Source organism: Scleropages formosus, chromosome 2 (assembly GCF_900964775.1).
Source record: "Scleropages formosus chromosome 2, fSclFor1.1, whole genome shotgun sequence".
Taxonomy (NCBI): Eukaryota; Metazoa; Chordata; class Actinopteri; order Osteoglossiformes; family Osteoglossidae; genus Scleropages; species Scleropages formosus.
The window spans coordinates 4,082,616-4,154,704 of record NC_041807.1 but is presented as its reverse complement, the minus strand read 5'-3'; the positions used below and the strand labels follow the sequence as shown (position 1 = coordinate 4,154,704).

Genomic DNA, 72,089 nt, shown 5'->3' with positions numbered 1-72,089 from the left:
ATGTGTCCCTCCTCAAATCATGTGGAACATCCCTGTTCTAGACCCCTCAGGACGCCACACCGTCCTAGCCGGTGCAGGTGAATGGTGCCCCCGCATACACAGTATGGGTGCTTCTCAACTCCAGACAATGGCGAGGAGGCCTAAAGTACCTGGTAGACTGGGAGGACTATGGTTCGGAGGAGCAATGTTGGGTGCCTGCACAAGTTGTTCTAAACGCTGTTCTCATCTCCGATTTCCATAGGCACCACCCAGAAAGGCCGGCACCCAGACTCAGGGGGTGCCCACCCAGGGGCGGTAGGACAGAAGGTGTCACCCGTAGGGAGGGGGTACTGTAACGCCCACAACCTTGTGCCTGATGACTGCACCTGCTGTGAATCGATGAAGCAGGATATAAAGAGGCTGCCTCAGCGCACCTGGTCACGGAACCTTACTCCATGAAACTGTAGCTCCAGCTCCAGCACCAGCGATCCAGAACCTTTTCTCCTTGTTTTCCCCTGATCTTCCTCCATCCCTTCCTTGTACTCCTCCATCTGCTTACTGGCTTTTCGACCCTTGGCTCTGTTTAATTGACCACATTTCTTGTCTTGTCTTGTTCTCTGAACGAAGTTTGCCCATCAGCCAAACCTTGTCCCTGACTATGCCTTTTGCCTAATCCTTGTTGGATCGGAAAATAAAAGCACCTGAAAAAACTATGACACATTTTCTCTCCTTTTCTCAGCTACAGCAATAAGTCATACACATTGTGAGAGGTGCCCCTCCAGGAGTTTTCACCCTTACACCCTGTCTGAACCACACAAAGTTAGTATCAATACCTCTTTTTGGATTTTCCTCATCGGACTGTTGCACGTTTCATTAATATTGGTTGTGTGTTTGTGCAGTTTTTGGATTTATTTATTTATTTATTTATTGAATTCAATTTGCGGTTTGTAAGAGTGCATGCAAACCTAAAAAAACCGTGTCTTGTATTATAGACTGGGTGTCACTCAGTCAATTCGATTACATTTACATTTATTCGTTTAGCAGACGCTTTTGTCCAAAGCGACGTACAACTCAGCAAAAGTTCAATTTATGCATTACATTAAAGAGAAGATTAACCGTGCCTGTTTGTTTTGGTTATCATTGTCGTAGTAGTTTTGCTTTGGCCTCTCAGCTGACATGAGTTAGCCTGCTTCAAACAGCAGCAGGTGATCTGCAGCAGCAGCCTCAAGGTGCAATGACTTGAGGTGCAAAGACAAGGGAGTCTACTTATGGGAGTCCACCGAGGGAGGCTTCCATCACTATATGAGTTCTGCCATCAACATTGTGTTCCACGAAGAAATGTGTCAAACATGTCGAACATCAGAGCTCTCTACGGCATCTGAAATCACGCTCTCCAAATTGAAGCCCCTGTCACAAACTGAAATCTCTGACTTCCTGCAGTCACACAGAGCCACCACCTGCTTACTAGATTCAATCCCATCATCACTCCTACAGACCATTTCCCCGCAACTCTCCAACTTCATCTCCAAGATTATGAACTCCTCGCTCTCCGCTGGAAGCTTCTCCTCTGCCTTCAAAACTGCCCTCATTTCACCTCTGATAAAAAAACCCTCTCTGGAACCTGGCTAAGTCCAAAACTACAGGCCAGTCTCCCTCTTCCCTTTTTTGTCAAAAACTTTAGAACAAGCAGCCTGTGATCAACTGTCTGAACTCCTCACCTGGAACCATCTCCTCGATGGAGATCAGTCTGGATTCAAAGTTGGTTAGTCCATGGAGACAGCACTTCTGGCAGTGTCTGATGCTCTCCAGTCAGCTAGAGCGGCTCCCCTCTCCTTGGTCCTAAACTTCCTCGACCTGTCTGCATCATATGACACTGTCAACCACCAGATTCTACTGTCCTCTCTTGGTCATCTAGGCATCAAAGGAACAGCACTAACATGGTTTGAGTCCTACCTATCAGACAGATTCTATCAAGTGGTCCTCTGGCAGAAGTGGAGGTACAGGAATACTCATCTCTCCCTGGTTGGAATATTCTGTTCTCCCTCTCCACCTGCAAGTCCTGTCCTCTTTTGAATTGTGTGTTGTATCTATCGCTGCCCCAGTCACTCTTGTTGTGGTTGTTCTGTACCGCCCCCCTGGCCCTCCTGGCCACTTCCCAGATGACCTCGACATCTTGTTGAGGTCTCTCCCAGGAGACAACACTCTGTTGATTCTCCTAGGTGACTTGAACCTGCATGTCGAGGACATTCATGCAAGCGGCCTTTTACTGCTCCTGCAGTCCTTTGACCTCTCCCTGTCCCAGTTCCCTGCTACTCACAAAGCTGGCAATAGCCTTGACCTTGTCATCACCCGTAACTGTGGCTATCCTGTTCTATCTATTACTCTGTTGCATGTCTCCGATCATTTTTTTATCTCCTTCCAACCATGCCTCAGCACTAATCCCTCTCCTTCTTCTGCTACCATTATCAGCTTTTGCCTTAACTTAAAATCTCTTGCCTTCTTGCCTTGCCTCTGCCACACTGTCTGCTCTCCCATCTGCTGTACGATTATCAGATCTATCAACTGACAATTCTACTAACATTTTCCTCTTTGCCATATCTTCCTCTCTTGACTATCTGTGTCCACTATCTTCCAGACCAGCATGCCCCAGTGCCACCCCATGGCTGACTGATATAATACCTACTAACAGGACCAAACTTCGGGCTGCAGAGCAATGATGGTGAAAATCCATGGACCTGGATGTCTACAAACAACTCTTAGCTTCTTTTCATTCTGCTGTCTCCTCGGCTGAAACAACCTTATTCCTCAACAAAATACAGTCTGCAACTAAAAATAAACCACACAGACTCTTTGGCACCTTCTCATCCCTATTGTGTGCTCCGCTGCCCCCTCCTCCTTCTTCTCTCATTGCTGATGACTTTCCATTGTTTTTCGGAGACAAAGTCAATGCAATCTTAGACAAGTTCTCAGCATCACCCTTCCCGGTCCACACTGGACTTCCCTGCAAAGTCAATCTCAGAGTCTGAAATCTCCGACCTCCTGATTTCACATAGAGCCACCACCTGCTCACTACATCCCATCGTCACTCCTACGGACCATCTCCCCACAACTCTCCACCTTCATCTCTAAGATCATAAACTCCTCACTCTCCTCTGGCTGCTTCCCATCTGCCTTCAAAACTGCTCTCATTTCACCTCTGGTGAAGAAACCCTCTCTGGATCCTAACTCAGTCCAAAACTACAGACTAGTTTTCCTACCCTCCTTCCTGTCTAAAACTCTAGAGCAGGCAGCCTGTGATCAACTATCTGATTTCCTCACCCGGAACCATCTCCTTGATGGATATCAGTCTGGTTTGAAAGTTAATCACTCCACGGAGACAACGCTTCTGGCGGTGTCTGATGCTCTCCAGTCGGCTAGAGCCCCCTCCCTCTCCTCGGTCCTCATCCTCCTCGATCTGTTTTGCAGCATTCAACACTGTCAACCACCAGATTCCACTCTCCTCTCTTAGTCAGCTTGGGATCAAAGGAGCGGCACTAAGATCGTTTGAGTTCTACCTATCAGACAGATCCTATAAAGTGGTCTGGTGGAGCTCCTGTTCTTCTCTGCCTTTTTCAACAGGTGCCCGGCAGGGCTCGATACTAGATCCTCTTGTCTTGATCTACACCTCCTTCCTCGGCCCGGTCATAGCCTCCCATGGATTCAAATACCACTCCTATGCTGATGATACCCAGCTCTTCCTCTCCTTTCCACTGGGAGCATCAGATATTTCTGCACACATTGTTGCCTGCCTATCAGACATCTCTGCATGAATGTTTGATCACCACCTCCAGCTCAACCTCTTCAGAACAGAGATTCTTCACCTCCCAACTGGCCTGTCCTCCTGTCACGATCTATCGATCAAACTGGACAACTCACTCATTTTGCCTACCCCCTTGGCTAAGAGTCTGGGAGTGATGATTGACTCAACTCTATCTTTTTCTCAGCACATCAAAGCCACAACCCAGACCTGCAGATACATCCTGCTTAATATCTAGAGAATCTGTCCTTACCTCACAACTGACTCTGCCCAACTACTTGTCCAGGCCATGGTGACATCCCGTCTGGACTACTGCAACTCTCTCTTGTGTGGCCTTCCTGCTACTGCCATCAAACCTCTGCAGCTGATACAGGATGCTGCCGCACGAGTTGTGTTTGATCTTTGATAACACAGTACTGTCTTCAGAACACAATACAGTACTCAACCACGAACTACAAAACTGGTTTGCAGAAACCAAAGAAAAGAATTCACCTCTACAAAACTTTAAATGAATTTCAGCATACAAAAGAAATAAAAATGGAAAAGTTTTATCAGTCAGGGCCAAATATAACTCAGATTCAAAGGAAGCACTAGACCAGTACAAACATTTTACATCATTAAAATTTGTCATACACAGAGGGGGGGGGGGTCAGCGTGTCCAGCAATGAATCACCCTGTCCTCAAAAAACACAGTGTACCTCCCACAGAACAAAGACCACTGTACTTATTAACCACTTTGTAGACCACAAATTGGACAGCCTAAACATCACAGGTCTAGAAACTAACATCCACTGGTCCAGAGGGGACAGACGTAGAGCAAAACGAAAGTGGATTCGCACGTGCTGCACACAAACTCCCGAAGTGCTCAATGAAAGGTAAGGTGGACCAAGAAGACACACACATGCACACTCACACACAATGCATCACCAAACACAATTCTCCCAAACCCCTACAATCCTTAACTATATCCATCATCCTGACAGTAGCCCTCACCTTAACCATCACTTTCATGTTTTGCGGGTGTATTAATTACACTCGAACACAAATAAAGATAAGACATGATGGATTATGCTTTCTCTTTCTTTCTTTACTGAATCACATGCAAGAAACAACTCTTCTACACTTTTTGTACATATTACCTGGCCAACGGGGGATGCGGTGGCGCAGTGGGTTGGACCACAGTCCTGCTGTCCAGTGGGTCTGGGGTTCGAGTCCTGCTTGGGGTGCCTTGCGACGGACTGGCGTCCCGTCCTGGGTGTGTTCCCTCTCCCTCTGGCCTTACGCCCCTGTGTTCCCGGGTAGGCTCCGGTTCCCCGTGACCCCGTATGGGACAAGCGGTTCAGTCAGTGTGTGTGCGTGTGTGTGCCTGTGTGTTGAGGCTGTTATGGTGTAGCCAGAAGGGTGGAGTTACTGCTATAAAGCTTGTTTGGTCACTAGTATGATTGATGCAAACTTATGCAGACAGGCACTCACACAGCAAACAGGAGAGCTGTGTATTGCTGTTGGTGCAAGGGGTTAAGCCCATAGCTCATAGGCCTTATGTTGTTTTTTGTATTTGGCTAGGGTTAATGTGTTTTGAAGAACATCTATTTTAGTAAAGAAAAATAAACCTTTTTGGTTCAACTACTTCAGTTCTCCGCTGCTGCCTCCATCCATTGTCCATACCCTCACAATAATGTTTCTTCTCACAAGCTGAGATAAGTGTGTGTGGCACTTCCTGTGAAGATATTGCAGCATCTTGTGGTGTAGTTGTGTTGCTGCCATCGGAAGGGGCAACAGTAGATGTGAACGGCACATTTCCTGGAACACTTTCCAAAGCAATATTTGTTTTTATCAACTGATCAATATGCCATCTCCAGGTGGTGTCTGGTCCAATCTCTACTGTGGAAGAAAGTGGTCCTGTTCTTTCTTTTACCTTCGCAGGCATCCACTTGTGATCCCCACGGTAGTCCCTAGCGAGCACACTCTCACCAATTTCCAATTCTCGTACCGGTCCGTCTCTTTGAGATTGTCTTAATTGGTTGTCCTGCACAACCCTCTTCGCATTCGGTCACAACAGATCCAATCTTAAACGTAAAGGTCTTCCAAAGAACAACATAGCTGGTGTTCAATTCAAGGTAGCATGTGTCGCATTACGATACGCAAACAAAAACCTATGCAACTTATGGGTTAACGTGATCTTGTCACCCACCATGGCACGCAGCGCATTCTTCAAACTTTGTACAAATCTCTCCACTAATCATAGCGGGATGGTATGGGGAGAGGATCACATGTCTGATCCCATTGTTCTTTAGGAAGATCTGGAACTCCTCAGATACTAACTGGGGTCCATTGTCACTCACCAGTTGTTCTGGGACACCAATCCTCGCAAAAAGTTCTCTCAGCACTGTTATAGTTTGGGTAGCGGTTGTGGAAGACATGCTAAACACTTCTGGTCACTTTGAACATGTATTGACAACCATGAGAAATGTAGTGCCCATGAAAGGTCCTGCAAAGTCAACATGAATCCTTTGCCACGGCACAGCAGGTCATTCCCAAGGGTGCAACGGTACAAGTTTTAGCGTATTTTGAGCATGTTGGCATCCTGGGTAATGCATAGCAAGCTGCTCGACCTGCTGATCGATTCCTGGCCACCATACAAACTTCTAGCAAGTGATTTCATCTTCACCACTCCTAGGTGACCAGCATGAAGCTCTTCCAAGACTCAAGCTCGCAACTTCGGAGGTATAATGACCCTTAATCCCCACATGAGGCAACCTCCGTCTAGCATCAATTCATCTCAGCGCTGGTAGAACTGTGGGAACTGCATCTTCTGTTCTACATTCCAGTCAGTTTGAGTAGCTGTGTACACTCAGGACAACATTGGATCTCTCTTGGTTTCCCTCTGAATCATTTTAGCTGTCACAGGGGAACTCTCAAGCTGAGCAAGAGTAAAAACATCCAGGGGAGTGTTTCCTTCTGCAGGATTTGCATCATAGGATTTGCATCATCACCGTCTAATGGTAGATGTGATAGTCCATCAGCATTTGCATGACTGTGTGATCTTTTGAACTCGATCTCGTATCTATGTCCTACCAAAAACAACACCCACCGCTGCATTCGTGCTACTGCTGTCAGTGGAACGCCTTTCTGTGGATTAAAAATGGTTATCAATGGTTGGTGATCAGTAACCAAAGTAAATTCGTTTCTATGCAGATACTGATTGAATTGTTTCACAACCCACACTAGACTCAAAGCCCCTCTATCGATCTGTGCGTAATTTCTCTCTGCAGCATTGAGAGAGCATGATGCAAAAGCTATGGGGCCTTCAGTTCCATCACCCATGACATGCGGTAACACAGCTCCAATACCGTACGGCGAAGCATCACAGGCTAGCTTGATGGGTTTGCATGGATCAAAATGGGTCAATGCCGTCTCTGATACCACCAGTTTCTTTGCTTCCTGAAACGCTCATTCACACTGTTTTGTCCACATCCATTTCTGTCCTTCTCGCAACAACGCATTCAGGGAGTGGAGAATCGTGGCAAGGTTTACCAAACCAATTATAATAATTAACAAATCCAAGGAATGACCTCAGTTGTGATACATCTTTCAGTCGTGGGGCCTCTGCAACAGCCCTTACCTTCTCATGACACTTGTGCAAGCCGTTTGCATCAATTTCGTGTCCGCAATATGTAAGAGTACTTCTGAAAAACTCACATTTACCATGCCTTGCACGCAGTCCATAATCTCTTAGTCTCTTAGGACACGTGTCAAGCTCTCCAAATGACTGTCATCATCCTCTCCAGTGGCTATAATATCATCAAGGTAGCATTGGCTACCAGGACATCCTTGAAGTACCTGCTCCATCGCTCTTTGCCATAATGCTGGCGCTGAGGCAATGCTGAAAACTAGCATTGTTACAATACAATATACAATATTGTTTCGATACAAGCCTTTATGAGTGTTAATGGTCAGGAACACTTTTGAGTCCTCTTCTATTTCCATCTGCAAATATGCTTCTGCCAGATCTATTTTACTGAAAAACTGTCCTCCTGATAATGAAGGAAAGATATCTTCTATTCTCGGTAGTGGATATTGTTCTGCTTACAGTTCAGAGTTGATGGAGACTTTAAAAGCCCTGCACAGTCTTACAGTTCCGTCCTTCTTGGCATCAGGAACAACTGGCGTTGCCCAGCGGCTCCAGTCAACTTTGGACAGTATTCCTTCAGCTTCCAACCGATCCAGCTCCATTTCCACTTTCTGGCGAATAGTATAAGGAACTGGGCGTGCTTTGTGAAATTTGGGTATTGCACCCTCATTCAGGGTTATTTTCTCTTTAATATGCTCCAGCGTTCCTATTCCTGGTTGGAACACCACTGCAGCATCATCCAACACCTTTTTCAGTTTCTCTTGAGTGCCTGGCAAAACAGGAACTGAGACTTGTAGAGTTTTTATGGATTTCCAGTCCAGCTGTAACTTTCTTAACCAGTCACATCCCCAAAGTGCTGGTCCTGCCGTCGGAACTATGTACAGATCTAGTTCACGCCAGTGATTATTGTGCTTTACAGTCACTGGCATCACACCCAGAGGAACTATGGGCTCACCGATAAATGCTTTCAATTTAACAGGCGATGGCTTTAATTTTGATTTTCTGAAATGTCTTTCAAACTCAGTCTGTAACATCATAGATACAGCAGAGCCTGTGTCCAGCTCCATTCTGGCTGTCTTTCCATTCACTCGTGGTGTTAACCAAATTGCTTGCTTCAAGTCACTTTTCAGACTGTAAATTCCCAGAGTTGCCCACCCTGCGTCGCTTTCTTCATCTGATTTTTGAGCAACAGCACGCACATCTCTACTTTTCTTTCTCTGAGCCTTGTATTCACTGTCTTTCTCATGGTATGAAATATCAGAACGACATGCTCTTTATATGTATCCAACTTTGTTGCATTTTCTGCACGTTTCAGTTTTGAATCTGCACTGGTTTGCTTTGTGTCTGCCCTTGCCACAACGGTAGCACAATTCTGCATTTTGCACTGTCCTTTTTAGTTTACATACAGTGGTCACTTTGTTCACCAACATTTTCACTCCGGATTGCAACTCTACTGCGTCTCTGGAAGCTGTTTCCACGGCAACAGCAACTTCAACTGCACGTTTGAATGTGAGATCTGACTCCATAAGCAATCTTTTCTGGATACTCTCTTGTAAAATACCACAGACTAGACGGTCTCTTATCGCATCATTCAGTCCATCTCCAAACTGACAGTGTTCTGACAGCTTCTTCAGTTCAGCCACATAAGCTGCGATAGACTCTCCCTTGTTTTGGTTACGTTTATGAAACCTAAAACATTCCACTATAAGCAGCGGTTTTGGTGCTAAATGCTCCTGCAGTGTTTGGACAATATTATCAAAGCTGAGGTCTGCAGGCTTTGTGGGGGCAGTGAGAGTCCTCAGCAACGCAAACGCTTTTCCTCCCATCACATTTAACAGCACCCACACCTGCTTGTCGTCAGCAGTGCCGTTGACTTTGAAATACTGTTTGATTCGTTCACAGTACATCGTTCAATCATCCGTAACACTGTCAAATGCACCAATTTGTCTGATATAGCCAGCCATATTTCTTATATGTTATTTCACTTACTGGTCTGTATTGCGCTTCCCCCTCTGAGCGGATCCATCACATTTCTCCCAGGAAAGAAAACATCCATCCACAAAAAACTAAGAGAAACTTCTGTGCAATATCCTAAAAATCCTCATCACCAACTGTTGTGTTTTGCAGGTGTATTAATTACACTCAAACACAAATAAAGATAAGACATAATGGATTATGTTTTCTCTTTGTTTCTTTCTTTACTGAACCACGTGCAAGCAACAACTCTTCTACACTTTCTGTACATATTACCTGGCCAACCAAACTCTAACCCATGTTACTATTAAGAGTGGCCTATTACCACTTATCCCTGTGTTTTCACAACATTCAATACACAACAATCACCTTGACCCCATCCCTAACCTTTACCTTAACCATCCCCTTGACTCCAACCCTAACCCTAACTCTAACCCTCACCTTGACCCCAGCCCTCACCTTAACCATCACTTTGACCCCAGCCCTCACCTTAACTCTATCCCCAGACCACACACGATTCATACACTCTCAGCTTAAAAAATCTCCCATTCAAAGCTCACCCCTGCCCTACAACACAAATCTGCCTTTGATACATAAACCCCAACCACATCACAGCACACACACCACAGAAATTTTCACCCTGCCTGCACTTCCACTCTACACCTACAAGTGGAGACATAACCCAAAAATATAAACAAAAAATCCTCTCACAACACATGGGAATCTTGTCCGCCTCTCTACCACAACTGGACACCTTGTATGCAAATACAAACATACACAACGTTTTTACACACCTCCCAGCAACACTTCTTTTACCAACATCACTCCACCACACACAAAACACTGAAAACAAAAGGGACATGTTACAACCTGCAGGAGAACACAGTGTTGTCAGAGTAACGGAAACACAATTGTGTGTACAAAGCCCATAATTTTCCTCAGTATAACTCTATGTTTATCCTTATCCATATCCTAAACCCTAAACCTGTCCGTATCCATATTTTTATCTCTTTCCTTAACCCTATCTGTATCCCTTTTTCTATCCCTCACCCTATCACTGCCCTCAACCCTAACTCTAAACCAGACCTTAAGCCTAAACTTATCCCTTTCCTTAACTCTAACCCTAACTCTAACCTCATGTTCATCTATAACTGTAACCTTAATTTTACCCTAACCCTATTCTTAACCCTATTGTTATTATTATCCCTAATCCTATCCCTGTCATTATCCCTAACCCTTTCTCTAACCCTAACTTTGACTTTATCCATTTCTATATCCTTAACCCTAACTCTAAATTTCTCCCTAACCCTTTCTTTATCCCTAACCATAACCATATCCTCATCCCTATGCCTAACCCTGACTCTAACCTTATCCCTTTTCCTGTCCCTACCCCAGTCACTGTCCCAACTCTAACTCTAAACCAAATGTTAAACCTGTACTTACCGCTGTCCTTAACCCTAACTCTAACCCCATCCTTGTCCCTAATTCTAACCATAACCCTATTACTGTCCTCAACCTTAACTATAACCCTAACTCTAAGCCTAACTGTAACCCTAACTCTATTCTTAACCCTATCATTATCATTATCCTTAACCCTAGCCCTATCATTGTCACTAACCCTTTCTGTTACCATAACTTTGAATTTATCCTTATCTATATCCTTAACTATCACTAAGAGAACATATCCGGAGTGAGACGATCAGAGAGAAATCCGGCGTGAGGGACGTCATCAATGAGTATGAGAAGCAAAAGTTGAGATGGGCCGGACACGTTGCTCGGTTCACCGACAATCGGTGGACTCGCGCAATTGTCGAGTGGTATCCGTGTGAGCGGAAAAGGCCACGCGGAAGGCCTCCAAAACGATGGATTGACGACATAAGAAAAACGTTTGGAGCTACGTGGATGAGGAAGGCGCGATCCAGAGAGGAATGGAAAGCGTGCTGTGACCAGCGGAGTCGATTCGACACCCGATAGCCTGGTCGGTCAAGTGATCAAGTGATATCCTTAACACTAACCACAGCAATGTCCCTATCCCTAACCCTGACTCTAACCCCACCTGTTTTCCTGTCCCTGTTCCAATCACTGTCCCCAACCCTAACTACCAAACTCTAGTGTGTGAGTGACAGAGAGTGTGTTCCACTGATGTATAGATGAGTGACCTATTGTAAGTAGTCTATCTAGCAGTGTAAGTCACCTTGGTGAATAAGGTGTGTGGGCTGATAACACTACATAGAGTTCATTGAAAGTCTCTTTGGAGAAAAGCATCTGCTAAATAAATAAATGTAAATGTAAATGTAAACAAACCTTAAGCTTATACTTCTCTTTGTCCTTAACCCTATCCCTAACTCTAACCCCATCCTTATTCCTATCCCTAACTGTAACCTTATCCTAATCCCATCTTTTTCCCTAACCATAATGTTATCATTAATCCTAACCCTAACACTTTAAACAAATGAGAGATGTTACAACCTGAAGAAGAACACGGTGTTGCCAGAGCAACCCAAACACAGTTGTGTATACAAAGCCCATTATTTTCCTCAATCTAACCCTAACCCACTTTTAAGCCAGACACCCCAATGACAAGCTACAAACTGTTTGGCAGGGGGAGGAGCTCACACGCATCACTTTTCTGTGGGGTGGCAGTTTCCTCCACCAAGGAAGAGTGTTACATTATAAGTGTGAAGCACTTTGTGACCATCTCTATCCAGCAAATGCTGTGACGGAAGGGTTAAGCATTGCGACGATGCTACTTTCCGGTGAATAGAGGTGGGAATCAAAAGATGTGTAAAGGTAGAGGGAGGCGAGATGGATGTCACTGTTAGTTTTTCTTTGTGCTTTTCCTAATTTGCACACTTAATCTTGCTTACACTTCCACAGGAGCACAGACATTAGTAGCGGCTTGCCCAGCTAGCAGTCGGGAAAGCATGAGTCTCTTAGTCTCGGGTTTGAGTTCCATGGTGAGCAACTCTGTTTCATTTAAGGTGCAGCAGGAGGGCTCTTTTTGCTGTGTCAGTTCTGCAACCTGGCATGGGAAACATGGCTTTTGCTCATGAACAATCTGCACCTCACGAAGATTTTCAGGTCCGTTTGCACACCGATGAAAGCCATGGGAAACAGAAGTTGCCAACTCTGTGGGCCAGCCTGGGACCTAGCACTTTGCAGGATCACAAAAACTCCAGGTGTGAAGTTGACATGACTTGAACACATAGCCTTTCAGGGTAGAATCAGATGCATTACTATTGCAGTACAAGGTCACTACAGCTCTCACATCCCCCTCATGGGGAAATGAACCAGTGGGTGGACGATGTTGCTTTTTGGCATCTCTGCCCAGCAAATGGGCCAAGAAAAAGTTACATTTGGAAAATGCCAGGCTTTGAGAAAGTTACACATGGTGTTCCAATAAGTAAACTTGAGTGACATGCTAGGGGTGCTTGTTGGTCTAGGGGTATAGTTCTTGCTTAGGGCGCGAGAGATCCTGGCTTTGAATACCAAACAAGCCCCGCGATTCACCATCATTCTCCATTTGTGCACTGCAGAGACTTGCTAAGGTGCCAGAGAAGGCCATGTTGGCTTCTGGGTGCCAGAAGGTATGCAGCCTCCGAGATTGGCCCAGAGTAGGTGTTTCTCCAGTGAAGGCTCTTAATGTTGAGGGAGAATGAATGAAGAACCTGCACTGGCTGGAGTTTGAAATATTTCTGGGAAGAAGACATGACCTGTGATGCTGACTTGTCACAAGACCAGATTTTAGCTACTAGGCGTTTTCCTTCCAAAAGGAGAACCACTCTGAGGTTGAACTGCCTGTACTCAGATATTGGTATTTTGTTGGACAACCACTTTCACATGTTAACTCAAAGTATGACTATTATGACTATGAAGAAATAAACCAGCTGAGTTCAGCACTACTTAGAGTTCACTGCAAAGTGGCAAAGTGATCCATGCGGAAACACTTTCTGGTCTTTACAATGTTTATCTATATATTTTTCAGTTAAGTGATCCCACATTTGTGTGTTCCCTGTTTATGTTCAGTGTTTTCAGTTCCTGATTACAATAAACTGCAGAGAAAACAGAAATGAAATTCAATATATATATTAATTTTTGAATGACCCTGACCCCATCAAGAGCCCACCCTGCACTAGGCCAGGTTTAATTCCAAAGAGAAGGGTCACATAAGCCTCTTCATTAGAGTCCAGGCTGTAAGCAGGGCTACTGTACATGCAGACAGCCATCAATGACCACATCATTTCTTAGACAGGAAATAAGCGCCAGACTGATGCTTAAAAAGAGCAATCTTCATCTACACACTGTGCACAGTAAGTCACATGCAGCTAATAGAGTTATCATCAGACCAACACCTATACCAAGCTGTTTGAGTTGAACTAGCTCATTGGGAGTTCAGTTATTGGTTGTTTCTGGCCCTTTTCACTGAAATCAAAGTGTTGTATCAACACATGCTGGCAAACGGATAAAATTCAGAGTGAGGCCACCAAAAACTGTTGTTGACAGAAGATAGAAAAACTTTTTTTTTGTGGTCAGCTGGGGATGTGTCTTGTTAAATTGGCTGCTATGTTGCATGTGCGCAAGCTTGTGGGAAACATTTGCAAAATGGTGTGTTCGTGGGAAAGCCACATTTTACGGGGTTGTGGCTAAAGTCTCTGTGTAAAATTTTGACTTTCAACCATGGACAGCATTACAGAGGCAAGTAATAGGGATTGGCACCAAAGTGAAGCCTGAAAGAGGTGTTCTTGCACACTGCAACTGACTTGAATCTCAATGCTATCACATGTAAAAAAATGAAAAATAAAGTGGCTCCAGACAATACTGTCACAGTGAAGTCTGGAACTGAATAAATGTGAACAAGTGCTGAGTCTTTCTATTTGCTGACAGAGCCAGACACTAATGCAGACCCATAAGGTTAATACCTAAATTGTGTGTGTAACTACTCAGGCTGGCTATAGTTTGAAATTTGCCAGTAATTTTGCAAATTCCTTGAAAAGGTTCAGTTTCAGCTACACCCAAAAACAGAACAGTTCTTTTCTGGCACTGTCAGCATAACAAACATTCAAATCAACATCATTTATAATCTCTTTTGAACCGTGCCAAAATAAATATGACATTTAAAAAGCCTTCTTGAAAAGAATGAACTCTTACCAAGCCTAACCATGTTTTCAGCGACACCCACTGCTGATTAGGAGGAACCAGCATAAAAGGGGTGTCCCGAAAGCTTTTCACTGCGCTCCGATCCTGTTTAGTTCCTGGTCCCTCACTTCTTTGCTTCCCCTCGGTTTCAGATCTTTCCTTTGTCCGACCACAGCTCTTGGCTTCCCCTCGGACCTTATTTGCACATTGCCTGAACCTTTCCTGTCCTCTGACCACGTCTCCTATTTAACCCTTTGGCTTAATAAAAGACTTTGAGCAACGCACGCTCCATGTAGCCCCGCAGCATGACAGAAGGTTTCGCCTTATCTATGGACTCAGAGGAGCTCACCCAGCTGTGCAGCTACCTTGGGTCACAGAACGCCGTATTAGAGCTTCACTAAAGCACCCTAGAGTGGCTGGAGGAGAAACTCCAAGCACTGACCTCCACCCTCAGGACCCCCGGCCATCTCCATATATCGAGGGGAACAGAGGTAGCGTCATCCACCAAAACACTTCCCGTGACTGCAAACTCCCTCAGTTGGGACCTGAACTAGCCACTCCTGAAAGGTATGATGGGTTGCCAGAATAATGTTCAGGGTTCCTAATGCAGTGTGAATTGGTGTTCTCCTGCTTCCCACACCTGTACTCCACAGAGGAGTCCAAGATTGCTTACCTGGTGGTGCTGCTCACCAGTCTAGCAAATGAGCAGGCGATGGCAGGTTGAGGCAGGTGTCAGAAGACCACCTACCCAGACTTTCGTAAGAGGTCCGAGGCAGTATTTCTTTATCTGCACGCCTCTTGTATCACCAGTGATTGCCTCCTTCACCTATGACAAGGTAACCGCACCGTGGCTGAGTATGCCTTACAGTTCCGGATGCTTGCAGAACAAAGCGGGTGAAGTGACACCTCCCTCCTGGCCTGCTTCAGGAATGGGCTCCAACCCTGGCTTCAAAAGGAGCTTGTGTACAGGGGAAAGGAGTGGACACTGGACCGCTTTGTGGAAACAGCAGTTGCCATAGACAATCCCAGTCACGCACGAGCTCCAAAAGATGGAATGACTACTCCTGCTTCTATCCCCAGAGAGGAGGACCAGGAACCTTTGCGGCTGGGGCAGGAAGGGCTCGATCCAACGGAGAGCAGGCGACGCTTTCGGGATCGGTTATGCCTCTCCTGCGGAGCTCCTGGCCACTTCTGCACTGCCTGCCTGGTTCTACCTCTCCAAGGTGGGTTCCCTGTCTTCCCCCGGATAGCTCACTGTGCCCATCCACATCATCTGTGCAGGGGGTCACGTGCATACTCGCACATTGGTGGACTCGGGGGCTGCCGGTTGTTTAATGGACCTTGAGTAAGCACGGCTGCTTGGTCTCCCGAGACAACGCTGTGATGTCATGTTGTGGGTGAATACTCTGGATTGGGAGCCCTTGGGCTCGGGGGTTGTGGACTCTTGTACCTCAGTTCTCCGAGTCCACGTCAGGGCCTGTCACCAGGAGGACCTGGCTTTTTTTCTTATTCAGGCACTGACTCCCTGGTTATCATGGGTTTCCCCTGGCTGGTTCTCCATGACCCCGTGTTCAGATGAAACACAGGGGAGCTGGTGTCTTGAGGTGACCGGTTTGTGAGTTCATGCTTACAGCTCCCTTGCAGGGCCACTTCGGTGGAAGTGGTCGCAGGGGTCCCTCGGTCGAAATCCCCACGGAATATGAAGACCTCTGGGAGGTCTTCAGTAAGGCTAAGGCCGCTGAACTCCCTGCTCATTAGCCGTGGGATTGTGCGATTGACCCAGGGACTAGATGCTCCAGAGCTAGGGTGTACCCCCTGTCCTTGCCAGAACAGAAAGCAATACAGGACTACATCAGTGAGGCTCTGGTTGCTGGGATCATCTGGCCCTCCACTTCACCCATATCAGCTGGTTTCTTCTTTATCGGTAAGACGGATGGGGGCTTATGGTCCTGCATCAATTACCGGGGGCTCAATGCCATTATGGTCAGATATCCTCATCCCTTGCCACTGATCACAGCCGCCCTTGAGAGAATACACAGTGCAATCTGGTTCACCAAGCTAGACCTATGCAGTGTGTACAACCTCATTCGGGTCCGAGCAGGAGATGAATGGAAGACGGTGTTTAGCATCACCATGGGGCGTTACAAATACCGAGTGATACCGTTTGGTCTGTCCAACGCTCCTTCGGTGTTTCAGGCTTTTGTGAACCATGTCCTCGGGGACCTCATTGACCAGTGTGTTCTAGTATACCTGGATGACATCCTGGTCTACTCCAAGACCCGAGAAGAACATGTCAGCCATGTCTGGGCAGTTCTGAGACGACTTCTCCAGAATCTCCTGTACATGAAGGGGGAGAAATGCCTATCCTTCCTGGGGTACATTCTCAGCCAATAGGGGGTTGAAATTGACCCCCAGAAGGTAAGGGCAGTGACCAAATGGCCCAGACCCACCACAGTGAAGGCGCTCTAATGGTTTCTGGGGTTTGCAAACTTTTATCACTGGTTCATGCGTGGTTTTAGTTCTCTCGCAGCCCCTCTCATGATGCTCACAGCCACCAAGGGCCCGCGATTGCCATGGACAGACTCAGCCCAGAGAGCATTCTAGGACCTGAAGGCACAATTCACGTCCTCCCGGTTCTCCGGGACCCCGACCACTCCCTGCCATTCGTGGTTGAAGCGGATGCCTCGCTGGTTGGAGTGGGTGCCGTCCTGTCACAGCACCAAGGGGACCTGCCAAAGTTGTACCCCTGCACCTATTTCTCACAGAAACTGACCCCTGCCGAATGCAACTACGACAACGGAAACCTCGCACTTCCAGCCATCAAATTAGCACTTGAAGAATGGAGGCCACCTTGTTACAATGGGCACATGACGCTACATCCTTAGTGGCCGTCCATGCCTCTCGATGTACGAGAGTATGTGGAGGCCTGGACCATGTGTGCCCAGGCCCGGAACCCCAGTCTGAAACCCGCAGGCCTTCTGGAACCCCTGCCAATCCCCTCTCAGCCGTGGTCACATGTGGCCATAGACTTCCCGGCGGACCTCCCTGTTTTGGACGGTAAGACCACAATCCTTACTTTGATTCAAGTTGTTTTTTTTGTCATTCCTCTATACAGCTTGTGTACAGTAAACAAATACACAGAACAGAACGTGGACGTGGGTATGGCTGTGAGCTGTAGGCAGTTGTGGTGTAGTGCTAGGTTAGCTGTTTGACTGTGCCAGGTAAGTGTTGGGAGGCAGTAGGTTGTTGAGTAATCTGACTGCCTCAGGGAAGAAACTGATGAGGTATCTGCTGGTGGTGGCATGGATGCTCTTGTACCTCCTGCCAGATGGCAACAGGGTGAAGAGTTCACGAAAGGGGTGAGAGGGGTCGTCCACAATGCTTGCGGCCTTGCAGATGCAGCAGTTTTTGTATGAGGAATCGATGGTGGGTAGAGTGACTCCAATGATCTTTTCAGCTGTTCTTACAACTCACTGTAGGGTCTTGCGGGCAGAGACTGTGCAGTTCCCGTACCACACAGTGAGACAGCTGGTCAGGATGCTCTCTATCGTTCCTCTGCTGAAGGTGGTGAGGATGGGAGGGGTGAGTTTGGCTTTCTTCAGCCTCCGTAAGAAGTAAAGATGCTGCTAGGCCTTCTTGGCTAGGCAGGTGGTGTTGAGAGTCCAGGAGAGGTCCTCCGTCATGCGTACACAAAGATACTTGGAGCTTTTGACTCTCTATACAGTTGTTCCATTGATGTGTAGTGGTGAGTGGTCTACTTGGGTCCTCCTGAGGTCAACAATCATCTCTTTGGTCTTATCAACATTAAGAGATAGATTGTTGTCTTTACACCATTCTGCGACCTGGTTCACCTCCTCTCTGTATGCCGACTCATCATTGTTGCTGATGAGCCCCACAACTGGAATGTCATCAGCAAACTTGATGATATGATTTGAACTGTATTTTGCAGCACAGTCATGAGTCAGTAGGGTAAACAGCAGCAGACTGAACACACAGCCCTGGGGAACGCCGGTGTTCAGTGTGGTGGTGCTGGAGGTGGAGTTGCCGATCCTGACGGACTGGGGTCTCCCAGTCAAAAAGTCCATGATCCAGTTGCAGAGGGAGATGGTCAGATCCAGCAGGCTCAGCTTTGTAATCAATTTCTGAAGGATAATTGTGTTGAATGCTGAATTGAAGTCAATGAACAGCATCCTTACATAGTTGTCCTTTTTGTCCAGATAGGTCAGAGAAAGGTGGATGGTAGCAGATCTTCTGTTGAACGGTTGGGATGATAGCAATACTAGAATAGGTCCAGTGTGGTGGGAAGACTGCTCTTTATGTGTTTCATGACTAGCCGCTCAAAGCACTTCATGATGATAGGTATGAGTGCAACTTGTCGTAGTCTTTCAAACAGGATACAGATGATTTTTTCAGCACAGGAATGATGGTGGTTGTCTTGAAGCACACAGGGACAACTGCCTGGCTCAGGGAAATGTTGAAGATATCTGTGAAGACATCCGCAAGCTGAACAGCACATTCCCTGAGTACGTGGCCAGGTATGTTGTCAGGACCTGCAGCTTTCTGTGGGTTAACTGTGGACCAAGTCTTTCTGACATCTACTGCAGACAGACAAAGTACCTGGTCAGTAGGAGTTGGGGTGGTCTTACCTGCTGGCATGTTGTTCTGTGCTTTGAACTGTGTGTAGAAATCATTCAATGCGTCTGGGAGCAAGGTGTCACCATCACAGACAAGTGATGTAGCTTTGTAGTCTGTGATGGTCTGAATGCCTTGCCACATGTACTTTGTGAACTTGGAATTTAGAAAATGATGGTGGATTCTTCCTGCATAGTTATGCTTCGCCTCTCTGATAGCCTGGGACAGATTGGCCCTTGCCTTGCGATAATAGTCTTGAAGGAAATCACATCATCTATGCACTTTCTGATGTAGCCAGTCAATCATTCTGTGTATTCTTCCAAGTCTGTAGTGTTATGGTATGTAGCAGCCTCTCTGAACATATTCCAGTCTGTGTGTTCAAAGCAGTCCTGAAGTGCTGAGATGGCTCCCTCATACTAGGTTCTCACCTGGTTCAGGACTGATTTAGCACGTTTCAGGAGTGGTCTGTAGGCTGGGATTAGCATAACAGTGATGTGGTCTGAGTAACCAAGGTGGGGGCAGGGTGCAGTCTTGTAAGCACTAGGAATGTTTCTGTGAACAAAGTCTAAAGTGTTTGTACCACAGGTTGCGAGATCAACATGCTGGTGGAATTTTGGCAGCACTGATTTCAGATTTGCGTAGTTAAAGTCCCCGGTGACAATGAACAGCCCGTTGGGATGTACTGTCTATAAGTTGCTGATAGCCCCGTAGAGTTCACTTAGCACTTCCCTAGCGTTAGCGCTAGGTGGAATGTACATTGCGACAACCAACATGGCGGTGAACTCTCTGGGCAGGTAGTATGGCTGGCACTTAATGATCATAAACTCCACCAGGGACAAACAGTAGCTAGAGATCACAAATGCATTCCCGCACCTTTTTTCGTTTGTGTAAACACACAGACTACTGCTGCGAGTCTTACCAGACGGTGCTGTTATCCTGTCAGGCGATGTGCAGTTAACCTGGCATGGTGAATGGCTGCATTCGGAGTGCTGTAGTTGAGCCACATTACCGTAAAAGCAAGAACATAGCAGTCCCTGACTTTGCGCTGGGCAGTTAGTTATAGTCTGAGGAAGTCCAGTTTATTGTTGAAAGAGCGAACATTGGAGAGGAGAATGGATGGTAGAGTTGGGCAGCTAGGGTGAGCCTTTAGCCTAGCATGAATGCCGGTTTTCTTACCGTGCTTCCGCTGCCTCGCCCACCATTTCCGGTGCCCTCTATCCTGGCCCACGGCATCAGGTGATCCCACATTCCTAGGGCCTGGTACACGTAGCAGCCCGAGGTCGCGTAGCTCTTCCTGAAGTCTGTCAGTTATTCCTCCTGAGCTTTGTTTTCCAATGTTCAGAAGAAGTTGACAATGATAGGCATGTGCACCAGTGCTTCCAATGGACATCTCTGGTGAGAGTTTTACAATTGGTTTAGACTACACGTAACATGCATCATATTTAAGGACCCAAAGTGGCCGCTATGTGCTACTGTGCCACCATCGTGTCCATCAATGATAGACGAGACATACCTTTGTGAACTGGGACACCAACTTATCACTCAGCTACAATGTTATTGCTAGTTGTAAATTAACTTTGAAGTCTTTTTTTAACGGGGGGTGCGATGGCGCAGTGGGTTGGACCACGGGCCTGCTTTCTGGTGGGTCTGGGGTTCGAGTCCCGCTTGGGGTGCCTTGCGATGGACTGGCGTCCTGTCCTGGGTGTGTCCCCTCCCCCTCCGGCCTTACGCCCTGTGTTACCGGGTTAGGCTCCGGCTCCCCGTGACCCTGTATGGGACAAGCGGTTCTGAAAATGTGTGTCTGTGTGTGTCTTTTTTAATGTAGAATACCCAGGAGGGGTGGGCAGCCACTGGCACTTGGAACCCCAGAGGGTGAGACTAATAGTTCCCCGTAAGAGCCAGAGTAATCTCCTGCCCAGATCCTGTCTCGTCTTAGCTAGGAGGTTCATCCCCACAATGCACAGATCCTGTATCATGGCTGCCCATGGCCTGATGTAAGCGTTGTCTTCCCCACATGGTCACAGTTTTTCCTTTGACCATGCGCAGATTTGCCGACACCTCGGTCCATCCCTCAGGGGGGATGGCATGGGGTTCCGGGCAGCACCCCTGTACGGACGATGGAGATTGTAGATCCCGTGTCCAGTAGGGTCTTGCAGGGTTCCCTCTCTGCAAGGCAGGGCAGGTGGAGGTAGCACAGCATCCCCAGATAACTCACTGGGAAGGGTAAAGCAGCTTAAGAGGGTACATAGTCACAGGGTGAAGCTCCCCTCATAGCGCAACCCCTCACGGAGTCACTCCTCCGGCATTTCCTGGAGATGAGACAGGGTTGGTCTCCCTGTAGTGATGCTCTTCGTGCCTTCACTTCTGGCAATGCCAGCAGATCATGCACGACCAGCATTGTGGGAACGGCACTTAAACTTGGCATGAAACTTCTTTTAATCCCTCCATCTCGCCGTCAGTGAAGCCTGTTATCACTAACACCGTTGCAGTTTCTCATATTCACAAATAACGAGACCAACTCCTGGTTTTTTTCCAAAAACAACGTTACATTTAATTAAAATACCAACAAAAATGTCCCTCCACTCGTCCACACTCTGAGGCAAACTCTTTTTCCCTACTCCATCACATTTTCGCTAAACAAAGAATGTTTTTAACATGTGGCCATCTAGTGACAGTTCTATGAATCTCATTTTAAACTATATAAATTTCTGCAACGGCGAGCTGGCTCTGCAGCAGCCCTCAGGATGGCTTCCGCATCCTCTGGTTCATGCAGCACTGCATCCAGGTTAGTTGGGGCAGTGAGTCTGACATGCTGCTGCATGTGCTCAGGAGTGAGTGCTTGGAGGAACGCAGACAGACAGCTGTGATTTTGTTCCGCCTTTACATCCAGCAGGACGGTCAGTGAATTTCCTTCTAGGGCTAGTCTCAGCTCTGCCGCCTTAGTTGCCATGCTCCAGTTGTTGTGCTGCGCTGCTAGCAGAAGCTGCAACTTGTAAGTCTCTCATGGCTCAGGTACAGTACCCCTGAGCAAAGTACTTACCCTAAAATTGCTCTAGGAAAATTACCGGAATACGCAGTATAAATAAGTAAATAATTTCAAATACTTTAACATTGTAAGTTGCTTTGGAGAAAAAAGCATCAGCAAAATGTTATTGTGTGTTTATTGTGTTCTTCCAATGTCTGTGCCTTTTATTATAATTTATTAAACATGACAGAGTAACATTCCAGTACTAAGTTAAATTAAAGACAAGGCTAGAGGTTCTTGAGGGCTCGTCTTTCTCACTATTCTTCTATACTATTTCTTAAAACAACTTTTAAACTTTAAGCGTTTTCAAGTCCCTGCTTTCCACTTAATGTAATTATTTCTATTTATTTTAACCTGTGATGTGTTCAAGTTCTGAAACAAGAGTTTGCATGTGTAGAGTTTAAATAGTAAAGTATGACATGTATCCTTAGTTGAAGTGCCCTATGTTTTTGTTGTGTTTTTTTTTCTTTGTGGAATTTACAAAAAAAAAAAAAAACAAACACTTTCAAACTATTGTAAGGTACAGTTTTAAATCTCCTCTACCTCCTTAACTCTGGTGTTGAAAAGAAAGGCTTTCGCCTGCCACTCCTGCTGAACTGCTTAGATTTAGCTGACACTTTTCTCGAAAGGGCCTTACAATGTTAAGTTTATTATCACATGCTTTAAATTATTTACCCATCTGTACAGTTGGGTAATTTTAGTGGAGCAATTTAGGGTGCTCAAGGGTACTACAGCCAGAGGTGGGGATCAAACCTGCAACCTTCTGATGCAATGGCAGCAGCTCTAACCACAAGTTGCCACCTTAATGAAGCCCTTTTCTCTGCAACCCTATCATAATCAAAGGTCCTTCCGCTATTGTGGCTTTATTGTGGTATTATTCCTCCTCTAGTGGGCTGATATCCTGACACCGAAAAGCGACACGTCAGGTAGAATAGTTCATGGTGAGGGTCTTAGCTTTCACCTCGACCCTTTCTCACCAATTATCCACTGAAGGGAAAAAAATCCATGGATTTCTGCCACAGTAAAAAAAATTCTAATAAAAATCTCTCTGCACTCCTTTTCCCGGAGGAGTTCAATGTTAAACTTCCAGTAGCCTCGGCCATTGGTTGGTGCTATGTAAATTGAAGCCTCAGCCTCATATGGTCTGTAGGCCACTGGGCAGTCAAGACAACTTTTTTGAAAGTAATGGAGGGTGCAGCCAAAAAGTTATTAAAATGACTACAGACTTCATTGTCATCATTGTCCTTCCTGTTGATGTCTTTTAGCCTCATCAAGAGTTTTAGAAAATGCAACCCCACTGATTCAGGCATTAACTGATGGAACAGCTGCAGTGCCTGTTGCTAGATTACATTTTAGCTTCATCCCGTGTTACTTTTAAGAAGGTCCTCATGACTGCACAGCAGCCCACAGATTACATGCTAGCAACTCCACTGTTCAAGGAGGGTTGTTTCTTGGTGTGTTCCTAGGGCATTGCCACTTACCTCACCTACCATATCCTGTAGCTGTTTTCCTTCTCAGCACGTCTGGGCCTGTTAATACACGTTTACATATAATAAAGACATACACACAATACTAAAACTACTATGTTTTCTTAGTCAGTAATGCGGTGTTAACCAAAAGCTCAAACCTACCAAAACAATTTTCTGTATTCTATAAAATATGAAAACCAATTTCTTCTCTTCTTCACACTTACTCATTCAGGGCCATTACACCTATATATTGTCAAAATACTGTTTGACGGTATTCCTTGATGCCAAACAAAAAAACAAGGTTATTGGAGTTTATAACTGCAAGTATAGCTTCACCCTTTACCTTCTTGTAACTTTTATCCTTCTTTCTAGCAACTGCTTTAGCATGTTGGGTATATAATACATCTAGACTACAAAACATAGGTGTTACATAGCTCTAGACCTTGAATCTCATATATGCCATATTTTAATGAAAGAGATGTGCCTCACAGCTCTGCCTTATCTAGACAAAGATTTAATTTTTAGCCACAGCCAAACTGTGTCAAATTAAAGAAATATCCAGTATGACATTTTTCAAGGTGCATTCAAATTACAAGGCTGGAGGGGGGAGGGGACACCAGTCCATCACAAGGCACCCCAAATGGGACTCAAACCCCAGAGTCACCAGAGAGCAGCCCCTGGTCAAGCCCCCCCCCCCCCACACACACACACACACACACATTATTTAATATATTAGACATTTTAAAAAATAGATTCAAAGAAATGCCATTAAAATGGGTTGACTCTTTATACAGCAAGATTGATATTTCTCATTACCTGAGACTGAACATTATCAGGTCTAAGTTATGTGTACACAGCAAATTACACACACACACATTTTCAGAACCGCTTGTCCCATATGGGGTCGCAGGGGAACCGGAGCCTACCTGGCAACACAGGGCGTAAGGCCGGAGGGGGAGGGGACACACCCAGGACGGGACGCCAGTCCATCGCAAGGCACTCCAAGCGGGACTCGAACCACAGACCCACCAGACAGCAGGACTGTGGTCCAACCCACTGCGCCACCGCACCCCTGTTTTCACAGCAAATTACTTTTAGGGTAATGTTTAACAGTAATGCTTAACTGTGTGTATTTGCATTTCTAGGTGCAGGTATGCAAGTAAAATATGCTTGAGTATGGCTCCTAGCAGCAAGGCAAACAGTAAAAGAAGACAAGTGCCTATCGTGTTGAGACTTGTTGCATCAAATGGATAGAATTCTTTTTCAAAAGCCCTTCTGACGGGGGGCCTCGGTACCAGTAAGGACTGAGGGTAAGCACTATCCATGAAAACTAATACAGGCAGTCCCCGGATTACGAACGAGTTCCGTTTCTAACTGTCTTTAAGTTGGATTTTGATGTAAATTGGAACAGTTAGGTATGGTGGGAATCTTTAGTCCGTTTGTCAAAAAAAATTAAAGGAACACTTCCGGATACACTAAAACATCTTTAATATAACAATACAGTAATAATAATAATAATAATAATAATAATAATAATAAATGTAACTACAGTATTTATAATAGAAAGAGATGGAGAAAGAGATAATAAATCTTACTACTGTCATGATGTGCAGAGGACATGGAGGAGACTGGACCCAAGTCAGTGCAGAATCATTTATTCAGAATCAAAGGACTAGACGTGTTCTCGTGGTCAGGGACAGGTGAATGGTCGATTGGTCGATGAACTGAACAGAGGCAAGGATTTGAAATCATGGTTGAGGGACAAGGCAGGTGGTCGTTATCAAAGAGATGTGGAATGGGTCTGGGGAACGATGAGGAGCAGGACTTGGAAGAGCAAAGCGAGGTAGGTTTGAGAATAGAGCAGGGACAGTTGTCTTGACTGAGATTCCGCATCTGGGAAGAGGTTGAGAAATGTCCTTTATAGGCAAGTGCTCCGACTGAAGTTGCTGGTTGAGATGCGGCTGTGGTCGTGACAACTACACTACAGCTGACCCTTGAACAACATGGGCTTGAACTGCACGAGTGTAGCAGAAAACACCCCCTTTGCAGTGTGGTCCAACTGAAAAGAAGGAAGTCTTTGCCCTACCTCAGGCTCACGCACCCCGCCGAAGAGCCACTGTAGACGCACAATGTTTTCATGCACGTCGCAAAGTGGCACCCGTTTCTTATTAGGAACCATTGTATGTAATGCAATCTTTTTATATAATAGTCTTAATAATAAAGTTTTCATTTGATTGTTACTTAAGGGTGACAAAAAAATTAACTTCCGGTCAGTAGGGGGGTGGTTCATAACTATGGGTTATATGTAAGTCGGACGTTTGTAACCCGGGGACTGCCTGTAGTGATTTCCTTATCTTTCCAAGGGACACTACCTGTGTAACGGTATTTGAAACTGGGTCATCATAATTTAATTTCTCAAAATTATTTTTCTGATGTATATTTTTCAATGCATAGAGAAGCATGTAATTGACTCATTTAAGTGTACCTGGGCACAGCTGGCGTAGTAGTGATTTGCGCTATTGCCTTTGGACCCAAAGGTGACACGTTTCAGTCTCCCCTTATGCTGTAATATTGTTGAGCTAGGTACTTACCCTAAAATTGCTCCAGTAAAACTAATCTGCTGTATAAATGGGTAAATAATTGTAAGTAGCTTAACATTGTAAGAGGGGGGCGCGGTGGCGCAGTGGCGCAGCGGGTTTGCTCTCTGGTGGGTCTGGGGTTTAAGTTCCGCTTGGGATGCCTTGTGGTGGACTGGCGTCCCATCCTGGGTGTGTCCCCTCCTCCTCCAGCCTTGCGCTTTGTGTTGCCGGGTTAGGCTCCGGCTCGCCGTGACCCCACTTGGGACAAGCGGTTTCAGACGATGTGTGTGTGTGTGTGTGTGTGTGTGTGTGTGTGTGTGTGTGTGTGTGTGTGTGTGTTAACAATGTAAGTTGCTTTGGAAAAAAGTGTCAGCTAAACAAATAAAGGTGATGTCAGTGCTTAAAGAGATGAAAATGGTGCATGGCCTAACTTGTCTTGAGCAGCAGACAAAGAAGATCTGTCTACAGAATTCTTACATGATGGAGAGTCAAGGTGAATGAGGCATGCTTGTGAGGGTACATCTGGATATGTAAGTAGTATCATTCTGCTCCACACCCTTTTCCTATGCTGGACACAACATCCAGGTAATGCCAAATGATATAATGATAGCAGGAAAGTGACAGAGTCTGATTCAAGCATGACTGACACACTTTACCAAAACAACGCTTCTCTAAAAATTGCACACTGATTCAAAGAAATTTGCCTTTTAGAACATTCATGCATTGAGTCCATGTGATTCATCTTGGCATGGGCTGAAGAATTCACAGCCTTGGGATATGTTTGGGCAGAGGTGTATCTTGGTCTTTGCCTGATGATGAACTGAGCAGTAATCGGTAGTCTTGGCACAGTTATTTTCCTGAAAGCACTTCCCAGCTAATGGTCTTCTTTTAAGAGGGGTTACAGGTATTCAGGAAGTCTTAAGTCTGAAGTGTGAAGAACTGCTGTCATGTGTGGTCATGTTTCCAGGATTTACTTTTTGTCAGAAGGAGACAGGCGGATGATTACTTATGGAGAGGATGCATTTGATGCATTAGGTATTCCAGTTGGCATCTAACTTGGGTGGATGTCTACTATAAGCATGTGCTGTCCTGAAGCAACTAGGTATTGTATTATATTATAATATATTTCATGTGAAATGTAATTATTAGAAGAGCACTGAATCAGCTTCTGGTTAACAGCATGACACTGAAACCCTTGACTAAGTCCTATTTTGTTTTCTCATTCTTTATCCCCGATTCAGTATTGAGTACAAATAACACAATGTAATACATCCAAGATTTTATTCCTTTCTGAGAGCGTAAAAAAGTTTCACACAAGGCTGTAACATTTTTGCATCAAATTGCATTTACATTTTATTAAAATTTTTCACTTTATATTATTTGTTGCTTAGCATATACCATTTTCTAAAGCCGTTAAAATTAATTTCAGTTATGAATTTTGACAGTATATTTTTTGGACTTAATACAGTCAGGTACCATGCTGAAAAGTAAACTAGATATTCATGACACTTTGAAGTTGGAACAAGCAATCATTTGGTTAGACATTCAATTCCTCCTTTAGAGTCTTTAGGGTCGACTGCACTGTTAACGGATCTTAATGTGAACTCTGTTCCCATTTCTATGATTTATTATATAGTTAAGTCTTATCAGCTCATAAAACAGGGGAAGATTGGAGCATCCGACACAACCTTTCTTATCTGTAGGAAAAGAATAAACAAGTCTTTATAAAAGGTGTTTCTGTGTGTGGCACCTAGGCTACAAATACCTCAGATAATCTGTCAACATGTAGAATTCATGCTTTTGAACCACGATTGCATGGTTTCACATCAGGAAAATCTTCTTTCTTGTACTGATTGAAGGAGCTTCTCATTCACTCATCTTTAGCAATATTAAGCTTCAAGTTTATTGCCATAGGTACAAGTACCGTGTACAAGTATCATGAAATTCTTCTTGAATGCTTCTCCACTGACTATGGACAAAGACAACAGAAATACTGCACAAACAAAACAATGACAATGACTGTGAGTAATGGTAATAGCAATGAATGACAATAAATAACGGTAACAATAATACCAGTAATACCAGTAGACAGCCCACATTCTGAATAATACTGGTGTATAACACGTTTAATTATTAGGCACAATTTGATATTAAGAACACTCAAAAACAACTTGTAGTATTACATTTTCATTCTGTGAATATTTCATATTTTGCTATTCTGCACCTTTACAACATCATAAACTGATGTGAAACAACTAAAAAAAACTTAGATCACTGCATTTGACAGCCAGTATTTTTCCAGATAACTTTATGGAATAACGTTATTAATAAGTGTTTATAAAAGTAATATGCAGAACTCACTTGCATAATCTGAGCACAAAAAAAAAAACGCGCTGTTTGGAATTCTTTATAGCAGTTCCAAATAATCCAAAACAGTCTCCAAACTCTTTAAAATACAATAAGTACATAGAGTTCCAAATAACAGGCAGAAAAAATACACGATGGTGGAGGTGGGCGCTAGGACCCAACGGTGGACTGTAATTGCCCATGTCGTCCTAGATCTTTTCTATAACACCGTGCAGCCACTTGCGGCCGGATGCTCCCCAGATGTCTCAGGACCGAAAGACAAATAAAATTCCTTTCTTGCGAGGATTCACTGTAGCGCACAGCATTCAACACTGCATTCAGCGACTTCCACACCTGACTACAGGACGCAAAACAGCACGCAAGGCTGAGTGGGACTTTAAAACTTTATTACAAAATTTTATTCCGCGAGCAAAACTCTGACTTATAAACATGCAAATGACAACAATACCGCACTAAGTTGTTGCAGTCAATTTAACAAAAATGTACTCGATTTAATTTTTGGAGAAAAAAGTGTATTTTTCGTTTTTATCTGACATATAAAAGAATTATCTCTCGTTACGTTAGTTGTCCTGGAATTGAAATTATATTATATATAGGATTATGTCGTATCGAACGCCGCGAAAGAAGTCGCCCACTTGTTGACTTTGTTGCTATTAGGAAGGGAAGAGAACAGGACTGTTAAACGCCCACGTGCATTTGCCTCCGCGTCAGAATAGGAAGAGCGGTGTCCGGCGGTGGACTCCAGTCATGCAGAGCCGCGCTACTTCTCCACGGCAGTCCTGTCACACGTCGATTCGTGCGGCGCGCAGGAGCGAGTGGCTTCGCGGGGCTCTGGCCCACCACTACGAGCCGGACCCCAGCGTCGACAACGAGATCGTCGTGCTCGCCACGGGGATTGACCAGTACCTGCAGGAGGTCTTTCACCACCTGGCCTTCTACAACGGCGGGGATCTCGTCTCCGCCGACGACTTCTTGCTGCTGTGTGACGTTCTCGGAATATTCGCAGCCAGCGAGGGCGCGCGGGAGACGGACGACGACGAAGGGGCGCTAGGAGTCCGCTCCGGACTGCCCCGCGAGCTCCACTTCAAGGAGTTTCACGCGCGCCTCTGCGGCTATTTCGGTGCGGGCGCTCGCGGCAAAGCAGAGGCCAGCGCGCGCCTCCCAGTCACGGAGGAGACGGAGCACATCGAGCGCGAGATCAGACTGCGTTGGCCGCGTGTGCGGCGGAGGAAGTGTGTCAGCTTTGATCTGTCCAAAGATGTCCAGTCGTGGAAGCGGATTTCGGGGTCTAAACCGAAAACAAGCCACCTGCACGGCACCACTGGAAAGCCACTTGATCATAGGGGTAAATACTCTGCCCTGTGCACGTGTTCAGTTTGAGTCGTACAGATGAATGGAATGGTTCTGGTTTTCCTCAGCATACAACAAAATGTACAACTATTTATATGTTGAAACCTCCTTCTGAAATGAGAACTATTTACATATTTTAAGTTATCCATTAATGAATTCATGACACAAAGATGTTCCCATATATACTGTGCTATCCTATGAATTATGCTAATTTTATGTGGAACATAGTTAAATTATTGTCATTGAGATATCCCAGAAGGAGTACCAAGTGTTACAATTACAGTTTCATTAATTTTTTCTATTATTAATAACTGCTTCTACTAATGCAGGGTCATGGCGGTCTGCAGCATGTCCCAGAAGCATGATAGGGTGTATGGCAAAGTAGACCTTGTATAGAATACCAGTCCATCACACACAATCACTTAGTGCAACTCAGAGTCATCATTTCACCTGTAAAACATGTTTTTGGACTGTGAGAGGAAACTGGAGCACCTGGAAGAATTCCACACAAACATGAGGATAACATACAAACACCACACAGGCTGAGCCCAATTCAAACCCGCAGTGGAGGAGGTGTGAGGCACTAGTGCTACCTGCTGCACTACTGTGCCGCTCTATAATGATTCAGTTCAATTCAGTGCGTGCGCGCACACACACTGTCTGAACTGCTTGTCCCATACGGGGTCGCAGGGAGCCAGAGCCTAACCCGGCAACACAGGGCGTAAGGCTGGAGGGGGAGGGGACGCACCCAGGACGGGACGCCAGTCCGTCGCAAGGCACCCCAAGCGGGACTCGAACCCCAGACCCACCGGAGAGCAGGACCCGGTTCAACCCACTGCGCCCCCCCAGTTCAGTGAAGTTCAATGCAGCTCAATTCAATTCAATTTGTTTTTTTAGAGCAGCCTTCTCATGCAGCGACACAGAGCGCTTTAACTTAGACATAAGACAAGAAGAACAAGTACATTAGAATACAGAAATAATGAAGACAGTTGACTACAGACTACTGTAATACATTATCAATGCTTTTATAAAGTTATAAGTATGCCTACTGGCCATGGAGGAAAGGAACAAAAACTCCCAACTTAAAATCAAGGGAGAAAAAACCAAGGGCCAGTGGCTGCCCACCCCTCCTGGGCATTCTAGATTAAATAAGACTTCTAAGCCAGTTTAATAAGTAAGTAAGTAATAGTGGGATTGATGCTGTGCGGTAGCTTCATTTCCCAGTTCAGCAAGGTGCGTCTCGTCCATCATGGCAGTTGGTCATCATCTTTAGTCGGCTTGCTGTGCGTCTGTGACTACCGGCTGGCTTTCTCAGGTCTTATTATAGAGAGACAATGCTCAACAAGAAAAAAAAAAAAGCAATTGCTAACTTAAACAAGTAGATTCAATATGTTTTAGTATAGAGGTGGGAAAAACAAACACAGCCAGGTGGAATTACATTTCGAAGTGGAATGCCTGAGTAAACATGTAAGTCTTTAGTCTGGACTTGAAGACTGATACATACGGGGCATTTCTGAAAGTAACTCGTAGACTATTCCACAGTTTAGGTGCTTTATAATTAAAGGCACGACCTCCTACTGAGGTCTTATTAATCACAGGTACTTTAAGGTAACCCGCGTCCAATGAACGAAGATAACGTCCTGGGATATAAGAATCAATAATCTTCCAAAGTGTATCAGATCAATAATTTATTTTCAGTTGCAGACTCCTTGCTACCGGGGGTGGTACAACAGCTGGAGATGGAGAATGCAAGTCTCCGAGAGCTGGTGGAGGACCTCCGGTCTGCCCTGCAGGGCAGTGATGCCCGCTGCCTGTCGCTTGAGGTGGCCCTGCGTCGAGAGAGGGGTCCCATCTCCAGAAAATCAGCCAGAGAGAGGAGAGCAGACAGTGGGCTGACCAGATGCCCACAAGCCCAGTGGTATGGGCGGGGAACTAGAGACTTGTTGAAGGAGCTGGAGTTGATCCGGGACTCCCGTGATGGACAGCTTGAGGAGGCCATGCGCTTCAATCAGAGGCTGGAGGAGGAGCTGTGCATGGCCCACTTGCAGGGCCAGAAGCTGGAGGAGACAGTGGCCTGGCTTCGGAGGGAGAATGGACAGATCAAACGGATGGCAGAGGAGGCGAGGGCAGCCCTGGCAAATGGGTTGGACAGGGTCAAGGAAATTCAGGGACAGGCCCAGCTGGTACCCTCATTGCAGAACAGACTGCAGAACCTGGAGGCAAAGCTCCAGACTTTCAGGTAGGAGTCCTGCTCTGTATCTCCTCTCAACAAGGATTTTATACTCGGTTCAGGTATTTGTATTAGTACTCGTTCTGCTTTCCAGTAATTTTACTGAGGACAACAGAGATGTGGGTCACTTTTGACTTTACTGGGATGATGTCTTGTTAACAGTAATACAGGTGTACCCTGAAAATGGGGTGGATGATGAAAAGGCAGATAGCAGGAGCCATTTTCCACTAACCGTTATGAAAAAAATTTCTGTTGGTTCCTTGCCCATCCCAAAAACCCTAAATAACTTTGACAAATGTCTCTAAAAGTTATATAAAACATACACACGCACACACACTGTCTGAAACCGCTTGTCCCAAGCGGGATCGTGGTGAGCTGGAGCCTAACCCGGCAACACAGGGGGCAGGGTGAGGGGACGCACCCAGGACAGGATGTCAGTCCATCGCAAGGCATCCCAACCGGGACTTGAACCCCAGACCCACCAGAGAGCAGACACAGGTCAAACCTGCTGCGCCACCACATCCCCCGTAATAATAATGATATTAGTAACAATAATAATAATAGTGTTGAGAAGTGCATTATAGGGTACTTATTTAAGGTACCCAGAAATATTGTAACAGTCTGCCCAGACTGTACTGATGGTGGCGTTACAGAGAGGTGGCTTGGGAAACAGGTGTTGAAACACAAGATTTATTTTCAAGAGGTGTTATAGGGAATGCGATGATACTGGGAGCGCGATAGCAGGATACACCTGTATTTATTCATTTTCTTAATATCAAGAAAAAAATATCAGAGTGAAAAACAGAGTCCATGACTCTTTGGGCTCTTGAAGGTAATTATGGCTGCAGTGACAATCATAATGGTCTCTAAGGAATTTCACTCAGAAAACAAATTGCTCTCATGTTAGAATGTGAACCATAAACAGACTGTTAAACAAGTGACCTGTACTTTCCGCAATAGTAAAACGGTGGGCAGTGTTAAGACTTAGAGTCTTTATTAAAAAGTGTCATAGTGGGAGGTTTGATGTGCTCTTACGGGAAGTAACTCCCTCAGGTAAAAAGCTGCTATAAGCAAACAAAGGGCAGTGTCTCAGTCATTGCCACAATTAAAAAATATACTCTTAGAGATGGATTATACAGAGCATTTTCACAGAAGTCAAGGTGTGTGTACCTGTAGGCCTGCAGTCTTAGTCAACATGGACTGCTTCACCTGTGAGGCTCCGTTGTGGTTTTCTAGAGCGCTTCTGGCACGTTGTGAGTGGCGCTCTCCAAGTAGGAATGGAGAGGCATTGCAGCAGGTCTTGAATCAGCTTTGGCTCTTGGAGTGTTTGTAGCTGTGTGTCAGTGAAACATAGACGGGGAGGCGTTGGCTAGCAATGATATTTAATTACATGCTCTTTCTTATCATGGGGCACATTGGCACCTTCAGGACCAACCCAGTTCTGCTGGTTTATGTTTTGAAGTGGGTGACTCCAAGATCACTTTGACCCTCCACATGACCTCCAGAGCTGAGAACCATTGTGAATACCACCTCCCACACTCCATATCCCCAAACTCTTCAGTTTTTAAATCTCTGCTGCCTATGTAATGTGGCAATACATATCTCTATTTGAACATCTTAGTTATATGACTCTTCTACACACACACACACACACACACATTTTCTGAACCGCTGGTCCCATACGGGGTCACGGAGCCTAACCCAGCAACTCAGGGCACAAGGCTGGAGGGGGAGGGGGACACACCCAAGACAGGACGCCAGTCCGTCGCACGGCACCACAAGCAGGACTCGAACCCCAGACCCACCAGAGAGCAGGACCCCGCCAAATCCGCTGCCCCACCGCGCACCCCTCATGACTCTTCTAGCAACTTTTGAAAATATTCTTACAAAAATAATGCTGGAATCTTAGTGCTTCATGTCCAGTTTTCTTGTAAAATCTGAACACTAAAATGTATTATCAAAAAGACAGAAGCCTTCTATACTGTAGCTTTTGTTAGGAGAAAATCAAATGACAGTTTGTGAATCGGGGAGTGTTGCAAAATTCTAGAAGAATTTCACCCAAGCTCATCTGATAAACTTAATGAAGTTACATTATGAAGACCTAAAATCAACTGGTCAGGGCCTCAGCCTGGTCTTTGCACAGTGTAAGAAAGCTCTCTGCAGGGGTTCTTAGTTTTTACAGGAGGGATCCTTAGTACGGCATCTTGAGAAGAGCACCCAAATGGCATATGACTGGACTAAGGCACAGAGAATCTGCGGGAGAGCGAAGATTTTGATAGTTAATAGAGAGCTTGAGTCATTCCTTAATTTTATTATAGATTTCCCTCCTCCAGGAAAATAATTCACCCCTTCCTGCTTCTCCCCATTGCAACACATGTGATGGAGGGGTGACTGGATAAGACCAGGCATTAAAGAATGGTCATAATGTAAGACTTCTTAGTATAGAGGCAATTATAACCTGTGAAAAGCCAGTCCTTTCTACAGTTCTTCCTAATTTGTCCCTGTGTATTTTGAAGCTTTTTTGTTTACCGGTCTAGTATTAATTTTGATATCAGTGACATTACAGTGAAAACAAGGTGCACTTTTCTTACCAGAATGACTTGTACAAAAAAAAGGCTAGAGAACGGTTTCAAAGCAAGTACAGGCAAAGCAAAACCTCAGATGGCAGGCAGTGATTGTGAATCAGGGTGATCTGGTGCTCTCTAACACTGGTATGAATAAATCAGAAACTTGTGTACTGTAGTCAAGTCACTGAGAGAGACAGGTTGAAACCTGCACTTAAAGAAGCCTACAAAGTAAACTTGTTGATGAAGTCATCTTTTACCAAATCTGGCTCTGTTAGATCTTTCTGTGCATTGAGGCTTCCTGCATCCTCTGTAATAACTCTTTTAATTAAAGAAGCTTGGGGGCAGGAAGAGAGGGTTGGCTGCTGTGAAGTTTTGCTGTTTACACTTGCGGATCTAGTGCTGATCACCTGCTGACCAGACAGGAGGTGTCTGGAGTCTGCTCTCCTGATCCCCCGCATACAGCATAACATCTGGATGATCAGTTGAGTAAACAGTATTAGTTTCATTACCCTGGTGGTGAAAGCATCCAGTTGACCATGGATGTCCAGAGACTTTTTTTTTCTTCTGTAGCAGCTTTAGGAGTTTTGTTTCCTTTTTCTTTTTGGCTTCTGGATTTCTCCCACTCTTGTTTTAAGATGTGGATCATTGTAGTTATTACTTGTGCTATTTGTATGTCTGTCAGCTCTTTGTGAATAATTTTATATAAATGGAAAAATGGTTATCGCGGATGCAGATTTCTGATGAAGTGGAATCAGATTTAGTTGTTCAGATGACCGCTGCTTTTACTTTTGCGCGAACATACATTTCTTCAGCAGACACATTTTCAATAGCTGTTTGGAGAAAAATACTATACAGTTAGAATAAGTGCATAAAATAGAGGTCATTAAGGAAAAGAGACTTGGTGAGTGGAGGAAGGGATCTGTTGAATACTCCCAATGCAACCTACATACATAAAAATGTTTTTGAGCAGTAGAATGGATTCTGTAGTTCTTACTGAGAGATTGTATATATAGGCTTCCCTTGCATGGAGTACTTTTATTATTATGAGCACCTGTAATTTGAACCTAAAATTTGTGGGACGAACTTCTAGCACACACTTACCATGAACATTGTAGGTATTTAAGGGCAGCTTTTCATAGTGCCTTAGAATTAGGAATAAAAATATGTAGGTTACGGTTCTAAAGCAACAAAATGTACAATAAAATGAGCTTTGAAAAATTACGCCAATAGAAGAACAAAAGAATAAATCTGCAAAGGAACAAATGAAACTGAAAAATTTCAGCAATGAAACATCAAGGGAGGGTAATATTCTTGTCCTGTGCTGTATTGTGGTGATCTGAGGTCTGTCCAAGGAAGCGCAGGGTGTGGGACTCAACACAGTTCTCTTTGCCCATTAAAATTAATGGTCATGAAGAGTTTTATGGCACTTTTCTGGAAAGTTCTCAGTTCTGGTTCCAATGTGGTGTAATGAGCTCTCATTCTCACAGAGAACTGCTGAATCCCTCTCAACATTACATTACAGTAAATAAGAATGTCAAAACTGGCACTACATTGCGTGTTAATAAAAATACTCATTCTCTTTATTCCACCTATGGTGGGTCCTGGGGAGGAGTGCTGTTACACTTGCAGGTAACTAAGCTAAAAAAGAATGGAAAGAATATCTGTATGCTAAGTGTAGGCTTCCCTCTCATAATGCACATAATACTTTACATTCCTGAAAATCTGCTTGTACATGTATACACACACACACACACACACACACACACAACACACACACAGAGAGAGTCTGAAACTGTGGGGTTGTGCAAGTGGGGTTGCGGCGAGCCAGAGCCTAACCCGGCAACACAGGGCGCAAGGCTGGAGGGGGAGGGGACACACCCAGGACGGGATGCCAGTCCGTCACCAGGCACCCCAAGCGGGACTTGAACCTCAGACCCACCGGAGAGCGGGACCCGGTCAAACTCGCTGCATCACCGCACCCCCGTTTGCACATGTACATTTATTAATTTAAAAGACACTTTTCTCGAAGCGACATACAACTCAGAGTAAAGAAAAGTGATTTTCAGCAACAGATGAAGAGACAGAGACACAGACACGAGATTCACAAAGCTCAGTCAAGTAGTGTAATGTCACTATTTCACCAGCACGTTACATTAGTAGCTGCCGTCTGACTTTTTTTAACCCCCTCCTAGCAAGATACAAAGAAACGCAACAACATAGAGAAACTGGGAACAACCTCAAGTATGAAACCCGGGTGACATTATGACATTATTGTAACTTTGACATTATCATTTGTCAAAGTTACAGTATTTATCAGAATTGATCAACTACCACTATTTTTCTCACACTACTGTGGCACTGTGAAATGCAGAGTGACAACTTAGGCTCTGCGGTTACCTGGCATTCCTTTTTCCCTCTTGATGAGCAAAGCAATCAGAGCGGAAATTCTTTCTGTGTTTGGACAGAACCTGTGATCATCACGTGTGGCCCGGTGGGTCTTGGCCTCAATTCATCCTTTCGCTGTGATGTGTGTCTCCGACCCACAGGAGCAGTTGCACCTGCGGAGCGGAAAGCAAGAAGCAAAGGGGCTGCTCTTCCATGAGCACTGGGTCTCCGCTGCACACTGAGAGAGAAGAGTCCTGCCTCGAAGGGGGTGTGCCAGATTAGCCCGTGAAACAAAGAGCTTCTGAGCAGACAGTCGTGAGCAATGCAGGGAAGACATACTGACCTACTAAACTGCTGACCTTTGTGTTCTTTGCAGTGGAGGAGGACCTGCAGAGGGCAGTGGAAGGCCGGGCAGCCTCAGATGAAGAGGAGGAGGAGAGAGGGGCTGAGGTGGGACAGTGCTGCCTGATGGAGGTGAAGAGGCTCATTAAGCGACTGCACAACTGTGCCAAGGGGTGTGTTCACCTGCAGGCATGTCCACATGATAGGGCACCAACTACAGCTTAAAATGGTCCACAGCTACATGGATGTTAAATGACAGTGGTCAACATGACATGCCCTGAAGAAATGTTCTAAAAGAAGCTTAGGACACCAGTAGCAAGATCTGTATTTCCCTCTGCTCTTCTTCAGCTGCCAGAGCACTGCTGCACGCCTGCTACTTGTGACACAAGTATATCTCCATGACAACCGACCGAAGAGCTTTAACATCTCAACAGTGGTAAAGGGGGGGAGCCCCAGGACCCACACTTGCGCAAAAGAAAAGGAGAGTGGCCTGGAAAAGGTGTGAACAGACCGCGTGCTCATTCTTGCGACAATCGAGACCCAAAATTTGTTATTCATTATTCAGCTGCAGGAGATCCGTACAAAACTTTTCACGACAACATCGACCGATGGGAGAGCTCTGTACAGCTGGATGTCTCCCTGTTTGGTTTGCGTTGCCTCCTTTTATTTACAAGCTCAGTCATAGGTCATCATAAGGTGTGGCAACACTTTCGAAACTCCCCTTTCGTCCGACGCAAAAGTGATCTGCTCCGAACAGTTTGTCCCCATTTAAGAAGTGTGTCAGGACACATCCTAAAGGTCGAGAAAATTTCTTTGCATGTCGTTTCCCCTACCATCATTTTTATATTGCGTTAAACAGACAACATACATTTTCTGAATGCATTAACTTTTACATCGCACTTGAGCATATTTTCACCCCACACTCGAACAAACAATTTTTCACACCACAAGACGTATTAGTGACAGTTTTTCTTTCCACCCAGCAGTTGCTGTGCTCTACAGTGAAGGACATGAAGCTGAGAGAGAGGGAGGTGGAGGCTTTAGGGCACGAAATCCAGATTGTGGAGACGGAGAGATTTCGACTTTCGTTGTTGGAGGAGAAGCTGACAGATGCCCTATCGCTGCTCCTGCAGCTGCGTAGCCAGGTAAATCGCTTCTACAGGTGCATAAAGACATCTTTATAGACCAGAGTAACAGCTTTTTAGCCATAACTCATTTGGTGTAGTTTGTCTTTAAAATTCAATCTACTTTTCCATTCACTAGTTTTAATTTATAAATTAAAATTAATTGATATATTTTTTTTTAACAAAAATAATTTTTTTCCTATATTTCTGTTTATTGCATGGGGATTTCCTCTAAACTGAAGTGCGAAAAAATGTACATATCAAGTGAAATACAGTCATCCTGTATAGAATCCTGTAGGTACTGTAGTACAAAGAACATCTACAAAAGCTTGTGTATATATATATATATATATATATATATATACTTTTTAAAATAAAATATGCTTTTTATTTAATACAATGCAACATTTTGTCAGTTTTCATTGACAAAAGTTATTTCTGTACAATGACTTATCTCAAATCCGAATGGCTTTTGTCACTCAGTGGTCTCAGTCTGCCTAAATCTTATACGTTAACCTGTAAATCAACTTAGAAACTCTAACCCTTCATGTTAATAAAGCCTTTTTAACATCAAATGAAGATTCTCAACCTTCGCACATTTCTCCATAGCAACTTAAACTTACCTGCAACTATTTATACAGCTGAGTGATTTTATTGCGGCAGTTTCAGGGTACGTACCTTCATCAAAGGTACTACAGGTGAAAGAAGGATTCAAACTTGCAACCTTTGGAGCCAAAGGGAGCAGAACTAACCACTGCACTACCAGCTGTGTTGGTGGTAATATTACAAAGTGCTTGTGTCTGCTTGCTTTGCAGAGTGACAGACATGAGCAGTAATCTTTTGAATAATAATAAACACACACACACACACACACACACACACACACACACACATCGTCTGAACCGCTTGTCCCATATGGGGTCACAGGGAGCCAGAGCCTAACCCTGCAACACAGGGCGTAAGGCTGGAGGGGGAGGGGACACATCTAGGATGGGATGCCAGTCCGTCGCAAGGCACCCCCAAGCAAAACTCGAACCCCAGACCCACCAGAGAGGAGGACCCGCTCCGACCCACTGCGCCACCGCGACCCCCCATAATAATAAACATCTGTAAGCAAAATTATCAAAATGTCTCTGTCCAGGATGTACTTTTATGCTTCCTGGATTCTGTGTTGCGTGAGAGACTCTGCAATGCATAAGTGGTTATTTACACTGAATTAATGAAAATTTAATATTCAGTATGAGCTGTAAGAGTTTTTTGGTTCAAATATTATTAAATGTATTGGAGTTGTCTTACATAAAACACCTTTTATTTTGGTATTTTAACTATTTTAGCAACCAGTTTTTTTTCTGTAAGAAATAGGTGTAATTCAACACCTTCTCAAGAGGATTACAAGTAACAGGTGGGTTAATGCATCCTGGGTGGTGCGGAAGGATGTGGGTTCAGTTCCAGCTCAGTCTGTGTGGAGTTTGCTTGTTCTTCCCGTGTCTGCGTGGGTCTCCTCCGGGTGTTCTGGTTTCCTCCCACAGTCCAAAGATATGCTTTTCAGCTCCCCCATAGTGTGTGAGTGATGGACAGAGTGTGTTCCACTGATGTATGGATGAGTGACTCAGTGTAAGGAGTGTATCTAGCAGTGTAAGTCACCTTGGTGAATAAGGTGTGTGGGCTGATAACACTACATAGAGTTCATTGGAAGTTGCTTTGGAGAAAAGCATTTGCTAAATAAATAAATGTAAATAGTGTGAACTTTATAAAAAAACTGTTATCAGTGCCCTCATTGACAGAGGAATGCTCCCACCTCGTGGTACGATTCTGAAATGGCACTTTCCTCTTATGGAATGAACCTTTCAATTGAAAGCATAAATCCTGCACTCTTTTCTTCCTTTTAGAACATTTCTCAAAGAGCTCTGGGAAAGATTCTGTTGGACACACTAAACGTAAGCAGCAACGCTGGTCACGGTAAGCTTTTTTTAAAAAAATCCTTTACCCTGTTTGCAGCTCCTTGAGTAACAGTTTATCGCTAGGGAATGGCAGTCAGGCAACTTCATCAAGCTTTGTAGCATTGACAAAGAGAGCGGGCGACTAAAAGAGCTACAGAAAGAGGCCTCTCTGGTGGGCCCCTGGATGGATGTGCCGCCGGCCCCGTATAATGCATGCCAAAGCACTGAGCAGTACAGTGTTTCTCTCAAGACCTGGGGGACCTCAGAGGGTCCTTCAAACAATATGAAGCCGCACCTCGGAACGATTAGTTGCTGAAAATAAATTACACTTTCACAACCAAGCAAACTTGGAGAACATACATTCATTGTGAGTCCTTAAAAATACTCAAAATACACGCACACATTGACTGAAACCGCTTGTCCCGAGCAGGGTTGCGGTGAGCCAGAGCCTAACAGGGCAGTACAGTGCGGAGTGCTGGAGGGGGAGGGGACACACCCAGGACGGGACACCAGTTCACTGCAATGCACCCCAAGCAGGTCTCGAATCCCAGACCCACCAGAGAGCAGGCACAGGCCAAGCCCGCTGTGCCACCACACCTGCAATATGCAAAATACTATTTTCAAAATATTTTCTAATAGCAGCCGAATATTAAAATTCACATGGCTTGGAAAACAATCCAAGCCACATATTTAATTAGTGTTTTCCATATAGCATACAAACTCACACATACTGACTGAAACTGCTTATCCCAAGTGGGGTCGTGGCGAGCCACAGCCTAACCCATCAACACAGGGTGCAAGGCTGGAGCGGGAGGGGACACACCCAGGACGGGACGCCAGTCCATCACAAGGCACCCCAAGCGGGACTCAAACTCCAGACCCACCGGAGAGCAAGCACAGGCCAAGCCTGCTGCGCCACTGCACCCCCCAGCAGGCAAACTTTATAAGAAAAATTGTCATTTTAATTGAATATTTATTTATTTAACTTAATCTAAGTCCAGCTCAGGTACAAATACCATTCATGACACCATGCAACAACGTAACAATACAGTCTATGCAATACATAACTTTAATTCGTTTTCTTGCATTTGTGCAGCCTGGCAGATCCTGTGAAATTTTGTTTGAAGTCGAGTTTTGAATTTCTCTCAAGTCTTTTCCAGTGTTGCTCAGCTCGGTCAAAACGCCTGCTTGTAGTCAGTCGGTATATATTTAACACTACAAACACAGATTCCGCTAATGAGATCACACAATATGGAGACCATCCGCTCAGCTCAGATGGTGTCAAACATATTGAGCCTGATGTAGCAAGAATTTGTCATCAATCAAATCTGTTAAATATTACCTTGATGCAGACATTGTACATGTTAATTTTTTTAATTAATTACACTAACATATTTTATAGTACATGTAACAAATTATAAAAAATATTTGTAGCTTGAGGGGGGCATGGTGGCGCAGCGGGTTTGACCGGGTCCTGCTCTCTGGTGGATCTGGGGTTTGAGCCCCGCTTGGAGTGCTCTGCAATGGACTGGCATCCCGTTCTGGGTGGGTCTCCTCCTCCTCCAGCCTTGTGCCCTGTGTTGCCGGGTTAGGCTCCAGGTTGCCGTGACCCTGCTTGGGACAAACGGTTTCAGAAATTGTGTGTGTGTGTGATTTCTAGCTTGTCTGTTGATGTTTTATGTTCATTAATCTATCTATTATTAACATCTGCTTGGTCGGTGCAGGGTTAGCAAAGTCTGGGGTCTATCCAAAAAGCATAGGATCTCGGATAAGTTACACCTTAGAAGGAGACCTTTTCAATCCCTGCGCCTGCAGTATGCACTTGAGCAAGGTACTTAACCATGAATTTTTCCAGTAAAAATCACCTACTTGGGTAAATCATTATAATTAACTTGACTATAAATGAATAACACACACACACATTTTCAGAACCGCTTGTCCCATATGGGGTCGCGGGGAACCAGAGCCTACCCGGCAACACAGAGCGTAAGGCCAGAGGAGGAGGGGACACACCCAGGACGGGACGCCAGTCCATCGCAAGGCACCCCAAGCAGGACTCAAACCCCAGACCCACCAGAGAGCAGGACCTGGTCCAACCCGCTGCGCCACCGCACCCCTAAATGAATAACATTGCGAGCTAAAATAATTAATAGAAATACTAGTATTTCATGTGCTCTTTCTGGCACCTGTCAAGGGGTGAGATATATTAGGCAGCAAGTGAACAGTCAGTTCTTGAATTTGATGTGCTGGAAGCAGGAAAAGTGGTCAAACGTAAGGATCTGAGCAACTTTGACTTGGGCCAAATTGTGATAACTAGATGACTGGGTCAGAGCATCTCCAAAATGGCAGGTTTGGTGTGGTGTTCCTGGTATGCAGTGGTTAGTACCTACCAAAAGTGGTCCAAGGAAGGAGAGCCGGTGAACCAGCGACAGGGTCATGGGTGCCCAAGGCTCACCGTCTGGTCCGATCCCACAGAAGAGCTACTGTAGCACAAATTGCTGAGAACCTTAATGCTGGCCATGATAGAAAGGTGTCAGAACACAGTGCATAGCAGCTTGCTGTGTTTAGGGCTGCGTAGCTGCAGACTGATCAGAGTGCCCATGCTGACCCCTGTCCACCGCCAAAAGTGCCAACAATGGGCACGTGAGCGTTAGAACTTGAACATGGAGCAATGGAAGAAGGTGGTCTGGTCTGACAAATCACGTTCTTTTAGATCATGTGGATGGCCAGGTGCGTGTGCGTCGTTTACCTGCAGAAGAGTAAGGGGAATGTAACGTAAATGTTTTTTTTTTTTTATATATATATATATATATATATATACACACGAGGGGGCGCGGTGGTGCAGTGGGTTGGGCCGCAGTCCTGCTCTCTGGTGGGTCTGGGGTTCGAGTCCCGCTTGGGGTGCCTTGCGGCGGACTGGTGTCCCATCCTGGGTGTGTCCCCCTCCCCTTCCGGCCTTACGCCCTGTGTTATCCGGTAGGCTCCGGTTCCCCGTGACCCCGTATGGGACAAGCAGTTCTGAAAATGTGTGTGTGTGTGTGTGTGTGTGGGTGTGTGTGTGTATATATATATATATATATATATATATATATATATATACCTCAGAAAAAAAAAATTACTAGGAAGGTGATTTGGATTCATAGCTACTTGGATAAAGTTTTATGCACGTGTGTTTACTGTACTTTGTTACAAGCAACTTTGTAGGCTACTTTCTGATTCTGCAGGCAGCGCAGTGGTTAAAGACACAAACACACACTGAATGTTGTTGTTTTAATATTTCAGCGGTAGTTTCTGTAGCATGTGATGGTTCGTTGATTCGCCACTTGTCTGATGGATCTAAAGGTTGTCAGCTCATGCTGTTACTGCGATAAGCACTGCTGCATTGTCCCCATCCCCCATAGTCCCCTCCCATGCTCTGCAGGTGGTGGATGCCCTCTGCCAGCAGCTCCTCTGCTGTGACCTCCTCATGGAGGAGGGAGAGACACGGGCCAGCAGCACTGCTCCCCAAGATGCCTCCAACCACCTGCTCATCTCGTGCTGAGGCACCCCATGGTGGTGATGCTGTCAGACCTCGCAGTCTGCACCAGACAAGGGAAGAGCTCTGCTCTGTGCCACTGCTGCGGGCAACTTCGGCATGTGGTCCAACACTGAATGAGAAGCCTATACTACGTTTACTCTCCCACCTTTCCCTGGACTTCACTGTCAGCCCACAGTAGGACACAAATGCAACTGTGTCCAGTGTACCTCGGTACAGGTTTTGCTGACAGTCCTTTCAAAGGGTTTTTGTCTTACTTATTCATTTGGTTGACACTTTTCTTCAAAGTGATTTGCAATGTTAAGACACCTACTATTATTTCTCTATTTATACACCTGGGTAATTTTACTGGAATAATTTAAGGTATGCTTAAGGGTAAGACAGGTGGAGGAGGGATTCAAACCTGCAACCTTTCGGGCCCCAAGCCCATAACCAGTACGCTACCTGCTTCTTATCTGTGTAGAGGGCTTGCTGGAAATGTGTGTATTTAAGTGAGAAACAGCTGGCCCGTATGCAGACGTTTCCGTTTTTTGTAACATGTCTTTTAAAAGATTATTTTGTCTCAAGGGAAATAACTGTGAAAATCAGGCCATTCCCCTGATATACTCACATCGAGCAAAAATTTGATTTATGCAAATTATCTGTGGCATAATTTGTCTGACAAACAAGGAATGCAAGCAGTAATACATGGTGATGCAAGTTGATGGAGGAAACATCACTGTTCCTCACTCTTATACAGGTCTTCACAAGCAGGGCTTTGTCCTGTGGAAAAGAGACACTAAATGCACATCTGGATCTTAACAACTGGGCTTTGTGGAACGCAGGGGCTGCCTCTGCCTTGCTCGCCGGCACCCATGAAGTGCGGCCTTTATCTGCACCTCCGTCACTGTGCTGTGCAGAAGTGGCCCTCAGAATGTGGCCGTGGCCCACAGTGGGGAGTGTGTTCAGCTAATAGAGCTCAGTGAGGTCACTGTTCCTTTTGACATGGGGGGGGTTGGAGTGGTCCTCTGAGTGCTGTTCCCATACTGGTCCCCCTGCTTATCCATAGTGGCCAAGTATAATGTTTCTGGGATTTACACTCCTGCACAAATATATTGTCACCTTTTCAGAGATGTTAAGTGTATTTCTATGATAATATGGTTGGATTATCTTAGTCCTCCCCGCTGGAATGCCTCAGTTTTATAACTAGCCGAAGGGTGATAACTGATCCCTTGTATTTTGTTATTGCAAAGTGAGAAAGTGTCAGAACTGTTTGTACTGGATAGAGAGAAGCTACAGTGCACTTTTTAAATTTTATTACCTCTCTGGGTTAATGGGCAGATGGATGGTGTGAGGGATAGAAAACACGAGTGCCCTTTGGGCACTGCGGTCTTCCCTCCACAGAGTACCTCAGCAGAGCCACATGTGTCGGTATTTGTCATGGAAGTTGAAATCGCTTGCGTGCAGCTCTGTTCACTGAGCTTTGAGCAGAGAAGAGACCGCAGAGACATGGTATGAAATAATACATTCCTTTATTCCGGTAATTTACAAATACAACAGTTTAGGGAGCCCAGAAACAGCAGTTGGGTGGATGAGCACTATGGTGCTGGATGGATGGATGGAGGGTGTTAGCATTCTTCACGCTGGCTGAGCAGAGGTCACACTCACAGATGTCCGCCTTGCGCAAGAGGGACAGGCGCGCCATACCATTGCATGGGGGTTGAGGTGGAGAGAGTAGCAAACATCCTTTCTGTCTCCAGTCTCATTTGGTTGCCCTGTTTCTGTCTGTCATTTTATCCGCAGCCAACAGATATTTGTTCTGACACACATGGTTACATATCAAAGAAGAAAAAAGGCACCGTTTCTACTGTCCTGCCCCAAGCGGAATGATGGGTTGTGTCCATACACTCGTTCCAGGCGAGGAACAGCCCTGGTGATGGAAAGAGATGGCATGGGGCTTGAAAGCTGTACCCCACTGAGTCTCCTGCCCTGTGCAGCATCCTCATCGCATGCTCCATGTTTTGCCCCGTTGCTCTTTAGTAGGGTTAACAGGACGACACCTTTTGGTTCCGGATCAGTCTGTTCCAACTATGGCTCCTGGGCACTTCATCCTTTTTTCTCTGATACATTCTGGTGGCGACAGTGTCTGCTATTCATGTGTTTTTTTTACTAAGTAACAGAAAATCTGTACACTTAGCTTGCACTACTAAAATCAGTTACTTTTCATCATTATGACTATGAATCGGCACAATGAGCAAGAAAGTGAAATGAAATATTACTGTTAACCCTTTGCTGCTCATTGGTGAAGGCGGCCCATTTTCGGTACACTTTACCAACTGTAAGAGAGGTTTGTCAGATATTAGGCACCACAATTTGATATGTTAGTTAGATTTGCCACAGACACCAGCAAGCTTGATAGCTCAGCTGGACCAATTTATAAACAAAAATAGAGACAGTGAATAAAAATTAAAAATAAACAGCTTGTTCATGTAATAAATATATGTACAATTTTTCATTTTTTTCGAAAAATAAATAAACATCCATCCCCACATCCCCAGAAGTATTGACAATCAAGGTGATGTCTCATGATACAGTGTTGGCACCAGGTACATAGTAAGACAATGAGTACAGATTCTGATGGTTTAAATGCCTTAATTTAAATTCAGGTTACCCTTGAGGGGGGCTACATGGTTCTTGTCTCAAGAGTGCCCCCCTGTGGCCATTTGACGATTTTACAGTACACTCCACCTTAACCGTTTCACTTGAACATGGTCACCCCAAGTAAATAAATTTAACCACCCATTAAGCCCAAATTTAAAAAAAAAAAAAAAAAACACACAGTAAAAATAAAATTTAAATTTACATTACTCTGACATAACATTTATACTAATAAAAACCTTTTTCAAAAATCATTATTACATTTATGATTCATTGATACATTTATGTGTGGCCCCATATTTCATGTAATTCTCTTTCAAGCATTTCTCCACAGTAAAACCACTAAATCATGGAAAATGTTACCTTCTGCTGTACTGCCTATATTTACTTGGGATGAACTATTTAAAATAGGTACATGGAGTCCTGTGCTACGGAAGCGATTAGGTGTGCTGCACTGAGGTATAGTTATTCAACTGGTTAAGTGTACCGTGCTTTCAAATATCAGTTTTCAAGTCTTCTCAGAGAAGCTCAAAGTCATGTGTCTTTAGAGCTCCTCACAGTTTTGTCAGAACAGTGCTTCTGTCTTTCAGCAAAGCACATCAAGCTCAGTGTAGTCACTTCCAGAGTACAATGTATGTCAGACACAAGTAGCAGGGGATGCACAGGTGGTTATGATGCCTAGAGTGACTTATGGGGGGTTACAGCACTAGCTCTTTGAGTCAACCACTATACAGGAAAATTATAGACCTGTACTGCTTATATTGCCCCTTTTCATTTTTTAATGTATTCCATTCCTTCTCTAGTTTACTTTTTAAAATGCCATTAAAGCAATAATAAGAAGAACAAAAAAATCCAAAATAATGTCAAATACTATGCGGTCATAACTTTAATTACGTGGTTAATTTCAGTAAATGTATAAAATTACAGACTGCAGCTCTTTTGCGTGAGCTGGTTGAATTGGAGTAACGTATATTTGTACAGCCTTCAGAAATTAAATTTCCACTTCAGTGATAGACCTTCAATAAGTAAGACTCCTTCGGTGTTCAGAGTCATTCCGGTACGGTAAAGTTCACTGTGTTGAAAATGCAAGTGCCATAAAAAGATATATGGAGAAAATTTAATTCTTCAGAATTCTGCTGTTCTGAAAAAGATATTGCCACAGTATTGGCCATGAAAGAACTTCTGTGAGTCTGGGGCTACTCAGCCACTTCAGGAAATTTTTTGACACATTTAATCAGTGCCAAAATGTTAGCATTTTTAGGACCTACAAGAATCCAATGCAAATTGAATGCATTGTACTTGGTCCCAAAGAGGTATGGAAAATTACATGAAGGTTAAGAACAGGACCCAAGGCCAAATTGGAAGCACGATGACATTTTTCCTCAGATCTTGCGTTTTGGATGTGCAGTCTTCCCCACATAACGAGCACAAGGAAACCAACACATGAGGAGACTTAGCAAAAGTAGTTTGCACCCTAAAGTTTGAATAAAAAATTATCAGCCCACATGTACAAAAACTGCCTTGCAGGAATAGAAATTTAATTCAAAATCCATGCCTTGGTGAGCACCAGACAAGGAGAGCAGACCTTCCCCATACATAATGTGGCTTCTCCTGTGATTCTCAGCTCTCTTGTAGCTGTGTGGCCGCTTCCAAGCATCTTTCAGAAATTTCAGAACTTTCTGTCAGTGTAAAAATCTTCTGTAATAATAATGATCCCTAAAGCAAAAAGTCTGGTCTGTAAGTGCTGAAAGAAGCTGAAAATTCAAAAAGGCAAAAAGAAGGCCTTACCTATCAGTTTAAAACTTGAAGTGATGAAAGCACAGACTTGTCTTGAAATTCAGTGTCATTTCTTATGAGTCAATATGATGGTTCATGATTAGCTTTACGAATAGAGGGGGTCACAAGCGTTACAAGTGATTACAGTGTTCACATTATGAGAACTGCCTCGTTGTATAGTCTTCTAATATGAATAATCATCTTTATTTTATATAGTGCCTTTAAAGGCAGCTTCTCAAAGCGTTTAACAGTAAAGAAAAAAGTATATTGGTTACAAAGCAAAAAAATGTACAATAAATATCAACATTTAAAAAATTACAAAAAAAAAAAAAAAACAGAAGAAAATAAAACAAAAAGAAAAAATACCAGCAAAATAAATGACCGCAGAAGGGGGAAAAGCTATAGAACAAAGGGAGCACGTAAATATTTATAAGCAGTTTTGAACGTATGGGTTTTAAGCCTGGGTTTAAAGGTGCACAGAGCAGTTGAGATATTATGGGCTTGGTTTTGAGTGAAAATTTAAAAGGCAGGAATTTTGCATGTTTTCTGAAAAAACTGGTGATCCTTTTGCGGCTCAGCACCCCATTATTTATTCTTCACATTTAAATTAATGGTAATAAAGAGTTTGTTTTACAAGTGTTAATGTTACAAGCAACAAATTATGCTTGTTATGCAAGGGAAGCCTGTACTTTTCACCTGATCTAACCTCATACCGGGCCTCTAAGATCCTGGAGTTTACCAAACCTCCTCACAGCCCTATGGGCCGCAGCACTGAAAGCATTGTGTTCCACTTTTGTGACTTATTGAATGTCACTGTTAGATACAAGGATATTTTTAGGCAGGTTCATGTCATTACTCTCTGGTCCAGAGCTGTCACTGATTCATTTACATCACGCAAAAGCAGAAAGGGGCTGATTACACCAAATACAATGTCCACCCTCCTGTTTTCATATTCACATTCACATTAAATATTCATTCACATTTCTACCCATATAGCACTTAGTGACTGAGCAGTCTATGTTTTTTGCTGTTGTTCATAATTTCAAGTGTAAGTTGATCTGTGGTTTTACAAACGTGGCGAATGTCAGAGGCAAAGGGAGAATATCCCCATTGAAAAATAATGAGAAATTTTCTCCCACAAAAACAACCGCATATTAATATTAATTACAATAACAGCAACCCTTAATTGCTATAATAAATAAAGAGTTGATGACGGCAAGTCTTTGGGGTGGACGATTAATCGCCCACATCGGTGTCTCGGTCCCCGATCAGCCACAGGATGTGGAAGCAGAGTGCCAGGAAGCCTGTCCCCAGAAGGTCCCCAAGGGCCGTCAGGTAGGGGATAGAGAAGTTGTCTGGGTCCATGCCCCGTCCCCACATCCAGTGCACCATCCAGTCCGCCAGGTATAGCAGTATGACAACCTTCGGGCAAGGGCGGGGTTTCAGTTACAGACAGAAGACAACACTCACTCAGACAAGAATGAGTTGATCCAGGCTATCAAAACTCACAGAAAAGGTATGTTCTCTTTAAAGAGCGGTGCTTTACCGCAGGCGAGAATTTCTTTCCCACCATGGCCGAGAGCACCACATTCAAGTACTGTCAGCTTATATGGATTGCCGACAAAGCAATTCCTTAAAAAGCTTTTCATCCCTGAAGAGCAATTCTGCGCAAAAACTGTGAAACTGCAAGTAACATTTCACTGGTACTACATAAAGCTCGTGCCACTTAAGAATAAAAGTGTCAGCTAAAGGCGAGTCACCAGTAGAATGTTTACTCTTTAGAATGACAAACGCTTTGCCGCAATAGTTTTTTTTTTTTTTTGCTGAATGCAAAAGAATTTGTAACTTTTGAGCTGCTAAGGAACCAGACCACAAGGCAGGCTGACCTACCTGTAGCAGAGCTGCAGCCAGGTAGAACGCGATGAAGATGGAGGTGAGCGTGGTGTGCCCACCCTGCATGGAGTTAATGGCGTAGAGGAAGACTAGGTGACCTGGCGCCACAAGAAGGAAGAGGACCCGTGCAGAGCGGGAGTTTACACCTGACAAGGGAACAAAAATATATGGAGGATTCAAGACACAGTGATATACCACACATCGTGCATGGCATCACTGGTGATCACTTTGTTACATTGCAAAACAGCACCAGTGTTCCTGACATGAATGCAAATCACTCAAACTGACTAAAATCGGTGGAATGAATCATTGAAGAGAGCACTGAAAAAGGAGGCTGCTTTTACACAGTGGCACTCACTAGACCCAAAGAAGGTGCTGCAGGGGGTGGGGCACTTGCGCGGTGGGGGGTTGGGCTCCACCATGGGCAACGCAGTCATGTGCAGGTAGGTTGAGATACGGCTTGCTTGCACTGCCACCAGATTGCCTGCAACGCCTGGAAAACACAGCAGAGTGAGGGGAATGCCCATAGCTGTCATTCGTCCAAAGTAGTCCACACTACACTCCACATGGCTTTGACAGGCTGACTGAGAAGAAACATGAAGAAAGACACGGCGAACTGAACTGCGAAGGGTTCACTGGCGCTCATCTGAGCTTGTGCTACTGAGAAGGCGGCAGCTCACCATTAATAACAGGACTGAAGACTGCAATTCCTGCGAAGTTTGGGTTTGACACAGTTTTATCCAGGATAAGCCCTCCAACGCTGTGAACGATGACAGTAAAAGACACAATTGCCGCAGGATTAGCTCGAGAACAATGAGTTGTAAGGTTGTAAGAGTGTTAGAATGTAGGAAGCTGAGTAGAGTAGAAGCTGCCTTGTATTCTGTACCTGCTGATTGCCATGGCAATGATGACTGGCTCCCAGCCAGAGTACAGGACCTCTCTGGTGGGGGGAATACGGCGGGCAATCAGCACCCAGACTGGTGTCAGGGCCACAAAGATAGCACATACCAGTGGGTTCACGTAGTCATTATGGTCTGCCAGACAAAGAAAATACCAGGTCATAGTGTCTTGTTGTTTGAGCAAAGTACAAATGAAAAGCTAAAAAAACTGCTGAATGGTTACAGGAATTGCTTGACATGTGACCGAAGTCCTGCTGGAGCTACAAATCCAGGGGACTCAGTTTCATTAAATTTAAAATGCATTAAGTATTAGAAGTATTTTCAACCAGTAATGTAACCGAAATGGACTAGATTTCTAAAAAGTGACAGATTCTAAGCAGAATTGAATGTAAAAATCTGAAAAACCAACTTGACTGCTGCACAACATCACCTATGCAAGAGTTTTCCTTTGTTTGTTTCATATATAAAAATCTGGATGGTCTTGTTGGAGAAATTGCAGCACTTTTGTTGGTATGAATACCTTTAAGTGCACGATGAGCCCGGCTAGTAAGTACTGCAACTTACGGTACATAAAGAGCCTATAATCCACAACAGGGAGTGGATACATACCAAATAGAATTGACTTTTTAACTCAATGTGACCTCCACGTATACCAGTGAGCAGAAACCCGGAACATCCTGGAATGTCTGCCTAGCAGAAGGGGTCCCTGCATTCTCTAATGGAGAGGAAAGGACTGGGGGTTTAGCCCTTACCTAGCTGCTTGTACAGCCCTGTGCTGATGCCTGCCAACAGGGCCAGGGTAATGAGGTCACCCAGACTGGCAGCAATGGGTGTTGCAACGTTATCTGGGTTGATGCCCACCTTCCTGGAAGCGATGATAACCCCAATCATAATGAGTCCTGTCAAAAAAATGAAGGCTTTTCAGAAAAGCGATGGAGAAAAGAAGGTCTTCTCCTGATCATAAGCAATCAACTTACTAACAGCAGGGTACAGTATGTCACAGATACCAGTTATACAGCACTTCATTACAGCAAGGCAAAATGTATACATTTGTTTCAGTGCAGCTGTTGATCTGAATAATTTGTAATTCAGTCAGTAAATATAGCTAAATTACGTAGGTGTTTGGCTTAGTGTTTCCTGCCGTTGGTGAGACAGTGCTCTTGTGCCTGCCTGGAAACATCATGATGGCAACCAAGCCTTCGTGACAACCCAGTGATCTCACCAAGTAGTAGAGAGGCAATGAAGGCCGTGGAAACGCTGCTTGCACAGAGCAGCACAGCGTGGCCTAGCTTGAAGTGCCCCTCAGGGATCCAGCCGAAGATGACCGCAGCAATGGACGCAAGGAACCCCACCACAGTGGCCTGGACCTGAGAGGTTGGATTACAAGTGTCACACTCGCTACTCCTCATTACAGTAGTCTGCACCACACTGCGCCATGAGCCTGGCTCTTCTCAAGAAAATGTTAACGCTTCCTTCCGAGAAGTTTCTCAAGTTCGAACTGAAATCTTCTATGTAGAGGTACTTGAACGAGGTAAAAAAGGGAAAAACTATCCAACACACAAACACATCAGCCATTCACATGTCACTTCTATAAGCAGCTCTGTATTAATAAAGTGGTGGAATCAAACAAACAAGCAAGAAATTGATCATTTTTTTACCTGTTTAAGTAGTATATGACTTTCGAGAACAGTGTGTGCTAAATGGATAAATGTAAATATATTAAAATATAATAATATAATATGTGTATAATTATAATATATAACAGAATATGTGTAAAAAGCTTAAACTATGACAGTACCACACTGATTGAAAACTATACCTTTCTTCCTACCTGAATGAGGGCCAGATTTCCCATGACCATCTTCCCCATCTCCTTGGCTGTGTCCATCTGTCCAATGTTAGCCTGAATAATAAGAAAATAGGAGGGATGGTCACAAATACACACAAACACACACACACACACGCTGTCTGAAGCCTCTTATCCCAAGCGGGGTCAGGATGAATCAGAGCCTAACCTGGCAACATAGGGCGCAAGGCTGGAGGGGGAGGGGACAAACCCAGGACAAATGGTCACAAGTAGTTATTGCTTAATTATGCCAAAAAAATTGTTTGGGAAAATACCAGTTTAGCCACTAAATGTATTCCACACTATTTATGGAAATGAACTGCACACACATTGCTGCACTGCATAAATTCAGCTCCCAGTGAGTAGTTTATTTGTGTGTATCTATGTGCAAGTGTGTGTATGCGTGTGTGTGTCTGTGTGTGTGCGCGCGCCGTTTCTACACAAATGCAGGTCAGTTGTCTACACAAAGGAGGCTTGATCTATTGGATGCCCCCCATTTCCCCTCGCATGTCACGGCTCCACGAGCCACAGACTTTGGCATCAAATGGCCAGGACTTTCAGGCAGTTTAGCACATTTTTCATCATGTTCATCAACTGATTTAACTGCCTGAATTCATAGACAAGGGGCGCAATGAGATTGCATCTGTTTTGAACTCTGGGTTCTTTGTTGTCAAACAAACAAAATGTAAACAATACAAAAGTAAATAATGAATGTCAGACAGTATGAATAGCTAGATGTGTGTGATTTACTGTGATTAAGGTATGAGGATGAGTAATCTTTTGTAGGAAACCACAAACAGGACTTAAGCATGTTGCTTTCCGTTTATTTATTTAGCGGACACATTTCTCCAAAGCAACTTAAAATATTAAGTTAGTACTTCCAGTTATTCACCAGTTTATACAACCAGGTAGTTTTTACTGGAGTAATTCAGTACAAGCAGGCTGCTGAAGGGCAGGGATTTGAATGTGGTTCCATCAAGTGCAATGTGGCACCTCTAAAAAACATAGAACTTTATATGTCCATTTTAATAGGTACAGTTTACTCTAACTAATTTCTGTACGTGTTCTACAAAGTTGCTCTCATCATCCCGGAACTTCATATTTGCTGTCACGGCTAAGATCTTCATATTTAACTCAGTGCCTCATAAATTTCACTTTGACAAAAGGTGGTGTGCGCAGAGGTATTGCAGAGACATGGAAAAACCCCTTAAAATATACCCCAGCAACAAAGAGAAGGAAGCGCAATCACCTGTAGGCTTTCGCACAGAGCCGCTTTTTCAACATTTCTTATCAAGAAAAGAGGCTTGTCAACAGAGGAATGGAGGAAAAAAGCAAGTGAGCCGAAGGCTTGAATGAAAGCCAGAGTACACAGGCACTGCACTGGGACCTTCAGTCTGCCTCTACATATTCAGGCCCTTTATCCTCTGTTTGGGGCGGCCGGCAAAAGCCCCTCACTGCAGTGCTGCTCCTAGTTCAGCTGTATCAATGTTTAGCTCCAGCCATCCAGTGGCACCGGTCCAGACATCCTCTCAGTTACTGTGATGGAAAGACTTTCGTTGCACACAAACACCGGAACACATAGGCACACGCACACACACACACGTATTGTACTGTTTCCACTACTACATTTTTAGACATGTACACATGCTCAAGCGCACACAGACATGTGCAAGGTAGTTTATAGCCTAACATTATTAGTTGCAGGAGCTTACATAACCAGGTGCATACAGATTTTATTTCTAACACGCAGAAATTGTGCAGTTTGCTGTTAGGTAAGGGGCAATCCACAAAGGTGAGAGGGATATTTTCATATGATTTTAATACATACAATGTATGGACCCATGGATAAAAAGACACAAGAATGAACAAAACAATATCTACGATATATATGTGAAACAGAAATAATCATCGGTTAATCTTTACTCTGAAGTTTACAGGTCAGTCAGAGCCGTTTTAAGCAGACTGTCTGACATGTCAGGAAATTCTGAGCTGTCGGAGCTTGTTCATCAAACTGTCCATGAAACATATTTCCATCGCAGTGCAATCACATTTTTCATGAACGGAAAAGAAAGAGGACAGACTCCCTGATGAGCCCAGAGGATACTAAAAACCCTGAAGTGTCCACCCTTATTTCTACCTGTGTATCTCTATAGCCACTCCACTTTTATAGCTTCTCTCTGCTGTTGGGATTTTAAGAAAAACATGCCTGTGTGTTACTTGCAGTGTGTGTCTCAGACATAAATGGAGCAAGTCACACACAAGATATTGCATATTAAAGCTGAAAGACTAACAAAAAAGAGTTTAATAATAACATCCAGGTAGAACAAAGTTAGGCGATAATACTTTTTCCTACTGCCGACTATGTTCAGTAAATTGATTCTCTTTTTTTTGACGTACTTGCTTTTGCATTCGGATCACTCTGAGCTGCATACTGCGAGAGAAGTACATTTGTAGTGTTGTAACAGAGGTTGCTGGCAGCAGGATAAAGGAATAGATAGGAAGGAGAGGCAGTTTCGGGGGGCACGGCTGTGGAGAGGAGGGGTTGGATAGTGTTGTGTGGCTGCCAATGGTCTGTTTGTTCCTAGCGGACTTTGAGGTGACCCTGACTTGGTTGTCGCGCCTGCTCACTAGTGCCTCCAGCACCTAGGGAGCCCGCGGTTAAGGGTAAACACAAGACTCTGAGGATCTGAAAGGTGCTGGCTAGCATGCCCTACGATAAGAGTGAGCCAAAACAGGGGAGATAAGAGGCCGGGGGCATCGCAGAAAGCAAAAATATGAGAGAATCAAACAACACGGCCCTGACCACCACCGATAATCCCATTCAGCCCCCCCAGGGAGCGGTCTGCTCTGCTTTACTCCCCGGAGTTGGACTGTTGTGGCCTTAGGTGGCTTTGGGAACCTTTGAAGCAGCACACTGCTTGAGCGATAAGGAGCTGGAGGCCCCCTGAGATCAACTGTACGAATCAATTATGCAACATCAGCCACACAACAGCCCACGCTTGGGACCTCCATTTGGTTTAGAAAATTTAATGCTGGCCTCAAAAAAGTCTTAGCTGCTCAACGACCACTGTATTGTTAGCAGTGCAGTGTGAGCTCTGCACTAGTGGCAGTACATATTTAAAACAATGCCGCGTTGATAGCTATCATTCCGAAAGGCTGTCTCCAAAATGTAGCAAGACATCTAAATAAGTCTGTTGTCTATTGCTGGCAACTTGTGACAAGCTGTGACAATCCAACTCAGAAAGAACATCTCGCCAGCTAAATATGATTACAGTAATACCTCGCCCTACATTGTTAATTAGTTTCAAAGGGCGCGACTTAAGTCGAAAAACGACGGAAAACAAAATAAACCCTAAAAAACCGATTTAGACCGCCTATAAACCCCTAATAAGCATTCCCCTTAAGTGTATACACTTCAATTAATGCTAAAGTAAAGAAAAAACAAACAAAAAAAAAATCCAAAAAATGGCAGGTAAATAAGACAATTATTTTTTTTATTTTTAAGCTGTTAATTGATTTTATAGATTAAAATATAAAAATAATATATTGTAATGTTTATTTTTATTTGATTTTACACTTTTTAAGTGATTTTTAAGTTTTTAACAATTTTTAATATTTTCAGCTGATCGACATAAAGTCATGTCAGCCGACTGAAGACGAATTGTATTTTTCCATACATATTTAACAAAAACACAACGTAAAGTCGAAATCAACGCAACACGAAATGATGTAGGGTGAGGCATTACTGTAGTTGTTTTTTTGTTCTCGATGTCATCAAGCTTAAATGCAGAGGCAATTACAGGTAAGGTATGCTGCTTTTATGTTTGTAATATGTAGCTATTGTAAAGACTGGCCATATTAAAAGAAAATCATGCTGAAATTTTAACTTGCTTATCAAAATCATATTTATTGAAATAAGCATAAGAATTGTAAAAGGTAAGTAAAAGGTCCAGATTATTATTATTCATCCAACACTTTTTCTTTGAGGCACTTTATTTACCCATTTATTCAGCAGGGTAACTTATACTGGAATTATTTAGGGTAACTACCTTGCTCATGGGGACTACAACACAGCAAGGGAGTTGAATTTCTGTCCATCAGGTACAAAGAGGGGCCCAGCTCTAACAGCTACCCTACCATGATATTCAACAAGCTTGTATGCTTAAAAATGAAACAGTAATATTTTTTCCCACAAACCGAATTTCATGGTTTATGTTATCTAATACACAGTTCTGAAAAAAACAAACACTACAGTTTAAAACAGACTACAAACTTCAAAATTTCAAAAATATCAACGTCCTAATAAAAACATTACCTGCTTATTGTTAGTAGCTAATGTATGACTTTGAGAACTGTAATGTTGACATTATTAGGAGCCTACATTGCAACAAATCTAATCAACAGCAAGAGAATGAAACAATCTTAGCAGTCAAGGCAGGTCACTGACCACACTAATATATACATACTTCTGAATTTTATATATAACTATACATGATAGATAGATAGATAGATAGATAGATAGATAGATAGATAGATAGATAGATAGATAGATAGATAGATATTTTTTTAAGTGCTGGTTTTCGCAGTCTTTCATGCTGTTAATGTACAAAGTGTTTGCCCAAACCTTCACAGGTCAAGTGTGGCAACTGAGTCTGAAAAGCCCCCCAGCTGAAAAAATCTCAGAGGAAACAGGTGTTATCATTCCATACTTAACATACATGCATAGATCTTTTTATTTCCTTTCTGCTTAAATATTGCCATGTAATACGATTCGTACTATTGCCAACTATTTAACTATTTTCAAACAGTCAGCTTTGACTGATTAATCAACCACATCGTCGCCAGGTCAAGATCTACAGTTACAATGGATACTTATAGTACTGTAGAGTCAAATCACTGCGTTCAAAGTGAATTTAAATGCATTATTGTGCTTTCCTCAAGTTAACAGTCACTAAGATAACTCAACTAATGCATGTGTTTTACGCTGACAGTAAGTCAAATATTTTAAAATATTTTTGACACATACATTAAGACCATGTTCTCAAACAGAGGAAAAAAAAATATTTTTAAAGTTTCACATTTTCATGCCTTGCCTAGAACTGTTATACTGTGATTTGCAGCAACCATTTAAACTGTGATCTGAGTTTGATTTAATAATGCACTCAGGCACTCACAGGTGAGTGGTAAAACTATTTTAATGCGAGAGGAAAGACTGTCACAAACATCCAAATTTCCTGCCGCACTGACACAAAAACAATCCTTTCCTACACTAAAAAGATTACAGTGAAGAAGCATGTGCTCCCGTGAATTTAATTCCCCCTGAAGCTGAAACTGATTTTTAAATGAGTATCAGAGACGTGTGCTGTACCTAATCTGTAGATAATTAGTGATGGGGAAGGGGAGGACGTGGCCCTTGGGGGTTGCCAAGGGTGCAGCCGGATTGCACCGGACAGCAGATTTACAGTGGGAAAGGCCTCAGGCACGAGAAAGTGTCAAAGGAAAGCTTTCAGTTCACCTGTTGGGAGAGAGGCTAGAACAAGACACAAAAACAAACCAATGTCTTTTTTTTGTCCCTTTTTCTGTGCAACTGGAACGTTTTCCTCAGAGGAGCAGAAAGCATGTAAATTTGTTTGCTTGAGAGGACTGCTAGACAGAGGAGACTAGCAAAAAAGAGCCAAAAGAGGTCCTTCTGCAGTGGCTTAAAACACTTGCTTTGTTCACTTTCTGTGTCTGCTACAGGAGTGCAAAATCAACCAGGCCACTTCTTGAGGGTTTATACTTATTTTAAACATGCCCGCATCCAACGGGCAGACAGGGATCTGACTAATAACTTTCTTAACTTTCTTAAAAACAATCAACAGGTCAAATGAAACAAAAAAACACAAAAAGTTCACATCCAAACATTAAAAAAGAGCATTTTCTTTTGCATAGCTATAGAACTTAATTCCATACAACTGTTCCATAAAAACATATTTTGTGGTGTTCTCTGATGAGAGTTTTTATGTTGTTTTTACATGTTAATCACATTTGATTGCTGCCATAAAGCACAAACGTGAACACACAGTGCTGTGCTGTGATTTTAAAACTTTAGATTTGGTTCATACTTGACAGAGTTTTAGTGCTGGCTGGTCTGAAGATTACGGTGAAACAAATAACGTTTCCATTTGAAATGACTTGACAGACAAAGAATGTAAGAAGCTGAAAGAAGCAAAATGCAGACTCTAATGTTGTTGACAAAGAACAAGCGAATGTTTCCTTTCTGCAGATGGAATTCCACAACGTGTTACATGAAGCCTTCAAATGACAGCAGGATGTTCCCTGAGCCAGTGAATGGTGCCCTATGAATGTTTAAGGCCAGGAATCAAAAACAGACTGTTTTGCCTCCAAAGTCCAGGTCAGCTAGGCACTGTCCTCCTCACAAAACACTTCTGTTGTTGTATCACTTGGGGGTATTTCTGCCATAAAAGGCAATAAAAAGTCAATATTTTCTAAGCACTGCTGCAAAGAACAAGAGAAAATGTCTTCATCAGCTGTTGTCAAGAGATTCCCTGTGATGTACAATTTTTGGAAGTTCTAAACCACTTTGCCAGGGATAGAATTATTAATCAGCTGCTTACCAAGCAGTAACCTGGGAGTTTAACTACGCTTTTCAGACCGCAGATACTTCATACAGCAGTGAAAATAGAAATGCATAATTTATGCTTTGATCCTGTTTTTGGCTCAGTTTCTGCTAGAAAATTACTCATGGAACATTGCATTTTGGTCAGTGGCCACAACACCAACAACTTAGTCACTATCATATAATTACATTCTTCTGTATGTACAGTACATTATTGTACAACTCTAGAAGCTAAAGGGGGGCATGGTTTAGCATGGGTTTGACCGGTGCCCGCTGTGTGGCGGGTCTGGGGTGCGAGTTCTGCTTGGGGTGTTTTGCAATGGACTGGCGTCCAGTCCTGGGTGTGTCCCTTCAGCCTTGTGCCCTGTGTTAGCAGGTAAGGCTCCGGCTTGCCATGAACCCACTCGGGATAAGCAGTTGTTGATGTTGGTTGGTAGTTCTCAGTGAACAAATGTACAACTTGGTCAATTAAAATCACTTTCATGATACCAGCGATGGGGTGCGGTGGCGCAGCGGGTTTGGCTGGGGCCTGCTCTCTGGTGGGTCTGGGGTTCGAGTCCTGCTTGGGGTGCCTTCTGATGGATTAGCATCCCATCCTGGGTGTGTCCCCTCCCCCTCCAGCCTTACGCCCTGTGTTGCCGGGTTAGGCTCTGGCTTATTGTGACCCCTCTTAGGACAAGAGGTTTCAGACAGTGTGTGTGTGATACCAGATAAACCAGGGAGAATACTTTTTTTTCAGTTTTCCATTCCACTGTGAAGATTTGTGACTGCAAGGTATGAATATCATCTCTTTTATATCAGCAACACACTTTGGCAAAGACCTTTAACTCAGCACTCTGTCTCAGGATTTGTAGCATAACTTTATCTCGCCAATGGTCAACACTGAGCCTTTGTTAAATGACTGTCTTGCTTGCACCCGTCTAGAATAGTCCCTGCACCTCTCAAGGTTATCGACAAATTTCAGTGGACCACAAACACATGCCACGGAGAATCTGCATTGGGCCAAGGTGTGATTATCTTGAGGATTACATAAAGAACATGACAGCCTATCCTCTTTCGGATGGGATTTGCAACACACTTGGTTGAGGCCACCCAAGCAGACGCAGGCACCACAACAGAACCAAAAATAACTTCAGTGTTATATACAGAACTCATCATGAATAGCTTAATACAAGACTGCTGAAAATACTACAGTGAAGACAAGTAGGAAAAAGATGAGGAAGGTTTCACCAACATCTGGTAAATCACTCCATCAAACAAGAATGTAAACTTTCCTATGTACTGGTGCAGTGATCCAGTACAGATGTATTTCAGTAATACATTAAAAATAAATATCAATGTCTTGAATTGATTTCTCTTTTTAAGCTATTTTGTTAATTTTGTCCAAGTACTGATTGGCATTATATGTTGTTGTTCTTGACATGACTTAATAAAATGCAGCTTTTATATATTTTGTTATGTTGGTCCAGCAAGTCACTCTAGATTTAAAAAAGCATTAATACATAAATAAATTATGTAAGTGACATGTTACTTAATCTTATAAGAAATTAAAAATCACCTTTTTAAAAAAGTAAAAGTAATTTTTCTTTATAAAAATGATCAGAAGAAAAATTAATGAACATTTGAACATCTACAGATATAAAACAAGCAATTACAGTACGTCAGTGAGTTAACATCTTATTACCCAGACTGCGTGCCAATACTACTACTGACCTCAGTGTGCTCACCCCGCTGGCTTTGTGGTGAGGACAACCGTGCAGACAGGAGGGGGAGGGGGATGGGGGGCAGAGGGTCACTCACCGCAGTGGACAGCCGAGAGGCCAGGGTCATCTCCAGGTTCCCCTTCAAACCCAGTAGAGCGGGCACCAGGATAAAGACCTCCGTCACCTCCGTGAACACGGTCCAGTGCTGTTGACACAAAACCAGAGATTAACAAGCATACTCCACGGACGTGAGCCCAGTGCATGCGGAAGCTGGCCCGCATGCCAGAAACCAGCAAGCTTCTCTGGGCAGAACGGACGCTGTGCCGTACTCCTAATGAGCGAGAATGCTGACAGTCATTAATGCTTTACAGGCTTACATCACAGCATCAAAGATGCCAAAACATGAGCTAATTTGCATTTTCACCAGTTATTCATGTGTGATGGACCAGAATGATTGATGCACATAGCTGTGCAGTGCATACAGTATATTAAGTGTCTATATCTGTTGCCAAGGCTTTAAGCTAACAGAAGTAGTTTAAACGATTTTAGTACTTCACACTTGTTCTGTTGTGACTACCCACGGCTGGATTACTTTTCTGTCACATTTTAAAAAATATGTACATTTAAATAACGATTTTACACATTTAACAATTACTTCCATCTGTGTTCTGGAAAATCTGAGTCTTTATGTTCTTAAATTTCTAATACTTGAATTTGTCTGTTTGCAATGCAAGGTTGTCCAAAGCTAAGCAAACTAAACGTATCAGGATAAAATAAAAAGTTAATTTGTATTTGCAATGGCATTACATTCAAATTCCACCATTGTCAGATTATTGATTCATATATGCCAGGACGAAATCTTTGTTCACTGGATGCGGGTTACCTTAAAGTACCCATGATCAAGAAGACCTCAGTAGGAGGTTGCGCCTTTAGCTATAGAACACCTAAACTGTGGAACAGTCTACCAGTTACTGTCAGAAATGCCCTGTCTGTTTCTGTCTTCAAATCCAGACTGAAGAATTACATGTTTACTCAGGAACATCACCACAAAATTGAATTCCGCTTGGCTGTGTTTTCAGTTCTTCTCCCACTGCTCTGTCAATACATATAAACTTATTTCTTTGCGTTATAAGTTATTATTTCTTCCTTTTGAGCATTGCCTCCCTACAATAAGAGCTGAGGACTCCAGCCGGCCGTTATACAAGCACCCCATGCCGACTGAAGATGATGACCAACCGCCATGATGGACGAGGCGTACCTTGCCGAACTGGGAAATCAAGCTACCATACAGCAACAATCCCTTTGTTACCTGTAATCTGATTTAGAAGTTTTATTTTTTTTCTAGAATGTCCAGGAGGGGGGGCAGCAACTGGCACTTGGACCCCCAGAGGTTTTTTCTCCCTTGACTTTCATTTGGGACTTTTTGCTCCTTTCCTCAGCGGCCAGTAGACATGCTTATAACTTTATAAAAGTATTGACAATGTATTATGCTAGTTCTGTAGTTTATTTGTTTCCTTGTCTGATGTATTTGTTTCTTTGCTCTATGCCTGTATTCAAGCGCTCTGTGTCACTGCATGAGAAGAGCACTCTATAAAAAATAAATTGAATTAAATGTAATAGTAAGCGTCTCAAACCAACAACCTTCAGGTTCCAAGTTTATCTCCTCAAGAATGACACCAACATATCTCCGTACACACTGGTAATATCATCCTTCTTTGCTCATACTGTCTGCTTAATACTGCAGTCTGCTGGATCTCAAGCGATACCTGTTAAAGAAAGAAAACTCACAGCATCTAAACCAACGGAAGAGAGGACCAGCATTCTTCAGGTCAGGACATTTTAATGGCAAAAAATAGCATGGATATGTTGCTTCCACCCATAAAGGCAGCTTATCGAGCGCTTGTCGTTTCTCTACAAGATCATGTTATGAAAGCAGCCCAGGCCCATCTGTGCAGCTGTGAGGCATGCTGGGGGAAGGACCTCAACTGTACGTGGAAAAGCCGTGCTGTTCCACAGCCAGTTCACAACAACATGAGCGAGACGCGGTACGATCAGCCAGAACCAGAGCTCATAGGCGTGGTATCACTGTGTGATCAAGGCATCAGAAAGGTCTTTTCTCATCTGCAAACAAGGGGCATACGACAAGGTCCAGAGAATTTCTTCAGGTCTACAGCTGGCAAGAGACACCTTCATCTGAGCTGGATGAAGAGTGCTGATCTAATGCTGCGTTCTCCAAAAGGATCAATACTGAGAAAAAGTGCTTATCTTTTAACCCAGCTCTGCGGACACTTTCCGTGCTGATGCCAGGAAACTAAATCAATTTAGCGGGCCTATCCAAGTGCAGAGGAACAAGAAGAACAGCGCAGGGCTATTTTAAAGGCCAGAGATGTTGGACACACTTTCAAGGTATTAAATAACATTTCGAAATGAGCAGATATATCCGCTGCTTTAAAAAAACTACAAGAGCTGAAAAAAGAGGGGTACTGGAGCACGGCTTTCACATGAAAGTGCCAAAATGAATGCATTTTTACCAAGGTTTTCTCTCGCTCTCTTTTTTTTTTTTTTGGCAGGAAACATGTCTTTCTAAAGCTAGCCCACTGGCTCCCAGCCACCGTGCTTTAGCTTCCTGGGCCAGAGCCCCCCGGAGAGACATACGACGTCGTCTCCATGGAACGGTGGCCCATTGCCAAGGACTCCGCACGCCTCCGTTCCGGGAGCCCCGGAGGCTGCAGTGAAGGCACGCACACCCGAGGGCTAGGGTTGCCTGGGTTGTGTAATGCCATCGGCCCATCAAGACAGCTGTGTTCCTCACAGCAAACCCCAAACATATATGGTCACAGCAGGACCTTGGGACCCCGCACGTCATGTGCAGCTCTGCAGGGCACTCAGCGTGACTCTGGACAAGAGCTCGCAAGCCTTTGAGTGGATGCAGCAAAAGGGACCATAAACCCATCATCAGCAAACTGTGTCAGACCCCTGAGCTGTTCAAATGAGTATTTCAAACTTCACTCTCAACTACTGTAGGGGTTATTATTAGATTGCTCCCCAAGCCTAAAGTTACATGACAATATCAAACAGTATCTACAGCCCTTAAACAAAACACAAAAAACTAATATTAGAATAAAGACTTGCATTTGATGTGACACAAGTTTTTCCCTTTACAATTTAACTCTAGTCTGTAACACAAAAGGGTCAAAACTGACTTCGGGATTTGATCTCAGCTTGCCATTGGAAGTTGATATGAAAATGCATTAAAAAATCTGCAAAAGGAAACCCAGCTCTGCTAAATGACATCTTTAGGACTGCGCATTAAAGACTCGAAATGTAACACACCCAAAATTATTACTATGCATATTTAATGTATGTCATTTTTCTCACTGTAAAAAGTTTTTGTTTGTTTTAGCTGGGCCCAGCCTCTTGTTCTGGATATACCATGCTATGATGGGGTACTTGTTTAGAAACACTCAACTAACAGGTTTACCCGTATACCTGGAATCCTCACTCCCTGCCCTCTGAAATGTGGAACATTTAACATGTTACGATGCTCCGCCTATGAGACCTGAAATGTCAACATGTCAGCTGAGACAGAGCTAAATCTCGACCTTAAAAACCTAAATATTTTAACTTACTCTAGATAACAATTCACCGCCTCCATCTTCAATGTCCACAAAGATCTAGGTTTTGCCAGGCTGATACATCATTCCCTCCATGCTTTGTGACCAGGAGATCACCTGAAAAGCCCTGACAAAAAAGGTTGTTTTGCAATTAAATCCCAAACCCAAAATGAACAATGACGGCAAGGGTTTCCATTTCACAGATCTGCCATTCGCAAATCATTCAAAATAATACAAAAATCATTACAATTTTGGCCCAAGTGGTGAACAGGGGCTCTTCCTCTGTGCTTCCCTTCCATCCACAGTGAAAAGTTGTGCACTACAGTTCCTCTGATCACAACACTGACTGTGTGATCGCTCTTGAACATGAGCACCTGCTGAACCTGGTACAAAACGTTGAGCGATCTTGTTTGCTCAGCTTCATAATTAGGTTCTGAGCATAGACGTCAGCAGCGCTGCTCCCACACTGGGCAATTAGCATGTGATTTTGGCTTGGAACGTTAACCCCTCCACTCCAGGCCACCGTTACCACCAGCCATCCATGATGGACACACAACAGCCAATGACATTGAGACCTACTGTAACCACCAACACAGTCCTTTTCTGTCCCTTGTTTCTGTGGGTTTTACCAGCTTGGAAGAGGAAGTCACCTTAACCCATATAACTTAAAGCAGGTAGCGGAGTGGTTAGAGCTGTGGCCTTTGGACTCAAAGGACCCAGGTTTGAACCACACCTCCTGCTGTAATATACCCTGAGCAAGGTGCTTATCCTGATCTGCTCAAGTTTTAGCTGCACACCTGTATAAAAGGGTAAACAGCTGTAAGTAACTTCATAAAAAAGTGTGTAGAAAATTAACAAATGTAAAACTCACAAATAAACAATAACATTTCCTGAAACACCGTTCAACTCAAAACAGTAAACAGAAGTAAAACACTAAAAAAACCACTAAAAAGCTGAGGTTTAAGCATTGAAGTTCACAATTGATGTTAGTGCAGTTTTCAGTCTTAACCTGTTTTATTTACACTGTAGTCTTATACCTGCACACTACAAACACAAACTAAACAAAGTGGCACTAGTGTAACCAGTGTTTACTCTTAAATTTCAGTGCTTCTCAGCAACCAGACACCTCCATCTCTCTGTACAGAGGCCTGACCTTAAAGAATATATGACCTGTGGCACTTTTGTTTTTAGACACAAATGTACACAGGTCGGCTACCCCAGGTGAATGAGAAACTCAAAACGCAAAACATTTAGTACAATACCTGCAATATCTGCTATACAACATACAGTATATTCCACACAGTTCTCTGCCGGTAAAATGTCTTGATTTTTATAATGCTATCCGTTACTGCAAATACTGATCTTAAATTTTAAAGTACGTAAATCTAATGAAAATGCAGGGAGGAAGAATTCAGCATTGTAAACAATGTGACGTCTTGATACTGAAATCCCTGTGATGTAATATCAGAAATTTTTAACCTAGCTTTGACTGGCACCACAAATTGTGACGAAGGTTCAGATGCCATTGAATTTGGGATGACTTAAGCTACAATCACTAACATTGCATTGAGTGAAGCATAACAGGATTGAGGTTTTAAATGTGGAAGCACATACAGCTATACGAAGACTGCATCTAACCTGTGTTACAAGTAGCTTTGTAGTTCAGTAATATAGAAAGTTTATTTGTCTGAACTTCCAGTCCCAAGCAACTAACATGTTTGCTACAGCCCTAATATCCTGTTTTTAAAATCATATACATAGACACACCTTAGCTGTGTGTTTGTGGGTAAGCTTTTACATTCTTCTATTCCAAAATTTCTGTGTAAGAAAACTTACATTGCAGTAGTGTGACAGTTACGACATAAATGTTTGTCAACAGTAAGAGCATAAAATGATCAACATCAGTTATCTCACGTTTCCCCTTGAAACAGTAAAACTACAGATAAGAGATTTAAAAAAAAAAAATCAATTATCAAGCTTCAAATTACCTAAAAATTGATAACAGTACATGTTTTCCTTTGTGTACACCATATGATGCCCTTGCTGCCCTTAGAATGTGGCATTATTTGAACACACTGTGTGTAAAAGTGACTGCAAACAAAGCCACAGCTGTGGTGTGTAAAATATGACCAGCAGAGCACCTGCTCTTCATAAAACACTGGAGTAAACAAACACAGGGCAGAGGTGGAAAATGATGGAAAAAGGACAGAACATAAGAAAGGATGCAGATGAGAGAAGATGGAATCAACTATGACATTTCAAAATAAAAAAGTGCTTTGTGCAGATGTGCTTATGAAAATGAACTAGATTAAAGGAAATTTCAGTAAAAATAGCACACTGTGATTTATGCAGCAAAATGCAAACAAAACTGTTCTAAAGCAAAAGCCTAAAATCACTATAGTTCACTATTTTAAACACTTGAACCTGTAGGTCTGCAAAAATATCAGTTAGTGAAACAAAATGCAACTGGTATATTGTACCATATTTTAAAAAAAACTGTGCTGCAATTAACTTAAAGATATGAAAGACCTAAGTACAATGTCCACTGAACACGTGCACTGCCCTACTTTTGAAAAGCAAATCTGAATATCAAAGACAGGTTTCTAGCAATCAAAGGCTTTAATGACACGGTCAGCAATTCTTCAGGTATGTTGACCTTATGTTACAAGTCCTGTTGGTAACTCGAACATGGCAGTTAACTGACCGACTGGAACATGGTGGTCTTAATTAGTTGCTTGAACACAGCAACTGTTATAGATAAAAAATATGATAGCTTCATTTCAACTGCTTAAACATTAGTTACCTTGTGAAAAACATACAACGAATCCTCAATCATGAATGTTACGGTTACAGGCTGCAGATTTGTGCTCTTCATGGCCTGTGTTACCAAATGAAACAAACATGTCATTCCTAGACGACATTAAGAAGTCTTTCAGTAGGCCAGTGATCATTTCCGCATGTACAGTATGGCATGTTCCCATTTCTAAAACCCAGAGAGACTCATGAGTCTTTTTTCCCTTTGCAAGTCATCATCTCTTCCATCTTGAGTACATACACAATGGCATAAGGGTAGTAAATGAAATATATTAGAAATGATCACAGAATGACACTTGATAGTTACCAATGCCTACGACTACCCATGGAACCAGCTCCAAACTGCTTCTGAACATCAGAACATCTTGAGTTATAAAGACGACTGAAGTAGTTGAAGGCAGTTCAAACATAACCGCTTTTCTGTGTTGACTGTCCATATCAACAGAGAGCGACATTAATTTCTGTTTATAATCTGCCAGTAGTTCATTATATTCATACAAGAACCCAAAGCTGTTTTGGCTAATTCTCTAGGTATGGCTATTCCTTTAACAATGATATGGTATAAATTCAGGGATTTTGTGTAATCAAAAAGTGAAGATCGGGTGAAGTCATGCCTTGGCTCAACAAATGTAGAATCAGACTGTCAATTAAATACTATAAGTGAAATGTACAGGTACATTGGCAGGGAAAATATGTGCAGTTCATATCACCGCAGGGCCTTGTCACCATTTCCATTGTGTAATTAGGTATAACTTAATTTACAGATATTATTTCATTAACTGATTACAATTTAAGCATTTACACCATGAAGATGTTCTGGTGTACAAAACTGCAGTAATAATTTTTGTGAAAACTTAAAATGCACTCCATCATTCTACACAAGGAGTAATCTCCCCATGCACATTCTTTGATGACTCTAAAATGACTAGATGAGTCTTTCATGAGCCAACTGGTTCCAGTAAAAAACAGGAGAACTCTGGGGTATGATATTGTTATTCATCTGACCCCTTTGTTCAGGGGAACTTTCAATGCACTCAGAAACCACTGATCTATGTATACAGCAGGATTTTCTTACTTGCATCAGTTCAGGGTTTGCAGGAGGGGGGTATTTGAACCAACAACCTTTGGAGCACAGTGCAACAGTCCTAACCACAGATGTGACTTGCACTGCAACTGTAGTGTGTGTGTGTGTGTGTGTGTGGTGCACAGCTGCTCTTCTGTGAAGCCTGAAGGTCTCTCTCTCTCACCTGCACGATGTCCAGAACCATGCCTGCAGCCACTGTTCCAAACCCCGCCAGCAGGAATGGAATGACGACCTGCAGTCCGATGGAGAAGGAGGTCTCCTTCAGCGGAGCTGGCGGCTCCGGGCTTTGGTCCGTACTCGTGTCGTCGCTCTCATTGCTTTGGCTCGCGTTCTCCAGGAGCGCGTCCTCCTCGCGCTGCCCCTTGGCGTTGACCCGACAGTCCACCACCACCGTCTCGCCCTCGGGCTCCGATCGCTCCGAGAAGGCGCTCACCTCGGTGAGCTCGTAGCCCTCGGCCTGGCGCAGCTCCTCCACACCCTCCTTCTGGATCATGATGGGATGCACGGAGCCGTTCGAGTGGTGGTACGCCGGCGGCGCCCCCTCCTTCTTCGCGTCTACGGCGCCGGTAGACATTTCACTCAGCTTGTCCTGCTCTTTCGACCAAAGAACCATGCGGAGGCTTTTGAAACACGCACGCAGACCTTGAAAAAACGAAAGGGAGCCGGTACGCTTAGGAGAAGTGAACTTGCGAGTCTCGGCTCACTTTTTCACTAGTTCCTTCCTTGCTTGCGCTGCTGCGGCGGCGAATTTATTTTATCCCATTAAAACATGATTAGTCACGAATCCCCGCACCGGCGGCTGCAGCTCGAGGCGCGTCGCTCAGCGAGCCCCGCAGCGTGACATCTAGTCGCGTCCCGCGGACGACTGCAGGTGTCCCTCCGCTCCGCGCGTCTCTGCAGGGTTGCGCCCGAAGCTCGTCTTCTCCATCCACGGCAACAAGTGCTCAGCGCAAAAATGCATCCGTTCCCAGCGCGCTGGCTGCTCTCTCGCAATCAGCCGGCTCTCTCTTGTATATAGACGTATGGTATGGTTGTATACTAGGACGTCTTAGTTCTAAGGCATAACAGTAATCGAACTGCACTGAAATCTTGTCCAATTCCTTAAATCTCAGCAGGAACTGGTGGAAGGCGCTGCGGTCGCCGAGATCCAGGGCTGAAGAGCAGCAGCTCCCCTCGCCTCGTGAACGACTCCAGAGGTCCTGGCAGCGAATGCGACGCGACTCCGCGGACTGTCCCTCACACACTGACTCTCACACACTCTGTGTTCCAGACTCTTTTCATTCAAACTCTGAGAGTCTCTGTCCCCGACTCTTCTCTTCTCCCCCGATTCTGCTTCTCGGATCCCGCCGGTCTCCAAGCACTGACTGCAAAGGTCTCACCTTTCACCACGTGGCATTTTGAAATATATTTAAAGATCTGCGTAGCCCTGGATAGAGTTACAGCCTGGGAACTGCGGGCTTGTTGTTAAAAGTGCGTGGCCTTAACTCCCTACGAAGAAAAAAATAAAAAAGAAAAGAAAGAATGGCAGTAGGTTCGAGCATATGCCAGATATCTGAATAGTAGGCCTGAGCATATATCAAAACTTATATTAGTAACTTAATATGCTATATGAATGAGTTACTTCATATTAGTAACTTTAACATTGTTTCCGAGAATATATGGCGTGGGGAATGTAGACAGATTGAAGGCATCAGTTATAAGAACAAGATATAAGATCCAATAGGACAGTTTTTGTTTAATACTAGCACGAAACCTTATGAAGCACATTCTGAAAGACTAACTTAAAGTAACATGTGATGTGTAGGCTGACAATTTTTATATTTGTTTTCTAAAGATTAAAAAAAAATTAGGTAATTCCAGCTCCTGTGTCATTGATGCAATAATTTTAAAAAGTTAACGAATGAGCAAAAAACGATGGCACAAAATAAACAACCGATGTTGTATTAAATGGAATAAGCACAGGTTATTGTTTTGGCAACCAGGAGCATTTAACCTGAGAATTTCAAGAAGATATTAGACAAACAGATCTTCAGTGAAATGCATATTCATATGGAGTGGGTGTAACTGTAAGGAAAAATCGGAAACAATATATTTCAAGAATAAATTGAATTTTTTTCTGGGTGTAAAAAATAATTACTCATTTGAACAGTGGCATATGAACATGCCATTTCCTCTAATGTCCAAAAAGCCCTTCAACAAGTCGTTCGATCTTGTTAGAAAAACATCGACAGGTGGACGTCAAAACCCGTCAAATTACAGCAAAACCCACCCGCTCCATATTTCCAACCTTCAGAAGTCCTTGCAAATCATCCAGACCAAGGTTGACATTAAGATCAGCATATGAAATAAATAAAAAGGTAGTGATGCTGTCGTCCTACTATAATCGCATTACTGACGTCCATATGTTGGCAGCTTTTTTTTTTTCATGTAACATTTTCAGCGTCCAAATCACTGAAACAATATGAAGACTTGAAGAGAAGGAAATAAGCCCGGGAGAGAAAAATAAAAGCGCACTGAGTGAGTGCCATCAGAGGGGGGCTTCGGTGCCATCAGATGAGTTTCAGCGCACAATGACAAACTCACACTGTGTCACTCACTCACTGTACCTTTTCTTTTGCTTGATCGCCGAGGTTCTCCGACAAACGTGCGCTCCAGCGAGATCATCTTCACCACCACCGAACTGTCATTACCATCCCGACTCGCGGGCCGCTCGAGACAGCCTCGGTCCTCATGCCTTAAGTAGGATATCGGCAGGGCCCTGGATTAATAAGTAACCCCCCGGGTAAGCCTATGTGTCCGGTCCCGTTACATTGTCCCGTTTAGCGCACCGGCGGAGCTGCGCGCCCACGTTAATTGGCTGACAGGAAGTGAGCGACTGGGCGGGCGGAGTGACGACAGCGGCACGGCGGAGCGGGACCCGCCAGCAGATCCGGCGCCTTTCCGTGGAATGTGCGCGGTGGTCGCGGTGGAGCCCGCTATTCTAAAGTCGCTATGCACGGTGACGGTACCATTTTTAATGAGAAACACTAAATGCTTCCCAGAACGTCTTAGAATGTACCAGCCAGTGTGTGTGTACTGACATGAAGGCGGGGTTCCATGGAACTCATTCGCAAATCTACCGCAACGCTGATTGAAATAATTAG

General features: G+C 43.9%; 2 protein-coding genes across 4 annotated transcripts; one reads left to right on the top strand and one right to left on the bottom strand.

Moving 5' to 3' along the window:
* Nucleotides 1–28,667: 28,667 nt before the first annotated feature.
* On the top strand, nucleotides 28,668–46,538 carry LOC108938246 (EF-hand and coiled-coil domain-containing protein 1). Of its 3 annotated transcripts, none has more exons than XM_018758692.2 (8): nucleotides 28,668–29,933; nucleotides 31,637–32,177; nucleotides 37,282–37,388; nucleotides 37,497–37,635; nucleotides 37,811–37,961; nucleotides 38,449–38,607; nucleotides 40,476–40,545; nucleotides 43,928–46,538. In XM_018758692.2, the coding sequence occupies exons 1-8, from the start codon at nucleotides 29,336–29,338 to the stop codon at nucleotides 44,065–44,067; spliced, it is 1,905 nt and encodes a 634-aa protein (XP_018614208.2). In that variant the 5' UTR covers nucleotides 28,668–29,335; the 3' UTR covers nucleotides 44,068–46,538. The 3 variants fall into 3 exon arrangements, with proteins under 3 accessions (XP_018614208.2, XP_018614210.2, XP_018614207.2); XM_018758694.2 differs by having other exon boundaries at nucleotides 38,446–38,607; nucleotides 45,844–46,538; XM_018758691.2 differs by having other exon boundaries at nucleotides 38,446–38,607.
* A 2,310-nt stretch (nucleotides 46,539–48,848) lies between these two features.
* Nucleotides 48,849–69,571, bottom strand: slc41a1 (solute carrier family 41 member 1). The gene is made up of 10 exons (XM_018758695.2): nucleotides 69,110–69,571; nucleotides 61,532–61,639; nucleotides 53,098–53,169; nucleotides 52,489–52,633; nucleotides 52,019–52,165; nucleotides 51,254–51,401; nucleotides 51,048–51,127; nucleotides 50,726–50,860; nucleotides 50,365–50,513; nucleotides 48,849–49,896 (listed from the first exon to the last, which is right to left on the bottom strand). The coding sequence occupies exons 1-10, from the start codon at nucleotides 69,557–69,559 to the stop codon at nucleotides 49,711–49,713; spliced, it is 1,620 nt and encodes a 539-aa protein (XP_018614211.1). The 5' UTR covers nucleotides 69,560–69,571; the 3' UTR covers nucleotides 48,849–49,710.
* Nucleotides 69,572–72,089: the final 2,518 nt, after the last annotated feature.

What these genes read in the sequence shown, in the direction of transcription:
- LOC108938246 (XM_018758691.2), top strand. Translation starts at nt 29,336, where the DNA reads ATGCAGAGCCGCGCTACTTCTCCACGGCAGTCCTGTCACACGTCGATT. An exon ending in TCCTGCAGCTGCGTAGCCAG is followed by an intron (nt 38,608 to 40,475) that starts GTAAATCGCTTC and finishes TCTTCCTTTTAG; the next exon opens with AACATTTCTCAAAGAGCTCT. An exon ending in AAGCAGCAACGCTGGTCACG is followed by an intron (nt 40,546 to 43,927) that starts GTAAGCTTTTTT and finishes CATCCCCCATAG; the next exon opens with TCCCCTCCCATGCTCTGCAG.
- slc41a1 (XM_018758695.2), bottom strand. Translation starts at nt 69,559, where the DNA reads ATGGTTCTTTGGTCGAAAGAGCAGGACAAGCTGAGTGAAATGTCTACC. An exon ending in GAAATCTGGCCCTCATTCAG is followed by an intron (nt 52,634 to 53,097) that starts GTAGGAAGAAAG and finishes CCAACCTCTCAG; the next exon opens with GTCCAGGCCACTGTGGTGGG. An exon ending in CAGCACCTTCTTTGGGTCTA is followed by an intron (nt 50,514 to 50,725) that starts GTGAGTGCCACT and finishes TTCCCTTGTCAG; the next exon opens with GTGTAAACTCCCGCTCTGCA.